This window comes from Sceloporus occidentalis, unplaced genomic scaffold (genome assembly GCF_023333645.1).
Source record: "Sceloporus occidentalis isolate IW3139 unplaced genomic scaffold, rSceOcc1.0.p SCAF_3, whole genome shotgun sequence".
Classification (NCBI taxonomy): Eukaryota; Metazoa; Chordata; class Lepidosauria; order Squamata; family Phrynosomatidae; genus Sceloporus; species Sceloporus occidentalis.
In genome coordinates, this window is record NW_028316983.1 from 230,606,446 (window position 1) to 230,678,534 (window position 72,089).

General features: G+C 40.4%; 1 protein-coding gene across 1 annotated transcript; it reads left to right on the forward strand.

Annotated features, from left to right (window-relative positions):
* The first annotated feature begins 23,180 nt into the window (after positions 1-23,180).
* MED30 (mediator complex subunit 30) lies at positions 23,181-50,136 on the forward strand. The gene is made up of 5 exons (XM_089517869.1): positions 23,181-23,257; positions 27,939-28,120; positions 29,692-29,850; positions 30,901-31,011; positions 48,474-50,136. Exons 2-5 carry the CDS (start codon positions 27,947-27,949, stop codon positions 48,567-48,569), a joined length of 540 nt encoding a protein of 179 aa, XP_089373995.1. The 5' UTR covers positions 23,181-23,257; positions 27,939-27,946; the 3' UTR covers positions 48,570-50,136.
* Positions 50,137-72,089: the final 21,953 nt, after the last annotated feature.

Consider the following 72,089-nt stretch of genomic DNA (forward strand, 5'->3'; position numbering starts at 1 on the left):
TATGTCTTTACACTTTATGATCTTGTCCAGTTCTTTCATAGCTGCCCTTCCTAATCCTAGTCATTTTCTTATTTCTTGACTGTAGTTGCCATCCCAAAGAATATTTGATCTAAGGTGTGGGAATTATTTTACTATTTCTGTGCTCCCATTATCAATGATGAATTCTTGTAGATCTTCTGTGGTCATTATTTTTGTTTTCGTAATGTTCAGTAGTAACCTTGACACTTTCCTCAACCTTCTTCATTAATTGTATTAGTTTGAATTTTTTAATTCTATTTTTAAAGTTGTATTATTTCTTTGGTATCTGGCTTTGGGTCCAGTTTGGGAGAAAAGTGGCATATAAACAAAATTAATAAACAATCAGTAATAAATTGCTTCATCTTGGGCCAGCATTCCTCTACTCTTGCACTTATCCCTACCTCTCTCACTTCTTCTTCATTATCCCTCCAGAGCTCCTCTCATCTTTCTCCTGCTTTTCCTTCTGTGGCCTCCCTCCATTGGCCTTGTGCGCTACACAACTTGTAACTCCTACCCTTATCTCTTTTCCATCCCTTTCACTTTCTGCTGCCACACTCCCTTTACTTAGAACATGCATGTCCCTGCTGCTCCTCCTATCTTCTTTTCCTTCCCTTCAGCTTCCTTCACTGTGCCCCTGGCAGCTGCCCTTGCTTTTTTGGGCCCTATTCACATGGTGAAAATAATTTGAGATGAATCCCCGTTATTCACATGCACCCCAAATGCACCCAAATCAGTTTTGAGGGGCTATCAAAAAAACTCCACCTAACATTATAATAATAATAATAATAATAATAATAATAATAATAATAGATAGCAGAGTTTTCCCCGAGTTTTTTAAAAAAATGATTCACATCATCGGCAGTGTGAATAATGATGCAAAGAGACCCAGATTAAACTCAGCATACCTTGAATGTGGTTTGAATACATCCACATCACCGATTCCTCGGGGGGGGGGGGAGGGAGGGGAATGAGTCTCCTCCCAGATGGCTTTATGCTGAGCACTCCTCTTCTTCCTCCTTCCCTGCACATCTGTTGCTACAGACTAGCTTCCAGTGGTTTCCTGGGAGGAAAGCAGAATCTTTCCCCTCTCAGCCAGGGAAGCTGAGCCCAGCACTGGCATTGGGAGACCTCTAACCGTGCCTCAACCACTGACTCCTGTGAAAAACTCAATGAGATGAGGATCAATACCATTTCACAGTGTGAATAACAAAACCAGAATGTATGAGTGAGGCTATTCACATCATTCCACTACAAAAAATGATGAACAAATGACCTCTTGCTGTTTTCAGTTCATCCTGCTACCTTTCTGTCCTCTTAAAATGCATGCACTGGCCAAAACTACCATTGCTAATTTAAACAGAGGGCTAATAAGCAGGCAGATGAAGGCAGAGGTGCCACTGCAAGACAAGGAGCAGAGAAGGGCAAAGAGAGGTAGTAGCATGCAGGGGGTTCAGGCTGCACCTGGTGACACCCTAAAGGAAGGTGACATCACTCTTCTCCAAATATCTGTCTTTTGGTAGAAACAAATTGGGGTGTTCACGTGTATCCCTTTAAAATGCTGAAGTGATGGTGTGAGTGAGATGAGGCTCAATGGGAGGAGAAAGGAGAAGCCCTGGTTTTAATTTTTTTTAATTATTCAATTTTACAAAAAAAGTTTGAAATTTGAAAACCTATTTTAAAAAATTAAAAAATATAATTCCTTTTAAATTTTCTTTTAAAACATCACATTTTAGCAAATGTTCACTTTAACCACATTAAACTACCCATATGTAAATACATATAGGTTGTGTATATGCTAGTGTAATTTGAAGGTATAATTTTAATTTTGCTAATTGTTTATGGAGATTATCACTGGGAAAATCTGCACTGGATCCGTGCTGGGTTACACGCAGGTTCTAACCATCAGTGATGGATCTTATTGCATTTCCCCATGACCAGCACTAGGCAATCCATATGCAACCCAGGCTTCCCCCACAGCTTTTCATAAACAGGATTATACAGGAATTACAATTCACGAGTAAGATTAGTACAAAAAACATTGCTAAGGTTTCTGTATGGTGTGGCATAGAAGGATGTCATTAATAACAGTTGCCATCTTGACCACAGTAGTTTGGCCTCATGTGTCCCAATTTTCATCTCTGAAAGGTCGGAGAAGGCTGTTGGTTTTTCTTCAATCATTGCTGAATTTCTGCTTGATAACATGGTTTGTTTGTTTGGTTATTGAATTTATACAATTCTTGTCTCCCCCAAAAAGGATTCAAGGCAGCTCATACATTAAATCAGGGAGGGTGAGTTGATTCTATTGACGCATATTGTTCTATTAAGGGGATACTTTTATTGGGTCCTACACTTTGTATTGAAATGTGTCATATGAACAATATCACATTCTAAAGAAGGTGGCACTTTGCATATGATTTGTTTTTCATTTTTTCAAAAAATACCTTTCTGCCCATCAATTGAAAGTATCATTCTGTTCATGCTCAGAGATAATTTGTTTCAGATTCTTTCTTTTAAAATCTTTCTTGGGGAGAAGATGCTCTGTGCATGTTCAGCGTCACTGTCAGTATTCCTGAAAAACAAAGGTTGGCAAAGTCTGGGATCAATTTCAGCTGGCAGCTTAGTTGTAGCTTGTACCCTTTTATTTTCCTCTGGATGGCTCAAAACTTTGAGTCTGGAAGCAAGGAAGGGATCATGAGAAATAATATCTGCTAAAATGAAAAATGATACAGCCTGGGAAAGAGATTTAGGGCTGAGGTGGAAGGGAGAAAAATCTATAAAGTCAATGATGATTCAGAAGTGCTGAAAAAGCTGCTGAGCTTAGAACTTCTAGGGGTGATAGATTGGACATTTGGCAACATGCATCATGGCACGTGGCTTTTCAAGATGGTTGTCTGAATTCAGATCCCCTCCGCTTGCCTCCTGCTTTTTCACTGAAATTGCCTGTCAATGGTGGGCACCCACAATGGGAGATTCACTGCACACTTTCGCGCATGTTTACTCAGACATAAGTCTCACTGAAGTCAAAGGGGTTTACTTCCAAGTAAAAGCATAATACCTGAGCAGGATTCCATTGTGAATCTGTCAGCCAGAGCTAGCCTTTAATCAAAGAGACTTGTGTGGACACAGGGTAAGTGTTTTACCAGGCCTGCTTGTTAAAATGCATTACAAACTTCTTGGTCATTGATTCATTTTTGTCCCAAGGCTAATGAGACCACCCCCCACCAAAACACAATTTACAACAAATGGCAAAATTCAGCCAAGATTTCACTGAGTAGAGGTAGCTGAAGTGATGCAGCCCTGGCATATCCTTCCAGAAGCTACTGTGTTTTATGGAAAGCTGGTGTAGCTCTTCTGGTGACTCAAGCTGGGCTGAAACAGACGTACAGCATCCATGTGAGAATGAAATACATATTAATTTGGGATCTAGAGATATGCTTAGAAACATGCATTTCAGATCTCAAGGTTTGGTCCTCATGGTGCCTCTACACTGTAGAAATAATGCAGTTTGACACCACTATAAATGCTGTAGCATCATCTTATAAAACCCTGGACTTGTAGTTTTACAAAGTCTTCAGCCTTTTCTGCCAAAGAGTGCTGGTGCTCCACAAAACTAACAAATCCCAAGATTCTATAGGTGCATGTCATGACAGTTAAAGTGGTATCAAACTGCACTACATCTACAGTATAGATGCACCCTGAATCTCCAGGCAGGAGAGGAGGCAGCAAATCCTCCAGTTTTGGTGAGTTGCTATGAGAACAGCCACATAATCAAAGATTTCCATCTTCATTTTCAAACAGGAAAATATAATTCTTTATATGTGTCTTTGAAGGAAAAGTTGTGAGCAATTGTGGTTGATGCTTAGTGCATGATACTTGATGACATCACCAGAGGTTCTTAGTAAATCCCAGATTTTGACCCAGAAATCTCCAGGCCTGGGACAATCCTGAACTGGCGATCCGTGTGTGTGTGTGTGTGTTAGCTTCTGCATTTTTTTACAGGATAGGTGGGCTAATTTCAGGTTTCTGGATCCCCTTTTCTCTTTTACTAGAACCACCAAGAATCCATCCATGAGAGCTTGGAAAAGTTATTTTCTGAACCAGCACTCCCAATAGCTATACTGGCTAGGAAACTGGGAAAGCTGAAGGGCAATTCAATTTACTGTATATACTCATGTAGAAGTCTAGAAATTTTAGTCAAAAAATGACCCCAAAAACCTAGGTCGACTTATCCATGGGTCAAAAGTAAATATTATTCTTTAACTCTTATTAAAAAGGGAATCATCCCTTGGTGAAAGGCAAGAGAGCAATCTGTCCTAGAAGCACTGACTTCCCTCTACTCTCTCTTCCATCCAGCCTCTAGTGTGAGCCAAAACAGTTACGCCTGCCATAATTTTGTAGGTTCTTTGGCATTGTTTTCCTTTGCTTCATGATTTAGATCCTTTGTTACATGCCCCTAAGTTTTATCCTCAACTTATCCAAGGGTCAAATCAAAATCTGTAATTTTGCCCCCCAAACCTGCCCTCAACTTATACATGAGGTCAACTTATAGTCAAGTATATACAGTACTATATATACTAATGCATACGTCTAGAAATGTTAGTCAAAAAATTGACCCCCAAAACCTGGGTCAATCTATTCAAAGGTCAGTACTGTACTTTAACTTTTATCAAAAAAAAAAAAAAAAAAAAAAGGGGAGCCATCCCCTTCTCTGAAAATAATGGCAAAAGGCGAGAGATTAGTCCATCCCAGGAGAACCTAAAAGAGACATTGATCTCCCTCTACTCTCTCTGTCATGATGCCGCTTCTGACTTTTTTCAATGCCTGGATTGGAAAATGGCACTGGTAGCAGCTCTTTGGAGCTTCCCCTCAAATAATAATAATAATAATAATAATAATAATAATAATAATAATAAATTTATTTATATTTCCCCATCTCTCCCAGGTGGATCGAGGCGAGATTACAACCCAACAATAACAATAAGATACAAGAATATAACATAATTTTCAAGCACTAAAACAGTTAAAAACAGTACAGTCAAACAATTATAAGATATATATTCTGATCCTGAATAGAAGAGTGAATGATGTTTCAAAGGCATGCTGAGCAGAATGGGGCCTTGAAGGATCTGAATGAGACATTTGTGTATGTTTGCCAGTTTTTCTGTATTAAAATCAGGCAAAGTTATCAAATTAAAGTTAAAAGCTACAATCACTGCTCATGTAGTCACCATTTCCTTCACTTCACCTTTTCATCCTTTTTGAGATGTGTGCATTTCCTTAGTCCGACCTGTGCTTGGACACCTTCCCAACACATCACAAAGCCACAATTTGCCACAGTTCCCTCCTCATCCATCCAGCCTTTATGGTGAGCATCAACAGTTATGCCTTCTGAAATGTTGTAAGTTCTTTGGCATCATTTTCCTTTGCTTCGTGCTTTACATCCTTTGTTACATGCCTCTAGGTTTACCCTTGACTTATCCATGGGTCATATAGAAATCCATAATTTTGGCCCCCAAACCTGCCCCTGACTTATACATGAGGTCAGCTTACAGTCATTAGGTTTGATTACTGTAGTGCAAAGCCATAGCAAACAACACAATATTACAGTACAATACAAAAATCCATAATAAGTTAAATGCATCATGTCCATATGCAATATATTAAACAATATATTAAAACAGCAAAAAAACAATGGCAGAATTAAACCTTAGCTAAAATGGTGATGATTCCGTATGTAATAAAAGAAACCCTATAGAGTTAAAAAAATAACAACAATTCTGCCACCACCTAGAGTCAGATGTAAAAGGCATGATCTCAGAATTAAAGAAAAGATTTCTAGTGAGCCAACATGAATCAGTAGTTTGAGTGTTGAACTAGGACTCTGAGAGACCAGGCTTCAAATGTCCATGCACCCTGGAAACCCTCTGTGTGACTTTGAGCAAGTCACACTCTCTCAGCCTCAGAGGAAGACAATGGTAAACCTTCACTAAATGAATATTGCCAAGAAAACTTTTGGGTAGGCCACCATAAATCAGAGTTGGCTTGGAGGCACATAAGAACAATAACAACAGCAACAGATGTGTTGAGCACATTTCTAAAACCAGAAAGTCATTTTCTTGCTATAATCCTACAGTGGGGTTACACAGTATACATTTCTGCAGATGGAGTTACTCACTGATTGTGCTATGCAACCTTGGTATTGAATAGCAAAAGTTGCTCAACTGAATGTGTGTGATGGCATGCACATGTGAGTGTGCTTATGAAACTATATGCAGAATGGCATCACATGTGCAACTGTACTTCTTTAGGTTCTTTAAGTTTTTTCAGCCTTGAATGAATGCAGCTGTAGCATATCAGAATAAGAAACGTCAAGATGTTTCTACAGGGGGACTTGAACATATATAATATGCTAGTAAGATTCAGGTCTCGATAGGTAAACATGTCTTAGCACCAGCATCTAAATATGCTTATAGCCTTCCAGCGGCAGCTGATGGTTCCCATACAAGTGGACAATTGGGTTTTAGCCTGAAATTTATAGGAGGTATTATCCAAGTTGCTAGATTAAATTTAGTTCACAATAAAACCCAGAGTGTATTGAACATGGGAAGAGGCAAATACTGGAGAGCAACTAAGAATCTACAGGGAAAAAAAGGGAGACACATCTCCACATGCTCCACATCTCCACATGTGTTTTAGCCTATGTATATAATTCAGTGGCTTTCTTCAAGAGTTGTATAAAAACATAAAAACCAATGCAAAATTAAAAATCAAAAGGACAACAGATAATTGTATACAAACACCTACATAAAACATCATAAAACATTTTAATTTTTGTATATTGCTATAACCCTATACATACCAATATGAAATCTAACTGCAGAGAGCTGAAAATCTTACTGCATTGCTGGACAGATAATAAACAAGTGAACCAGGATCAATGATTTTTCAAATTTTATTTTAACAGATGGTCATGAGGGAAAAAAGAGGAGAAGAGAGGAGAGGAGGTTGGAATGAGATGGCCTACAAGGACATATGATTCAACCAAGCTAGAAAAAGTTCTGAGTGAATTTACAGAAGTGGGAGAAGATGGCAGCTAAAGTGATATATGTGTGTATCATTCAAAGCTTTAATTCATATGTAAATATATACAGATTTGCACCCATGTTTGCACAGTTTAATCTGAGTAAATCTGATGTCTTAATCTCACCAAAAGTGTGTTTAGATCTGAAGCCTTAGATACACTATTAAAACACTTTGATACAACTTTCATTGCTACATACCCATCCTATGGAATCCTAGGATTTATAGTTTTTTGGAGTGTTTAGAATACCCTAGAGAGCTCTATAGCCTGGTGCCTCACCAAAGTGCAAACCCTGGTTCAAAAGGAAACAGCCATGGCACTTAAAGTGGGATCACGGTGTTAAAGTAATCATCTGGATGACCACCCAATAAATACCACAGCTGACTGGGAATTGAAGACCATACCCTCCAACATTTCACAGATGAATATTAGGATGCATGTGGCCAAGCAAAATCAAGATGTGGTCAAGTTACTAGAAGTTAATAATGAGGAAGAAAAGATCCTGTCTTCCAGCTTCTACTTGTTCATTTTGTCTCAAATATTATCGGATAAGGCTTTAAGAGTTCTTCAATTGGGCAGCAGCCCTAAACATAAACAGACACAGTGAATAAAAATGGAAATATGGCACTCACACCAAAGTTTAGTTTTCTTTTCACTTATCTTGATAACTCCTGCTTAGACATATCTGGGAGTCCTTTGCAAGAATCAAATATTCCAGACCTTCAACTCTAGCTTGACCTTAGCATTCTTCTCCATTTCTAGCATTCCAGTGGGGAATATGAACAGAAATTCTTTCTCACAAGAACTGTTCAAAACCAGAGATGATGGAAAAACATTTGTTTGGTGTGCATTTTAATTCAAACATTTCTAATATATACTTCCCAAACCAACGTGCAAACTGAAACACAGTGGCACTTCAGTATTGACGCTTTTCCTGAATTTTGCAGAGCAGGTTGCCAATCCAGAAGGTGTACAGATGTAAATATATTAGGCGAAAGTGAGCACAAAATGAGTGTATTAAGGAAAAGTTTGTTCAAAAATATATACAGCAGGAGAAATGCACACAAATATGCATATTTGTTAGAGCCTTTAAACACATCCACACACTGATGAGGAAAATAATCATAAGGTAAAAAGAATGAGAAACTGAGCGAAATCAAAACTAATGAATATGCCCATCTCTGTTAAAGCCTCCTGACTGGAAATTGAACTACAGCAGTTCAACAACTACACATCTTGTTTGTTTTCTTACATTTTTATTGTCCCACTTTCTATGCAAGAGATTTAAGGTGGTTTCAGGATTGTCATTATGGTCAGAATAAGAGCACTGTTCCCCCTCCCCATAAACCTTTCCTTCAGTCCTCAGATAGCATTATAGTAATGTGAAACTTCAGTTGCAGATTTAGGACTTTATCGCACCCCCTTTTTTCAACGTTACGGGTATGGGAAGAGGATGCTCATGTGCGCGCACGACCGCCCCAAAACAGATTTTACAGCACACCAAAGCATCCCCCAAAAGGCCCCGTTCCATCACCCGGCACCAATCTGTCCCCATTCAGTGCTGATGGGTGCCATTTTTGCCAGACGGAACTTTTCCGTCAGGCAAAAATGGCACCCGTCAGCACTGAACGGGGACGGATTGGGGCAACAGAACAGAACGGGGCCTTTTGGGGGATGCTTTGGTGTGCAATAAAATCCGTTTTGGGGCGGTCATGCACGCACACGGGCATCTTTTTCCCGTACCCGTAACACTGAAAAAAGGGGATGTGATAAAGTCCTTAGACATATAGTTAAGCCATCCAAAGAAAAGGGGCAGATAACATTATAACCACAGTGAAAACATAGCCAATATAAGGGATCTAGGTGTGGATGGTTTTCAGCATCTCACTCTGTGGAATGCTAGAAATTTGAGAACTGGAGAAAAATTTCATGGGGGAATTTGTATTTGAAGGGGCAAGCCTCCCCCTGGTAGCTATTCCCCTGGGTGATACATATTGTGCTCTCCACCTTATTCCATCCCCAGCCATGCGGCCATTTTATTGTGACAAGTATTCTTTTGTTGTTGTTGTCACATCACATTCATTCATTTATTGCAATCTTTTGAAGGTCCATCATGAGACACTCGTTTTTCTGAAGCATTTCAGACATCCTCAGAGAAGCAGTAGGTAACATTCTTTCTAAATCCTTTTGATATTTTGAATTAATTTTCAGAATTATAAATCATTAATATTTTGATATTATGAATTAATCTGATTATGAATTAAAGGTTATTGAATATTATAAGAAATGTTATGCTTGTTGGCTACAGTGTATTAAAATTAATAAAATATATTTGGGGAAAAACATGAAAAACATACAAAACAACTACACACAGAAGAGCCTACAAGAACATACAAAACATACAAGCATTTATACCAAAACAGGCACCCCTCCCCACTTACTATGGAGTCTTCCTCCACACATCAAAACATATTTACAACATAATTACAATCCACACACCCCCATGTTGCCCTCCCTCATTTAATATAAAGACTTCCCACCTTTCTAAGAATGTATATCAAAAAAGGTTTTTAATTACCTCCTATGTTAATCCACTTTTTTTTACTTTTTACTTTTTTTCTACTTTGAAATAAACACTATTATTTATCTACTTTAACGTCATTAACTTTGTTATTGGGACAACTATTCTTCAAGACGTAGGGCTGTCAGATCAGGACTGTGTCAGGCCTTAGGATTTCAGGGTCAAAACCTGAGAGCTAAAGACAATCTTTTGTCATGTCATGGGAAGTGAGTCTATTCCTGTTACAAGGGGCTTTCCCTGGAGATGCCATGAAATAGCATACAATAAGTTTTAACTACAGTTACACCAAATATGCTCTTTATATCAAAAATAGCAAGTGTAACAAATAAGGTGTGTGTGTACACACATACATACACAGACAGAATTTTCAAGACAGTTCTCTTGCCCTGAGAATCCTCCTTCTTACCTTGAGAACTGGAGAAGACAGGCCAGACCCTTAGACCTGACAACCCTGGTGTGGTTGGTTGAACTGAACAACAGTAACTGGGCCAATGCCTTTTGGTCAACTGCACAGCTGAATGAGATCTGAACTCAGGTTTCCACCAACCAGCTCCACAGAAAGGACATGAGAAGATGCCCTAACTTCCATAAGCTTCCCATAGTGGTCAACCAGATAACCATGGGAAGCCACCATAGCAGGACATGAACACTACAGAACTCTCCAAATCTCTAATGCCCCAGCAACAGAGGTATGCTGGCCATGATACTAGAAGCCATCATCAAACAAAACAGAAACAGACAAACAGCTATACAATTTTGTTTAGAACCATGAGGAATCCATTTACTGAATTCTTGACAATGTGTCTCATTGCACCCTGAGATGGGAACCTTGTTTCTGTTGGAGGCAGACATCACCCTCTGACATACAGACAAAAAATGCAGCTTTCATTATACATAGATCTGAACCCACCCAGAAAATAAGATTGCATTCCAGCCCAGTACTAAATTCTGCCAGATAAATCATGAGATATATCAAACATAAAATCCTTGTCTTTCATGCAGTGGGGTAGATTTGGCCTGAAAACATAATCCTCAATTAACCATCAAGTGATTACAAAAACATTAACTTGACTCTTGGACTGAAGTTGTCCTCCTTGGGTTCTTTTAGCTAAAGCTCTTAATTCTCTCCCAGACCTACAAATATTAGTCATCAGATAAATGCTGTAGTAGGACCTCTTCCCATGCCCTTTTTACTGCATACCAGCTAAATCACTTTGTTCAGCAATAGAAATAGCACCATTGTGTATACTTTTGTCATTCAGTACTTAGGAACTCATAGACAAAAATGGGGTTGGTGGAAAGTTTAGGCACTGTCTTATGTTACAGTCAGCAACTGACCTGACAGATGGGTGACTGGACGGCAAAGAGTTGTACGGTAGTCAATCCAGTACAAGTCATTCACAGGTAATCCAACAAGACAAAGAGAGGAACAAAAGCAAGGTCATTGGTTGGTCCAGGAGTTGTTACACCAGGAGTCTTTACACCAAGTTAATAGTCCAGTTAAACAAAGCCAGTGAAGGGTAAGACATAGAGTCATTACTTGTAGCCACTCAAAAAGATTGAGATCACATAAATGCAGAGAGCACTAAGGGTTGCAGACACAAAACTGTTGCTCGCAGAAGCTGTTGCAGGGAAATTTATAGGTAGCTGCCTGTGGACACCAGGAGCCTAATGAGCCAGTGTTTCCTATTTAACAGAGGCTAAGACCTACGAAGCCTTTCCTTATATCTTTAGCAAACTTCAAAGGATGAGGGTGCATCTTAGCCATCTACCATGTCCTGCTGAGGAGAGGCCCCCTCAATTGTTTCAGTCCACAGCTCCTCAGATTTGAAGATGCCATCACTATCTACACCTATAAACTCCTAACAATCTGGCCCTTCTATGCCTGATTCTTCATATTCCAGAGGGTTAGTTATGATATGTCCGTTGTCAAATATTTTGAGACCTCTGGGATGGGATAATAGAAAGCAATGGAGACTGGTTGTTGCTCTGTTTATGTCTTCTTTGGGCTGACATAGGTCTCCCAGTGGAGATTTCTCTCAACTCATATTCATTGGTAGTAAGCTTTGCCAAGTTCTGCCATTCCAAAACAGCAAGACTCATGAGATGGGGTTTTTCTATGGTCATGAACTGGAGCTTTGAATTCAGCAGGGTTCCATGTCAATAGGATGATGAATCTGTTCCAGGTTTCATTTTGGATATCTCTGGCCCGTTACAAATGGGCCTTTGCGGCGCCCCCATCACGTGCTAGGGGTTGGCCGAGGACCTAGCATCCATACTGGCCTCACCCCTAGCACGGGACGGGGGCATAATAATGGCGGCACCCTATACACACAGGCACCGCCATTTTGACGTATCGGACGCATAGCGTCCATACGTCACGCCCCGGATGTGACGCCGTGAGTGCGCGAGTAGCGCCTCGCGGTGTCCCATCCAGGGCGCAAGAAGAAGCACCATTTTGGCGCTTCTTCTTCGCTGCGTCCAGGAACCGCACGGTTTGGCTGCTTTTCGGCAGTCTGTAACCTGCCTCTGTTAATGTTTAGAATAAAACTCAGAGGAGATTCACCACCACCTCAACATGGATGCCACCAGCCGCCAAGGGGCTGCCAACCTTTAAGACAAAAATCTAGTATCTAGGCAGGGCCTAGGGAACAACCCAGTTGTAAAAGAATGAAAATACAGACAAAATGAACCAAGATTTTTATTTTAATTTTTTTACAGAAATGTATCCAGGTGGAGGAACAGGTGTTAGTTTTGTTTTCCAAGAAATGTTCATCTTTTTTTTAATGGTGGATAAAATAGAAATCTGGGGGGAAATCTCCAACTTCGTACAATATCTCCACTTTCTGAATTACGAGAGAGTAAGTATGTAATGGAAGGAAGGAAGGGAGGGAGGGAGGGAGGGAGGGAGGGAGGGACAGAATTAATTAATTTTAGTTTTAAAATTACAATTAATTTATTTTACTCTTACAATCTGTTTTAAGCAATGACCAGAATCCTGTATTAAGGAAATGGAGGTCCAAAACACATTGCAGAAATAATCCAGTTTGAGACTGCTTTAACTGCCCTGACTCAGTACTAGGGAATTCTGGGAACTGCAGCTTTGTGAGACATTTAGCCTCACCTGTCAGAAAGCTCTGGTGCCACAATAAACTGCAGTTCCCAGGATTCCCTAGCAATGAGCCAGAGCAGTTAAAGCAGTCTCAAACTGGATTATTTCTGCAGTGTGTTTTGGACCATGTTGCATAAATTCCATATGAAGAATTACATAAACCTCCTCAATCCAACCCCACAAAGCACCACCTTTTCAGTCCTATAGTTTACTCTCCTGATTCAGCCATTTCTGTGTCAAGGGAATGCAAGAGATCAGTGGTGATGTATGTATTCAGACCTTTCCCTTTAGCTGGAGTATCTGTGCCAGGCAACTTCAGGGACCTTTCAGGAGTTCTCTGGAGGTTGCTGCATATGACATCCTTATAGTCCATCTGGCTAAAGAAAAACAGCTGCACACATTGTTTTTGATCCCTTGCTCATCTTGTGTTGGGAGAGGGGACTACAGGACTTCAAGGATGAGTTTGGGGGTAGGGTGACTAGACATCTTCCTTTTCCAGGACATGTCCTACATTTCAAACTTCAGTCCAGGAGGAATTCCAAAATGTCCTCCACTTTGAGAATGAGTAAAAGGCCCATTGAGTAACACCACTTGTTCTTCCCCTTCAAGAACTGCACCTAGTTGGCAGCCTGCTCTCGTTGCAAAAGGGGGGGGGGGTCCTTTTTTTTGGTAGGAAAAATAGCAGACAAGACTTGCTTCCAGAGCTCAGGATGCATTTGTCTGTCACAGGAGAAAGGGACAGTAAATGTTTTATGCAATGGGCTCCTTGAGGAGACATGTTGAAAGGATTTTTTCCTTCATTTTAGCATGATGGGCAAATGAAAGGAATAATCTAAATATAGATTTTTGGATTTGTTACTAGTAAAGTACAATTTTAAGCATTTCTCTTGCACAGATTTCTACAAATCTGCAAGCCAGCAAGGAATTTTAACAAAGATAAATTCATCAGACAAATACGGTTGAGGACATAACAAAATACAGTATATGTCATATAGCTGTAAATGAACCATAAGAAATGAATTTATATTAGTGTTTTTAGGTTTCATTTTGTAATGTCCTACATTTTTTTCTTGAAAGCCCTAGATTTTGTGGTGCCTTGTCCAGCTTTGCATTTATGACATCTGGTCACCCTGGTTTGGGGCTGGTTTTTGGTCACTGCATTGTTGGTTGAGAATTCCGACCTGCAGGAAAAAGCAACATAATTGTTATGAGAGGGTAAATTGGGCTTATGCTATCGTAAACTTTTCAACAGGATTCTGCCCATTATCTTGTTCTATGTTATGAGCTACCTTGGGGTCCATATGTGGAGAAATAATAAAAGCTGTGACATCTGCTTCCTTGATGTGCATTTACTTACTTTGCTTTGACTGCCAACAGATGCTGCCAGCTTCCCAGTAACCTGAAAAGGAACAAGTGGGACCATCTTGGTCATACTGGGCCTATAAGCTACTGGGCCCATTCTTCTTTGGAGGTCTTTAAGCAGAGGCTGGATGGCCATCTATCAGGGATGCTTTGATTGAGACTTCCTGCATGGCAGGGGGTTGGACTGGATGGCCCTTGCAGTCTCTTCCAACTCTACAATTCTATAATTCTATGATTCCCATTAGTTGTGATGGTGCTGCAGAGAACAAGTCAGTAGCAGAGAGCAGGTCATTTTACCTGCAAGGTGTACTAGTTTCTCATGGGGAAGTGTGCAGTTTCCAAATATCCAGAATTTATAGACTCATAGAGTTGGAAGAGACTGTTATTATTATTATTAACCTTTATTTATAAAGTGCTGTAAATTTACACAGCGCTGTACATACAATCTTTTTAATTGGATGGTTCCCTGCCCTCAGGCTTACAATCTAAAAAGACACGACACAAAAGGAGAAGGGAGTGGTGGTGGGGAAGGGGCCTCTCTAATAGGATAATACATATAAAATACATAGCAATACAGGAAATGATTCAATAAAACAGGCAACAAAAGAACATCAAATAGCAAGTGACAATTATGCAATGCCTGGGAACGCTTCTCTGAACAGGATGGTCTTCAACTCCGTTATGAAGCTGGTTAAAGAAGTGATGGCTCTTGCTCGCGGGGGAAGAAGGTTCCAGGAGTGAGGGGCAGCGAGTGAAAAGGGGCAAATCCGAGATGGGGCAGAGGAAATCCTGGGCTGGGACAGCCGACTTTGACTACCAGAACAGAGGGCCCAAGTGGGAATGTGAGGAGAAAGAAGGTCTGATAAGTAAGGAGGGGCCAGCCCATGGAGGGCTTTAAACGTCGACAGCAGGAGCTTATACTGAATGCGGAAAGGGAGGGGGAGCCAGTGAAGGGATGCCAACACAGGAGAGATATAGTCAGAGCGGTGGGCGGATGTGATAATGCGACTGTGGCTTTATACCCTCCGCTTTTTTCTCCTTGGCTACGTTGACTAGGCAATCTTGTGGGAAGATGAGTGGTCGCTGAAATGGGAAGACTAGAGCTTAGAAAATGTATTTTTAGGGTGACAGCTCTCAAAATCCCTAAGCCAGCTTGACCAATGGTCATACAAGCTAGAGGACTCTGGGGATTCTAGTCCCCAGAGCTTTTCTAAGCTCTGCAACAGATACAATCTGAGCTTCCAAACAAAATGCCTTTGCATCTTTGAAGGAGGAATCAATCTGCAGGGATGTGAGACACATGCTGTATAAGTGAACTTTAAGCATTCCAGATAAATTAAAAATCCTTTCATCTCAACTGTAGAAGTAACAACAGGACACAGACTTTTACTTTCAAGCTTGCTTTCAAGACCAAGACTTTGATTCTCTAAAGGAGGGGAAAAGAATCTGGTTTGTGTGTGTGTGTGTGTGTGTGTGTGTGTGTATATATATATATATATATATCCTTTTAATTTGATATTTATATATGCTTTTTAATGTTACAGTAATTTGGTGTCTGTAGCTGTGAAATACAACACAGGTAAAGATGAAGGCTTTATATTTCTAGACATCACACACTAAGAAGTAAAGTTGTTCAGGAACCACCAGGAAATGCAGATAGAGTCCTTTACAAGTTATGCATGAAATAGCCTGTCCTATTAAGTATGACTCGTACGGACTTTGGTACTGTGAAGTATGAACTTCTTTAGGATATAATTCCATGCCCAGTAATAGTTTTAGAAGTTTGAAAAGCACTTTTGCTTTTTTATCTGTAATGAAACCACAATCAGACCCTGGACAAGATGCTATATACAGTAGATGTATACACACATACATATTTTCAGGGAGACTGGATGGTGTGGTGGCTTGAATGTTGGACAGAGAAAGCCAGGTTCAAATCCCCACTTGGCCACGGAAACGCATCGGGTAACCTTGGGAAAGTCATACTCTCTCAGTCTTAGAGGAAAGCAATGGTAAACCTCCTCGGAATAAATCTTGCCAAGAAAATCCTAGGATAGGATCACTGTAAATCACATTTGACTTGAAGGTGTATGTTCACAATACATATTTTACTTTCTTACTATCCTACTTTTTCCTGATATGGGATCCAAAGTAGTTGACAGTAAGTTAAAACAAAATAGCTAAAAAATATATACACTACCCTACATCTTGTCTAACTGACTGCTTACTTACCTATCTACCTACCTATGGCCTGTTACAGACTGCCAAAATAAAGCTGCTTCGGGTCTCTTTGGAGTTATGCTGTTTAAATGTTGCATGCACCCTAAGAATCTGGAAGCTGCACCAAAGCTGCACTCTAGTGCTTAGGAATGGAGTGTGGCTTTGGTGCGACTTCCGGACTCTTAGGACCCATGCATAATTTAAATAGCATACCTCCAAAGAGACCCGAAGCAGCTTTATTTTGGCAGTCTGTAACAGGCCTATATATCTTTTTATTTGGTATGTAAATGTATTGCTCAATTTACCAAGAGGTTTAGCCATTAAGGGTTCCCATACTCATTTCAGTGTTTACAGATACCATGTTATAGCAGTACATTCTGAAGTGCAGACACCTTGTTATGACAGTTCCTATAATTACACAACCCAAGGAGAGTCTAAAAAATGCAGGCAGATGCCTTGTTTCATATCAACAAAATGAAACCTATAGCAGTTTTTGTCTTCAGCAGGTCTTTTGTTCAGCTAATGGGTCTTAACTGCACATTCACCACCAAGTTATCCCATAACACCTTATATTACAACACCTTGTAGCTAACAATATGTTATTCCACCCCAGCCACTGTGGATTGCAACTAAGCCGAAGGGAATGGGGTGGAGAGGTGGCAGATGATGTCAGATGATGGTATCATCCCTGATAATAATAATAATTTTTTAAAATCCCAGTAGTTTAAGCTTCCCCCTCCCCCTCATTTGATCCTTACAAATCTCTCTGTGATGGAAGTTGAACTAAACAAGGACAAAAATTCAAGCATCTACATCTAGTGTCTAAGAGTCCACCCACTACACAAAGGCTACTCGCTTTTCCCAAATGGATCTGGAATTTGTAACCTACTTTTCAGTACACATGTTTCTTAGTCAATACACTGTGTAGCACATGGAGTGATGGAAGTGTAAAAGAAAAATAATGGAAACCTTGCTGCAGGGCTCTGAACTGCCCCTCACTAGTTTCAAAAGTTTCTGATGTTTGCATACTTTATGCTTCTTAGCCTCAGAAACACTTTCAGATATCAGAAAACCTATCCATGGTGGGTGGTGGCAGTGGTGGAAACCATGCAACTTTTGACAATGAAAATCACATGGAACTGCAACACTGCTGGAGTTCCCAGCCATATCACCAGCTTGAGCTGACAGGTTTTAAACTCCCAATCATGTTACTTTAAAGAATATTACTTTTATCTAGTCTCCTGTCAGCATTTCTGCAAATGGCTATACAGCCTGCAAAATTGATGTTTGACAGTTTCTTTTCTTTTTCAGCCCCACTGCTCATCTCCCATTTGCTCCTGAAAAGTATGGTCCTGTACTCTATAACCCATTCATGCACTCCCAATTCAAAAAGCCACCCAAAAGACAGAATGGACCTATTATTAGGACAAGCCAAACATCTGTCTTGGCTGGCAGATGCTGGAGAGTAGGTGGCACAGAACAGTGGCAAAGGGTTGGAGATAGAGTTACATATGCCACATAGAGACATACCAAGCCATTAGCCTGCCTGCTGCCCTCAGGGGCAATGCTGGAATCAAGTGTATTTGGAATTGGAGCAGGAGCACCATCTTCTCTTGCGCTTCAGGCAGCAAAATGTTTTCGGAGCACTCCGCGTGACCTCCAATTAATAAATATGTATTTGTTAAAGAAGTTCTTTATAGTGGATTGGGTTAGCTAAGTAGTAAAGGTTGGGTAAGGAGCCAGCATGGCGTTGTGGCTTGAGTGTTGAACTATGACTGCTGAGACCTAGGTTTGATTTGAATGGCAGAGGGGTGTTTACCAGCCCTCCTCAGTTTTTGGCAGATGCACCATCTCCCCCCCCCCCCCCCCCAGCACTGCCTTTTGCTTGTGGTGTGACCTATGGGCCCATGATTTTTTAAAAATAAAATTGATAGAAGATTCAATTCATTGATTTCACAACTACTTGCAAAGGCAAGGAGTTGCTAAACCAATGTATTGATTCTTTGATATAGCCTCCTCTTCATCCCCCTCCTCGTTCCCCAGCTTCATCCTTGTCCCATTTCCAAGGCTTCATCCAAGTTTCATTCCCATTTTCAAGGCTTCAATCATGGCAAAAAAAGCAATTACACTGGGGTAAGAAAAGATCTGGTGTCATAGTTAAAACGAGGGACCTTTTGGAATCGATTACCAACACGGAGCAAAGCCGAATCACAAATCGCTTTAAAGTGCAAGTGGGAATGGGCCCTATGAATTTCATGGGATTGCCATAAGTCCACAGGTGACTTGAAGGCATGCACACACAAACACACTGCAAATCCCAGAATCCCATAGAATAACACTATGGTACTTAAAGTGGAATTATTGCTATAACTGCTTACTGTGTTTCAGCTGAGGTGATACAGACCTCAACAGAAAAAAGGTTCCCATTCCTATTGAAAGAGGTGAATGGAATCTAACAATAGTACTAACTTCTAAATTACAGAAATGCTGTGCTAGCCCAACAATGGTCTCGATAATCAAAACCACTTGTTGGGGGGAAAGAGTTCACACAACATTTCTATAATTTAGAAGCCAGTGCTACTGTTAGATTCCACAGCGGTGAAAACCTTGACTCTCTCTGAAATATAAGAACAACAGTAATTAAATATTGTTTCCCCTTATAGCTTGGAAAACTGTGGTTTTCTTTTCACACCACAACTCCCCAAATTCCCTGGCTAACCTGCTAGGGGATGACCATGCTGGCTAGGGGATTCTGGGGACTGTACTCTAAAAAGTAACCTTTATAAACTCTGGTAGGGCTACAGAGGTATATACTTTCCAAACTTTCCCCAAAGTGAGAGGATTTGATCTATGTCAATAGTTTTGCTTCCCACTAGTGAGAGAGTGGACCAGTAAAAAGAAATACTTTGTTCCTTATTAAGATGACAAAGAACGTGACACTGTTCACCAGGAGGTTGACATACTAAATCCATTTTTAGTACATATGGTTCCTTCCAGATGTTTTAGACTGTAATCCCCACCATTGCTGACCATCATCTGTGATGGATGAGGCTGATGATGGCTGGAGGAAAACATCAGGTTCATTCTCAGTATTTTCAGTTATTTTAAAGGGGGAAATATCTTGCTAGTGCATTATCTAAATCAGGAATAGGCTATACCAGACCCACAGCCTGATATCTAGCATAAAGTCATTTGTTCCACTGCTGTTCAAAATGGTGGTCTATGGGCCCCTCCCAAATCACAAGACCCTTGTCACTGGACTCGCTATTCCATACACAAAGGATTTTGAATCTGAATTTACGTTCTCACATATTTATGGCATATATATGCCTGTCCCTGGTTTGCACTCCACCAAAAGCATCTGAGGAAGTAGACTGAAGTCTACAAAAGCTCATGCCACCAACTTCTTTCTTTCAGTTAGTCTCAAAGCTGCTACAAGATCTCTCTACATACTGATTCTACAGACCAACACAACTATATCTTTTAATTCCTTCTTACACTATAACTCCCAGAATTTCCCATGATACATGGCAGATTATGGAAACTGCAATCCACAATAGGAGTTTTTGCATAGGATTTTATCCTCAGGGAGAGAGTCCCTCTCCATAAAAGCAGGGAGTGACTACAATGTCTATAGTGTGGTGAGTAATCTAGTGGTTTGAACATTTATTTTGAACTTCATTGTTGTTGTTCTTACTATTATATTTATTTATGCCCTGCCATTTGCCCATTTTTGGGTCAAGGCTGCTTATGACAGTTGTTACAAACCTGGTCGAAACTCCACAGCATACAGAAGTTAAAAACAATTAAAGCATCATAACATTGCAAGGCCTGTTTCCTACGAGTGGGGAAAATCAATTCTCAAAGGCCCGATGAAATAAAAAGGGGTTTACCAGCTTTTGGGAAAGTAGGATGGAGGGTGCCAGGCTAGCCTTTCTTGGAAGGGACGTCTAGTACCTGGGAGCAGCCACTGAGAAGGCCCACATTCCCATCAAATATACCTTTTTCAGGATAATGGAACAGAGATCTTAAAACATGGACAGAATCATATGGGGGAATTCAATCCTCCAAATAACCTGGACCTGATCTGTGTAGGGCATCATTTGGATTGGGCCTGGAAATAGACCAGCAGCCCATTGAGCTGTTGCAACAAGGGAGTTGTTTATTCCCTGTAACCAGTACCAGTGAACAATCTGTCTGCAGCTCTCTGCACCAGCTGAAGTTGCTGAACGCTCTTCAAAGGAAGCTTCACATACGGTGCATTACAGTAATGCAAACAGGGTATAACTAAGGCCTGTGTGATTGTGGCCAAACTTGACATCTCAAGGAATGAGCACAGCTGGCACATAACCCTTAAGGGTTATGCAAATATGCTAATAGCCATCATTGAAACCTGAGCTTTTAGGCTCAGGAATGAATCTTAGAAGTTGCAGATCTATGTCTTCTTCATAAGTAATTCCTTCACATTTGCTGGGGTTAGGGGTGCAGGACTCCTGTGAAAATGGGGAAAAAATCCAAAGAGTACACCTCTTTAGGAATCTCTAGGTCCTCCAAAGCAACTCCATGGTCAATATCTGCCTGAATTTGGCCACAGAAGTATGCTGGAGGACATAGAATCATAGAATCATAGAAATGCCTGGAGAAGTATTTTCTCTAGGAATCTCTATGTCAGTGATTCTCAAACTTTGGTCTTCCAAAATTTAGACTGCAGCTCCCCCAGAATTCCTGACAGTTGGCCAAGCTGTCTGGAGCTTCAGGGAGCTGAAGTCCAAAACACCTGAGAGACCAAAGTTTGGGAACCACTGCTCTAGGTCCTCCAGTGTGACTTCTGGCAAACGTTGCCCATAGAGCAGTGATCCCCAAACGGTGCCCTTTAAGAGATTTTGGACTTCAGCTCCCAGAAGCTTCAACCATGTTGGCCAATAGTCTGGGATTCCGGGAGCTGAAATCCAAAATCCCTTAAAGAGCACAGTTTGGGGACCACTGCCATAGAGTCATGCTGGAGGAACCAGAGAGAACGTATTAAATCAAATCCGTGAATAATCAAATCTGCAAAAGTCAAAGCCACAGATACGGAGGGCGGACTGCACTGTCTTGTCCGGATTAAGTTTCATTTTGTTTGCCCTCCTCCAGTCCATTACTAATGGCAGGCACTGGTTTAGGACCAAACCAGTTTCTTTGGATTGAGGAAAAGAATAACAGAATTGGGTGTCATCCATGTATTGATGGCATCGGACCCCAAACTCCAGATGATCTCTCTGGACCACCTCTACCAAAGTTTAATGTTTAAAAGAACTACCCCCTATTTTAGGGATTCGTTTCAACACCTTGGAAATCTCCTTCACTGTTTGGAATAGAACCCAGACAGGATGCACAAAGAAGTCAGAGCCAACCACCCAACTGTAAAATGAGACAGCATAACTCTTATGCCTATCTATTAGCAAAGACAGATGTTTAGATAATTGCGGCTTTACTGTGGCAACATCTAGCCAATCGGTTAAAAAGTATTTCATGCTTATTTCCTTTTTTCTCTGTTATGGATCTGGGGAAAGCAGAAGAGGGAGAAGCAAACTACTGTAAAAGCTAAATCCAATGGTAAATTTATACAGCTCTCATCCCTAAATGCTCCTTGACTGCTTTCATCTTTTCTCCCTTTCAAGTAATCCTATGTACCAGACTCCAGACTTTTTGATTCGTAACCACAGTTACAAGTATTACGCATTTCATAGCCAGGAATGTATGCGCCATCAGTTTCAATATCGCGCTGCCACTCGAACCCACTCCTTTGAACTTGAGATGCTGCCTAGGAAGACGGAGCCGCTGGTGTATAAATGCCTCCATCTGGCCTCTCTTGCAATCAGTGTCAGGATCATTACAACCACTGTCCGGAGCGTGAGGATAATTGCAGAAACTGGGGCTTTTGATTCCTGCTGACCTCAGCACAAAAAGGGAAGCATATGCTGGGGGCATCCCCCTCCGACTGTGTGGATACTGTGAGGTTGTTTTTGGCTGCGATGCTGAATGTTTCCATCTGTATGTGGAACAATTCTGAGTTAGTTTTCTCATCTAGCTGCACTCTTCCTCCTCCTCTTGCCTTCCTTCCTTCCTTCCTCTCCTCTTTTACCCCTTCCTCTTCTTGTTTCTTTTTCCTTTCCTCCTTCTCTTCCTTCTTCTTTTTCTTCCTCTTCTTGCTCTTTCCTCTCCTCCTCCTGTTTCGTCTTCTCCTCTTCCTCAAGGAATCCTGGAATTTCCAGTTTTCTCAGCCACATAAAGACCCTTGTGAAACTACAAATCCCAGGATCCCATAGGATGGAGCCACAGCACTTAAAAGTAGTGTCAAGCTGTAGATGCACTCTGCCCACATTGCAAAATTTAAAGCAGTTTGGCACCACTTCAGCCTCCATGGCTCCATCCTACAGGGCCCTGGGATTTGTAGTTTTAAGGTCAAAGGCCCTTGGAAAACTACAAATCCCAGGATCCCACAGGATGAAGCTACAGCGCTTAGTGTGCAAAATGCATTATTTCTACATTGTATTTTATATATATATATACACACACACATACACACACACACACACACAGTGTATACTGGAAGCAACCACTGCCCAAAACACTTCCAATTAAGATCCCTTTGCAAACACTGATTTTCCAGGCTATGGCTTTGGCATCCGCGCGCATGCGCACCATCGCTGTACGGAAAGAGACATGGCTGCTCCCTGTGAACCCTATTGGAGGACGCCATCTTCCCCATTTTTTCCGTACACGGGTTTCCCCCTCCCCCTCCCCACACACACCGGAAGCGGAAACTACGGAGTCTCCTTTGCGAAGTGAGTTTTTGCTTTGGTGGCGCGCAACCTTCCCAAGAGCTCGGCTTCGGATCCAGGTTCGTACTAAACCCGGGTTTACGTCTCGTGGGGATGCGGGTCACGGGAGAAGAATTCAATTGCGGTTCGGCACCGTTTTAACTGCCGTGGTTCCCAAGGCTGTGGGATCATGGGAAATGTAGTTTTATTGATATTTAATGTCTAGCCTTCTCTGCTAGGGAGCTTAGGCTTCTGGCTCGACTGAGGGCAGCCATGGGGTTTCCTTGGCAAGATTTGCCCAGAGGGGTTTGCCATCGCCTTCCCAGTGAGTTTCTAGGGCTGAGCAGGGATTTGAACCCAGGTCTCTAGAGTCATAGTTGTCCTTCTTCTTCTTTCATCATCATCATCATCATGGCTAAGAAGGGATTTGAACCCAGGTCTCCAGAGTCATAGTTGTCCTTCTTCTTCTTTCATCATCATCATCATCATGGCTAAGAAGGGATTTGAACCCAGGTCTCCAGAGTCATAGTTGTTCTTCTTCTTCATAGCTGAGGAGGGATTTGAACCCAGGTCTCCAGAGTTATAGTCGTTTTGCTTCTTCTTTCTTCATCATCATCATCATCATCGCCATGGCTGAGAAGGGATTTGAACTCAGGGCTCCAGAGTCACAGTCATTTTCTTCTTCTTCTTCTTCTTTCATCATCATCATCATCATCATTGTCATGGCTGAGCAGGGATTTGAACTCAGGTCTCCATAGTCATAGTCTTCTTCTTTTTCTTCTCTTCTTTTAAAACTATGTATATCTGTATAATAACAGTCTGTATATTAATTATAATATTAATAATTATTATATTTATTTGTATACCGTCTTTCTCCCACTATTTGTCACCGTTATCAAAGCTCAGAAGTAACCAGAAGTAACACATTGCAAATAACAACTCAGCTGGGAATTGGACCCTGGTCTCCAGAGCTGTAGTCGAATGCTCAAACCACTACACCACACTGTCGCTCCTCTGGTGCCACAGCAAACTACAAATCCCAGGATTCATCAGGATGGACCAATGGCAGCTACAGCCATGGTGTCAAACTGTGTTAAAGTTTTTAAAACCAATTTAAAATCACCACATTAAAAACACTGCAAAACTGATTTAAAAATCATACAAAGTTAAGACCAGATAAATCAGACAATATTTTATTTGTTGTTGTTGTTGTCATGCTCCTTTCTGTCTTGTTGCGACTTTTAGGCAAATCTATCATGGGGTTTCCTTGGCAAGATTTGTTCAGAGGAGGTTTGCCCTTGCCTTCCCTTGAGGCTGAGAGAGTGTGACTTCTTGCCCAAGGCCACCCAGTGGGTTTCATGGCCAAGCTGGGAATTGAACCCTGGTCTCCAGAGTTGCAGTCCAGTACTCAAACCGCTAATAATAAATGTCTTCTTCAACCCCAGGTGGCCCTGCGAAAAAGACATCTCCAAGGCTTCCTGTCCTCTACTGCTCTGCTCAGTTCTTGCAAACTTAGGACCATGGTCTCCCCGATTGACTCTAGCCATCCGGTTTGCTGTCTTCCTCTCTTTCTCCTGCCCTCTATCTTTCCAAACATTATCACCTTTTCTACTGAGTCTTGCCTTCTCATGATGTGGCCAAAGTACAACAGCCTCAATTTCATCATCTTGGCTTCCAGGGAGACTTCAGATCCAGTTTGCTCTTGTACCCATTTCTTTGTCTTTTTAGTTCTCCACAGTATCCTCAGCACTCTTCTCCAGCGCCACATCTCAAATGAGTTTATTTTCATGCTATCAGCTTTCTTCACCAGCAGCTCTCACACCCACACATAGTGATGAGGAATATGATGTTGTTCTTCTTGTGTGCCTTCAAGTCATTTCTGACTTATGGCGACCCTATCATGCGGTTTCCTTGGCACGTTTGCTTCAGAAGGGGTTTGCCATTGCTATTCTCTGAGACTGAGAGTGTGTCACTTGCCCAAGGTCACCCAGTGGGTTTATGTGGCCAAGTCAAGATTCGAATCCTAGTCTCCCAAGGTCCTAATCCAGCACTCAAACCACTACAGCACATGGGAAATACAACATCATATACAGTGCGCCTGCGCCATATGTGGGTGCACTATACTTGGCTTTCAGCTTATGCTGAAGGTACACATCAACAGATTGAATAGTATGCCTGCCACCATGCCCAAGCCCCATTATATTGAATGGGGCTCAAGTATACGCGGTTTTGGGCTTACGCCGGGGGGGGGGGGTTCCGGAACAGACCCTCCCCCGTGTAAGATAAGGTTCCACTGTATACATTTTCATTAAGGTTTTCCAAATACAGTACAAATTATACACATTTAAACAACCAGCAAAAGGGAAAGAGGGAAACAGAGAATACAAGAAGAAAAACAGCAGATGGAAGAATGAGAAAACCAGGAAAATAATAAAATGTCTTCCATTCCTACTTATGGTGGTGACAACTACATCCAGTTTATCCAAGCTTCTAAATCCTTCACTTTTCCCGATAATCTATTCTTCTTACTAGACCACATTTCATATCACCAATATCCTATTTTTCCCACAGATCATTCCTTAAGAAAATCACAGCTCACTTTGTATCCATTTCTTTTAGTCTTATCAGCTCCTACTATTATATTTATTAACAATAAAACCTCTTCCACCCACTTTTCAATTTAGCTGCTATTGCAGGTAGTATAAAACATCCTGCTGGGATGAATTTTGTTATTCTTGAAGATCTGGTGGGACTCTTTGTTAGCTTTCAGTGAATGCATTGCCTATTTTATATCATCATTGAGTTGTGAATATCTTGAGAATGACAGCAACTGCAAAGGGGCATGGCACCTTAAAGACTGGCAAACTTTATTTATCATATCAAACTATTGGTCTGTGCTCTAAAATTTGGTCAGAAGACAAGGCTGCTCTCCTGCAAAATTTGGAATATTTTTTATAGACAGTTGTTTTGTTTTTGTTTTCTCTGTGGGATGAGAAATGGTAGGTGAAAGCCAAGGAAGGAATTAAATAATGAGCAGTTGAGTTGTCTGTTTTTTCTCTTTATCCCCTGCTCTTTTCTTTATTGTTGTGTGCATTCAAGTCACTTCCAACTTCTAGTGATCCTAATGTGAATTCATCATCAAGTTTTCTTGGCAAGATGTTGCCAGAGGTGGTTTGCCATTGCCTTCATCTAAGGCTGAGAAAGTGTGACTGACCCAAGGTCACTCAGTTGTTTTCTGCAGCAGAGTGGGGATTGGAACTCAGGTCTGGACTAGAAAGTCCATTACTTAATACTACGATGGTTCTCCCTGTGCTCCCATCCCCTTTCCTGCAGGTTGTATATTAATCCTAAATTGTCAAAATACATCTCATTTGGTTTTTTCACTCCTACTTACGCAGACATAACATACAAAACCACTTCAACTATATTGTACAAGCGTCAAATCAGTCCCTGCTGTGTTTAGTAGGCATTGCTTCCTGAAAGGTGTGCACAGGGTTGCAGCTTAATTGATGTTAACATCTGCCACTTTATTCTGTCCTGTACACTTAGGTCCAAAAAACACTGCAGAAATAATCCAGTTTTAGACCGCTTTCATTACCCTGGCTCAGTGCTAATGAATCCCAGTAACTAGTTTATTGTGGCACCAGAGCTCTCTGACAGAGAAGGCTAAAATGTCTCACTAAACTACACTTCCCAGAATTCCCTAGCATTGAGCCAGGGCTGTTAAAGTGGGATCAGATTGGAATATTTCTGCAGTGTGTTTTGGCCCTTAGTTTATGATCCTAGTTTTAGTAACCACAATGTATTTTTGCATTTTCTTCTTTATAATGAGTTGGACTGGAGGGACCAATTATGTTATTAGTATCAACTATAAAAGTGTATATTTGGATGCCCTTAATGAAATATGTACAAACTTTGAGAAATAGTTTTTACCCTCCAAACTGAACTGATACTTTGGGTTGAATCAGATTAAGCTATGTGAAGCCTTGTTGAAATCAACGGAGTGGGTTAATATAAGTCCGATTGATTTCAGGGAAAACCCCTGTATGTACTTCTGTACAAGTCAACCTCATGTATAAGTTGAGGGAAGGTTTTATGGTCAAAATCATGGATTTTGCTATGACCTGTGGATAAGTCAAAGGTAAAACTTAGGGGACTATAACTAAGGATGTAAAGGGGGAAACACCACTTCCTTTCCTTCTTCTCTTTCTCTGGGCCTCTCCTGACTTCTTCACATCCCAGGTGCTGGAGGAGACGCCTTTAACATCAGATTGGGAAGGGAAAGAAGTTGATGTAAATGAGGGAATTGGTGGGGTGAGAAGCCTTTAACATCGGATTGGAAATGAAGTGGATTTCAGTGAGGGGCCCTCTTGTGCTGGTTAATCTCAGAAATCTGCCAAGAGAACTGCTCTGCTGGCTAAGATCTAGTGGCAAAAGAGACAAAAATGGGCTAGAAAAGGATTTGGCTGAGGAAGGAGCTTAGTTATACTAGATCCAAACATATTCCAACCCAGAGATACAGCCATAATGCAGTTGCAAAGTAATCCTAAATACTGTAATTTCCAACATCTGTTGGCTGTGTGCAGTTTAGAATCAGTACGGTGTCAGTCTGGCCACTTAGGACTGTGTTCTAACTTAGTCTGGATCCAGCCCTTTCTGTTACAGGGAAGCTGCTGAAAAATAGGTTTAGATCCTGTAAAACCTGTCTGTACTGTCTTGAGACTAATTTTTCCTTTCTCTGAATAATCTCATTCTGCAAAGGCGGCAAAATGTCCACACCACCTCTAGCTGGAGCAGGAATGCCCGCTGGCCCATTTTCAGGATCTCAAGCTCAGGCTGCACGGGAAGTGAACACTGCTTCTCTCTGTCGCATTGGCCAGGAGACTGTGCAGGATATTGTATTTCGCACCATGGAAATCTTCCAGCTGCTGAGAAATATGCAGGTGAGTGCTTTGGCATCAAAGCCAGTGTCATCTTTCTTAGAATGTTGTTATATTCTCAAGTTTCTATAATTTTGGCCTTGGGTCAAAAGAGAAGTAGGAAAGAGAAGAGCTCCAAATTTGCATAGTTAGGCATTTGGAAGGGGAATTTTAGTTTACTAAGTTTTTGTAAAAGTGTGTCTCATGTGCCATCAGATTGATTTTGACATGGCAACCCAGAAAATCAAAATCAGTGGTCTTCAAAAGCTCTTATTTACTGCACTCCTCAGGCCATGAATTCCTTTATTGAGCCAATTTATCTTTTATGCAGTTTTCCTCTTTTCCTACTATCTTCAGTTTTCCCCAGAATTTTTCTTTTTTTTCTGATGAGTTATGTTTTCTTATGATGTGTTCAGAAGTGAAGAATCAAGCTTGATTAGCTCTTAAGGAAATTAATGGTTACTCCTTTTCATTTACAAGCATACTGCAATTAACAAAGCCTCTGAAAAGAAGCTACTTTTTACAGAGTCTTCATTATTCTCTATAAACTGAAAGATTTTTTTAGCAACATTTTCATTGTGAAGGTGGTAAAAGAGGTTGGAGAAATGCAGCTTTTCTGAGCTAGATGTCTGCAGTAAACACTGTAGTAAGGTTTGAGCTGTGAAACAGTGGGAATCTACTCTATCCAATTCTACTGTAGCCATGTGTGTCTTCCTACAACACTCAAGGTAAAAGGGAGCTGCTTCCAGGATCCCTTACTGAGCATGTGTAAACACCAGAACAGAGAGAAAAGGGAAGAGCAGATAAACCTGCTTCACCAGCTATCCCCAGTGTGTTAAAAAAAACATAGATCTTTAGGTTTTGCCAACAAAATGGAAATCATAAGAAAAATGGAGGCTAATGAAAGAGGAAGTCATGCCTGGATACATTTTGAAAGAAGCTTTCAAGTGGTCTCTAGAAAGTCTGAAGTGTTGTTGTTTACTTACTGTATATACTGGTGTATCAGTCGAAAAATTTAAGTCAGTGAAGCTGAAAATCAAATGAATAATAATACTGAATAAAGCAAAACAACAGAGATGATCCTTCACATCTGTTGTGGCTAGGGGTGCAGGACCCCCGTGAAAGTAGAAAAACTGAAAATAAAAAAAACCCCACTATTTTTTGTACCTGAGAGAAAATCTCTCTCGGAATTTCTGCATTCTCCAATGCAACTCTGTTGTCAACATTCACCAGAAACTCACCATAGAATCATGCTGGGGGGGGGGGGGGGGGCTACAAATTCCTAGAGAAGTGTTTTATCTAGGAACCTCTAGGTCTTCCAGTGTGACTCTGTGGTCAATTTCTGGCAGAGTCCTGTTGGAAGACCTAGAGATTCCTAGAGAGAACATATTAATTAAATTTGCCTATAACCAAATCTGTGAAAGTCAAAGCCATAAGTGTAGAGGGCTGACCGTATGTACTAACATTAATAGCTTAGTCGGGGCAGGTGCCAGAAACCCTCATGCTTGTCAGTAAATAATAATTTAATTTTTCTCAATATGGTTCATTTTAAAATGAATATAAGTTTTCTTTTTTCTTTTATTTAAACATTCCAGCTTCCAAATGGTGTCACTTACCATACGGGAACATATCAAGACAGACTAGGAAAGCTCCAGGAACATCTACGTCAGCTCTCCATTCTTTTTAGAAAACTGAGATTAGTATATGACAAATGCAATGAAAACTGTGCAGGGCTTGACCCTATTCCAATAGAGGTAAGTGGAGGTGGACAGGCAGCGATGTTTATATGTGGGATAGGCAAACTTCACACTTACAGGACATAGGCCCAAAACACACTGCAGAAATAATCCAGTTTGAGTGCTTTAACTACCCTGGCTCAGTGCTAAGTAATCCTGGGAATTGTAATTTATTGTGGCACCAGAGCTCTCTGACAGAGAAGGTTAAACATCTCACAGAACTACAGTTCCCAGAATTCCCTAGCAGTGCAGTTAAAGGAGTCTCAAACTGGATTATTTCTGCAGTATGTTTTGGACTTCAGTTTGTTTTCTACTAGAATCCCAAGATCAACCAACTGATTCTGCTTTTTAAAATTGTATTTCATTTCAGCAGTATAATGTAGGTTAGGGAAGCCATACAGTTGCTGCCTTGTTAAATGATTAGCAGTGGTTTTTTTTTGTTTTTTTTTCAAGGAAGTCAGTTTTGTGTTGTCCAGTCTAGGGAATGTATGAAGAGAAGGAGTATGGAAGGTATTTTAAGTATAGGGGAGGGGGAGGGGGGAGGGAAGGGGATGATAGAGATGAATGTTATTGGTTTATGTTATATGTTATATGTTACATGTTATGTATGTGTACTTTATTTGTAATAAAAAATATAAAAAAAAATGATTAGCAGTGGTTTTTAATTTTCAATTGACTGCATAACATACAAGATCTAGAGCTCGTTTCTGACCAGTATAGATTGTGATTTGTATTCCAGGTATTTATAAGCATACTGTGAACCATTCACTTTCTCTTGCTGCTTACTCCAACCGCTTCATTTTATAAGTCCATATTTTCAGTTTATGCTCCTTGATAGTGGTGGAGAACATTTTCAGGGAAGATATAAGTATTTGTAAAAGGGTAGCCAAGTTAACTTTCCTAAGATGTCTAAAACCTGATAAATGTAATAGAAATAGAATTCAAAAGCTAGCGTTCCTATAAATTCTTATTTCTCTTGGATGATGTGTTTTAGGCATATATTTTCACTCCTGATTCCACAAGAAGCTCTCAATATATTTCATAAAACCATTTTGTTCCCATATGTAGCAACTTATTCCTTATGTTGAAGAGGATGGCTTCAAACATGATGACCGAGGAACAGCCAGCCAGCTCCTTTTTGCTAGTGAAGAGAGAAGAGAAATCATGGAAGTGAACAAGGTAGTGACTTAGATATGATGTCCCTGCAGATGTGGCTGTAGGAAGCTTTATTTACTGGTTTACTGTATTTACTAGTTTACCTGTATAGTTTAACACATATATTTGACTCACTGCAAATGAGCAGTCTAGAGTGATGGAAGGAGGTACCTTCCAGTAGTCTCTGGCCTGTATGCACCACCAGATCATGTCAGTTTTTAAAACCAGACACCTTCCAGGGGACAGATTTCTTTATTTATATTAATTTTATTTATAGTATTTATATCCCGCTCTTCAGCCAAAAGGCTATCAGAGCGACTTACATTATTTTAAATTACTGTATATACTCAACTATAAGTCAAGAAATTTATGCCCAAATATTGACCCTAAAATCTGGGGTCGAATTATACAAGGGTCAATACAGTTACCATGGCTTGAGATTGACTGGAGGACAGTTAACAACAACAACAACAAACAGTAATAATGCTCATAAAGCTCCTTTTAAAAGTAGCCCTGATGTCCCACTCTCCATGCCTCAGCTGCGCTTGCTGAAAGAGCTGCGAGGCACCAGTGTGAGTGTGCATGTATTATTCCCTTCTCAGTCCTATCTCCAAACTTTTCTTTCTCCTCTTTGCATTTCCCCCTTTCCCCTCCGTTTGCAAGCCAATCTCCAAACCTTGCCTCTTCTTTGCATTTCCCCATTTTCCCTCCATTTGCAAGCTGATCTCCAAACCTTTGCTTCTCTTCCTCCTCTTCCTCCTTGCATTTCCTCTGAAAACCAAGCTTCTCTTTTTCTCCCTCCACTTCCACTTTGAAGCAAACCTTAAAATCTGTCTCCTGTCTCGACTTATCCACGGGGCATATCAAAATCCAAGATTTTGATCCTAAAACCTTCCCTCGACTTATACATGAGGTCGACTTGTACATGAGTATATACGGTAGACATTTCCCGACATTCTTGCTATATTTTGTGCCCCTTAGCTGTTTTTGGCTTATGATTGATGTGGATTTTTCCAATACTGGAAATCACTTCCAGTTTTGAAAAAAGCTGCCCCTGGGACTAAAACAGCTTCAGTTAAGGGGCCATAGTGAAATTGTCCCCAACCCCTAGAGCAGGGGTAGTCAATTATGGAAGGCTTGTTGGTGTTGGTGGTACTTTCAAGTCATTTCTGGCTTATGGCAACCCTAAGACTAACCTGTCACGGGGGTTTTCTTGGCAAGATTTGTTCAGATTGCATTTGCCTTCCTCTGAGGTTGAGAGAGTATTACTTGCCCAAGATCACCCAGTGGGTTTCCATGACCAAGTGGGGATTTGAACCCTGGTCTCTAGAATTGTAGCCCCCTATCTATGGAGGGCTAGGGGTCCCCATTAGCCCCCCAGGAAATCTTGAATGGCTGCAACCCTGACCACCTCACTCCCTCCCTGCCAAAAAAAATCTTTTTTATTTTGCCCCCAAATGCCATCTGTGGGGCATTCTCATTATGTTTGGTGTCTTTCTTGGCTTTCTGGAGAATATTTTGGGTAGTTAAAAAATTGGAGCAATGTTACAAAACTTTGTTTTGAATCCTGAATCCAAATTTGATGGAAATGTCCTCCACAATCCCTAGATGTCATTTGGGAACATTTTGGAGAAAAATGCTTGGGGCCATACATTGTCCACGCCTCCTCTCGCAGCTTGGAGATTCTGTTGCCCTTTTGGGAATTATTTTTTGGTCCGAGAGACTTTGGTGGTTGCAGAAATGGCGCTAGAATTCTAATCTTACACAATCTGATCCAGAGCAGTGATCGAACCTATACAGTTTAAAATTGATATTTTAAACTGTTTAGGTTCAATTGTTAATGCACTGTGGATTTTTCTTTTTCTTTATTAAGATAAATGATGTACATTTGTTTGACACCTTCACCAGAATGAACAGAAAGTGTTTAGATGAATGATTACCTCTGGGTGATCAGCTGAGCTGTCACCATCACCAGCAGCTCTGATTGTTTTCACTACCCTAAATTGTTTTAAATATCTGAAAGAGAGGTTCTCATTCCTCTCTATATAGCATCATCATTTGCTATCTGGATGCCAGAAAACAGCTTCTTAAAAAAATACACAGGAAAGTTTTCTTCTTAAAAATAACAAATAACCTGGGCTTATATGCAAATAGTGTCACTCTAGTGAAGGCAATTTGATCCAGCAAAAGCTTCCATCAGCAGAAAAAGCAGTATGGCAATTTTCTTCAACATCTCTCCCCTGGAGGCCACTGCACCCACTCTTAGAGAATTCAGGGATTCTTTGGAACAGTGTAAGCATGGTAGGGCCTGCCAGGGGGATTGTTGAGCCTACTGTTCTACTGATAGAAGTCTGTATTGGATAAAAGAGTTTATGTCAGTGGAGTATCTAATTCTTGTGTTTATAGGAGGCTTGCCTGTTCCAATGACTTCATAGTGTCTACCATTAACTAGAACTTTTTGGTGTACACCTTCATTTCTTGTTGTATTTGGAATAGGCTCTGAGCCTGGAAAGCTTGGGAATTAACAAAGACTGGTGGCTGAACAATGAAAACATCATTTCATGCTTGAGAAATTGGGGAATTTAGAGACAACAATTTGAAATGTTATCTAGTCTTTTGGCACAAATGCTGGTGAGCTTACTTGCTTGAATCTTGCATAGCATGTTTGGTAAAGTCCAAACTACAAGCCAGCATGTTTTCAAGTTGGTCTTAAGAGGCTCCAATGGTCTTTGTTCTGTGAGCAATCTTGTAGTTGAAGTGAGCTGCTTCTCTTAGTTTCCATTTGCTGACCAAGCAGAAGAAAGGACAAAGCTGAAGGTTTGCAGAATGACAATGAAACAAATCCCTTAAGTATCTCTTGCAAAGGGAAGTTCCAGTTTCAGCCAAGGGGACTATTTTAAAAACACTCAATTTCTGTGGTGGAAATGTGCTCTACACACGAATAATAATAATAATAATAATAATAATAATAATAATAATAATTTATTTCTGTCACACTTTTCTGTTAGCAGCAATCAAAACAAATAAAACCAGTTGGATATATAATACATGGTAATATATATCACGTCCCCAACCCCCCTTAAAACAGGATTAAAATATTAAAATTAAAATTCGTGTATTAAAATAATAATAATAATAATAATAATAATAATAATAATAATAATAAATTTACAAGTAGAGTGAGTGAAGTATGATATGTGATGGGAGGAGGATTCGCTTTTTTGTTTGGCTGAGGGATTCTATTTGGGGAACGTTGACAGCTTTTTTAAAGCTGTCTAAGCTGGTAATTTGATGGATCTCCTCCAGCAGGGCATTCCACAATCTGGGAGCAGCTACAGAAAAAGTCCTCTAGGAGGTTGCAGTCAATCTGGATTTAATAGGTTGTAATAGATTCCTCCCAAAGGACCTGACTGTGCAGGGTGGATGGCACTGAAGTAGGTGATCCCTCAGGTAGGTTGGACCCAGGCCATGTAGGGATTTAAAGGTGATAACCAACACCTAGTACTGCGCCCGGAAACCAAATAGGCACTAAAGAAGGCATCAGATTTCTAGCCTCACTCTAAATTTACATTTGCCAATTAATGTCTGGGTCCATATGGCTGTCGAATTATCCGTTATTTTGGAATTACTTGTGAAGTGATGTATCTTTGAGCGATTTATCTATGTCAGCCGTTCTCAACCTTTTTGACTCGCGAAGCCCTAAGGGCTCCACAGAGCACAGGTCTATGTGATTTAACTTTCAGTTTGCAAAGGTAGTTTCAACAATAAGACCAGGCAAGAAACGGTTATGATTAAAGAGCTATTGAATAAGGTGAAGAAAGGTGGAACAAAAAGACTGTGGGCTCACTTCACTACATGTACTTCCTTTACAAGGTCCATTGAAAGGAATAGGAATTGCAACTCAGATGAATTTCACTTAGCATCCCAAAAAGATTATGCCCAAGTCTTGGCAAATAGTTTCTGTTTGTCTTTCATCAGCAAAACAGAATATAGTATTGTGGCTCTCCTTTAAACAGTAGCAGATTGATTATGCCATGATTCATCAGATGCCTATAGTATTCTCCTGAGTTGGCATGCATGAATGCATGCTTGTGCATGTGTGCACAAACACTGATATTGAAAAACAACAATTGTAAGTAGTTTAGCCAAAAGGGTGTGATGCTGTACAGAAGGTTCAATCAATGAAGTTCTTAAGCAGAGCTAAATTGAGCTTTGCATAGAAATGCCACAGTTAATGGTCCTGCTTGGATGTTCAGTTTTCTCATGTGAAAATGGCCTGTGAAAGAGAAGAGATGCACTAGCCTGTCATATTCCTGAGCTCTGCCACATCCTTGTGCTCAGCTTCAGCCTATCATGAGTTGGAAGATGAAGGTGTGTGGTAGGAGCAGGTTCTATTCAGAATAGCATTATCTTTTTAAAAAAGAAAGTGGAAGAAGAATCGAGTCACGCAAGGACTCAGCAGGCTCCCTGCTATAGATGTATGCCCTCCAACAGGAGACAGAAGAAGTTTGGCTCCAGGCAGTGGGGATTCAGCAGAGCAGGGTCATGCCATGGAGTGTATCCGTTCTGTCCGCTCAGTTGCTGTAATTTATTGAATACTTTTTAATATTTAATTCTCTACCTTTCTCTTAACACCTGCACTCAGTGCAGCTCACAGTATGATTTTTAAAAACACAAATAAAAACATTACAGTGTATAAAATTAAATGTGTTCCTGGGCATTACAACTTTAACAGAAAATTTGGTATCAGAGGTAGAAATAAAATGGCAAGAATAGGGATACTTTCCGAAAGTACAAAAAAAAAGAGCACTTCACTTCAGCATGTTCCAGCTCACTTTTTATTGAGCACTGACAATATGTCCTTGTGAAATGGAACCGTGAGACCTTGTTTCGTTAAGCCTTTCATAATCAAAACCATGTTGAAATGCCTAAAGCCCATTTGAAAGATTCTTCCAAAATTCATTGAGGAACTTCTTTTTTCTTTCACTAAACTCAGTTGTTCTTATGATTTTCCTTTTGGCAGCCAGACATGCTGGTCTATGCTTTTTAAAAACATGCTGAGGATATCTGATGAGACAGACTTATCTGCTCTCCCCTTTTATAAATCTGTTTCGCTGTTCAATAAGGGATTCTAGAAACAGTTGCTGTTTATTTTGCTTGCTGTAGGATCAGGTAGAGCAGAATGCTATTCTTTTCCCACTCAAGCTTCATTACATTGTTTACTGCAGACTCACTACTGCAACCTGGCACCAGAAGTCTGTGTTTCTCCTGCCCTTTACCATTTTCTCAGTGCTGATGCTGCTAAAAAACATCCAGCTAGACTTCTGGGTTTCCTAAGAGGAAAGGCACAGGCTTGGTAGGCATAAACAGACTTTGTGAAAAGCAGCTTCTTTGTCAGAGGCTTTGTTAACTCAGGTATGCCTGTAATTTATAAGATTCAACAAACAAGTTATTGATATTAAAATAGCAGTGAATTGAAAGCCTGGGGAAGGGAAATACAGCAAAAACCCCCAACAATATCAAAACCTTTTTCCTTAGCATCAAGGCAGTTGCCAAAAGCTTTCCTCTATGTCTTGCATTTCTTGGCCTTTTGGTCCCATAACGTCCCCAGTCCATGTTTGCGTGTGAAATTTGTCCACTGCCAAAAATAGTTTATCCAGCAGATGCTGTGTTCCAAAATCTTTTACCACAATAAATCTGTTAGTCTTTAAGGAATCACAGTACTTTTTAAATTTGATATCGGTTTAAATAATTAAAGGTATCTTGGAAGACAGAAAAAACCCATATAGGTTGACATTTCAGCTTCTGTCATTGCCAATTAGTGAGGATAAAGATGTTATAAAAATCATGTTTCCACAGAGGCAAATGCCTACATGCAAGAAAAACAATAATCTGAATTTAAGGGGAAGGGGGCGATGCTATGATTTTCCTCTAACCTGATGGTATAACATCATCTATGCAGTAGCATTTAATATAACATGAATTTATGCACATTTTATATGCAGTTTTTAACTATTAACGTACTTCAGTGTTCTTCATGGGTTGTACTGATAGCTTTATGACATATTTTTGCCCTTGTTGTTATACTTGAATGCAAATTCGTTTATCATCCTCCTTGGTGTGATCTTGCACGAGGAATTTCATAAATCTTTATGATAGTATCTAAGATGTTGTATTCTGTTATCATTGGATTGAAGTCTCTGCTTTGAATCTTTGATGCTAACTTCTGACTTTTAAATACTTCTTTATGCTCTCCAGTTTTTAAAAATAACATTTAAAGAGTAGCTTGATTTTTTTCAGAATATAGCTGTGCATAAATATTTATCAGCTTTTACAGAGAAAGCCATTTAACAATTCCCACTGTTTAAAGTTTAGCATTTCTACTCTCTTCTAACAAATATGCAGATATTACTGTACTTCAGCGTACATAGATATTATTCCTATGCACTGTGCACTCTGCAATTTCTGATTTTGGGTGTGATCAGCTCACAGCCAAAACCTGGACTTGTGCTCCAGTGATGATACAAGAGAAATACAAAGCCTAGAGACTGTTACTTTGAAATCTTCCCAATGACTGAAACTTGTTTCATGCAATACCATTTCACTTTTACTTTTTGCTTCACCATTTTTTCCCTTCAGGAACCATCAAATACACCTGAATATATACATAAAAGTATACAGATATGAGCATTTGCTGTATGCTGAAGTAAGCACATGGTTTTCTAATGGTGAAGTAGCTCCAATACAGCAAAATGTCCTTCTTTAAATCTGTCCACATTTGGAGGCAGGGAGCTCTTGCTTTCTGTACCAGTAGTATATTCCAAAGCTTCATCAAAAGTAACTTCCTATGTAGTGCACACAATCTATTTGTCTTTTCTAGTAGTTGAATATTAGAGCTGAACATAAATATGGTTTAGTTACTATTCTTGTAACAGATGTTTTGTTTTTCTTACTCTCTTTTTTTAATAAACTTTATTATTAAAATAAATCATTGACATTAAAATACATTTATACACACAAAGCATACAGCCATTTTACAAAGAAAAGACAATTATCCATAAGTAGTAGAAGAAAAGTATCCCAATGTTCTTTCTTTCTGTCATCTCTTTCCTTTTCTTCCATAATTTTCATATACTCCATCCACTTAAAACCTTCCATTTTCCTTCTTATATTCTTTTCCTCTCTTCTCCTTTCTTCATCTCTTTCTTTTATCTTCCTACCTTCTCAGACCATCCACACTTACTTAAACCTTCATTAATTTTACTCTGACATACAACTCTTCTCTACTCTACCTTCAACTCCTTGAACTCCTCTCTAATCTTCCTCTCCCACCCACATCATACATTCATCTCTCAAATGTAATGTCCCATACATACTGACTTCCTTCCTACCAGTCTCAGATGTATTATTGTTTGAATTTGACTTTCTTATATCTACCTCCTTTTGTAGTGGATCCAAAACTTCCCATAATCATCTCATATCTTACATAAAACTTAATTAACATGAGTCTAACTTAACTTCTTTCCAAATTCATTACTGCTACTTTACCCCATCTTTGTTCTAAAAATGTTATAACGTCTCCCCACTCTTCTGTCAGTCACTTCTTCGTTCTATCTCTCATAGCTTGTGTTAACCTGTCCATCTCCATACCGTCATATAATTTCAATAACCACTCATCAACTGTTGGACAAGTTTCGCTTTTCCATTTTTGCGCAAAGCAAATTCATGCTAAGGTAACCATACAAAACATATTTTTCCCTCTTTTCCTTTTATATCATCTTCAAAAATCCCTAATAAATAACATTCCGGTTTTAGTCATTTTTTTCCTTCAAAATCGCATTAATTTGTTCGTTTATCATTTTCCAATAATTTTTTGCCCATTTGCAAGACCACCAGCAATGATAGAAAGTTCCCATTTCTTTTTTACATTTCCAACATAAATTCTTTTTTGTTTTGTACATCTTTGCAATTTTTTCAGGTGAGAAGTACCATTGAAAAAACATTTTATAAAAAATTTCTCATAAATTTTGTGAGACTGTGAACTTAAATTTGTTTCTCCAGGCCTTTTCCCATTGTGTCATTTGAATAGTATATCCAAATTTTTTTGCCCATTTAACCATCTGTTCCTTCAACACTTCATCTTCCATTTCATATTTTAATAGCACTTTATATAATTTCCCAATGAATTTATCTTTCTTATCTATTAGAGTTTTCGCTAATTCTACTTTCTCTTGGCTTACTTCAAATCCATATACTTTTGAATCAGCTAAGTATCTCTCTAAAATTTGCCTCTAGGCAAACCAATTGATATTCCATCCTTCTTCATTACTCTCTTGTTTTTAAAGATTAAGTACTGTGGGTAGAGATTGTGAAATAACACATATACATCCAGCAACTCACATTCTTTCAAGAAATGTCCTGTTAAAACAATCTTATCTCCAAATGCCTTGAGCATACTTGGTCCGTTATTTTCCAAGCACCAAAACGTATTACATGCATGCTCCATGATCTTTTAAAATAAAAATATGTATTTGCAAGCACACATGGGCAGGCCTAAGACAGGTCTCCTTACATCTAAGAGCATTATCAATTTCTGCTGGCTTGTTCACCATTAGAATCATTGCATTTATTACTAGTGAACAGGGGCAAAAATATTTCTGATTCCGCCCCCCCTTCAGACAGCAGTTCTAAGCAGTTGCAAATAAATTTCTCTTTCTCACCTTCCCACTGCTTTACAATCTGAAAATAAATCTGGTAGCTCACTGAGATATTCCCGTCATCATCTTAGTAATTTAAAACCTGTCACTTCCTTTTGCCAAAAGAGCTTATTTTTTAAATTAAAAAATTGTGGGGAGGGTGTATGCTTTATTCTGGATGCTTCTCCCCTTTAATTAGTCATATGGGACAATAGCCTGCAGCTCCAGTTTACATCTTTATCGTTTATTTGATGTTTTTCACTTTTCTGTACAAGCATTCAGGATGTCTTTGGTTATACGTTTATGCTGCCAGTCTTCTGCTGGCCATTATGTGAAATCTCAGAATGATTATCGGTGTTCCTCCATGGGCAGTTTTTTGTGAGAATATATAAGGCTTCGTCATTTGTGGAGACTGTTTCTGTGAACATAAGAGTTGGCCGGAATGTTCTTAATGGATTACTTTTACCCCTGGGTGATATATTAATGGTGGCAATAGATGCTACTGAGGTAGGATTCACAGGATCAAGTTGTTGTGCTTTGTACACTGTTCCTCTTTCCCGTCTGAATGAGATGAATGTAAGGGTTCTGCCAGCAGGTTGAGAAGATGGGTGAGCAAGGTGCAGCAGTGAAAGACCTCTCCCTCAGTGACTTAGGGCATATCTACACTGTAGAAATAATGCAATTTGACATGACTTTCACTGCTGTGGGTCCATCCTAAGAATCCTGGATTTTTTAGTTTTGTGAGACACCAGCTCTCTTTGACAAAGAAGGCTAAAGACCTTGCAAAGCTACAAATCCCTGGATTCCCTAAGATGGAGCTACAACACTTAAAGTGATGTCAAACGGCATTATTTCTACCTTGTAGATACAGCCCTAGACCATCTACCACTTAGATACAGCCGCTATAAACCTGTTAGAGTGAAACCAAGGCTCACAGGCTAAAGCACTGCATTGCAGAATTAGTGGCCCTTGCAGTCTCTTCCAACTCTCTGATTCTATGCCACCCCCTTTATGTCTCCCTCTTTCTTTGAGTTTGAACCATTTGCAGTGATGGTAGTGGGAAAGGATGCAAATGAATTTTCCTAGCAAGAATATATTTTTATGAACTATCTCTGATGTAAGACAAAGTGTTTATCAACTTAAATGGTGAGTTAAAATCCATTAGCTCTGCAAATGCCATGCTGTTGATAGAGATCAAAACTGCTAGAACTGATTTGCTGATATAGGACAACACAGTAGACTGTCTTTTGAGTGTATGGCTACAGGGTCTGTCCTTGATGAACTTGTGTACTTCAAATTATACCACTACACCACTGTTTAAAGAGGACTGTCTCTGGTTGGCCACTGTCTCCCAGAGGTAGGCATCAGTCCTTCCATAAGTTTGGAGAAAGATCACAAACTGTCGCATTTGTTCATGTAGTGCTCATATAAGTCACCAGTGATATCACTTCACCTAATCAGTACTACAGGTAATGCTGCTTATTTACTCCTGTATGAACAAGCTAGTTTTACAGCAGTGGTAACAAAATGTTTAGATATATAAGGCTGAATGCCTGGATAGATGTCATCAGTGTTTTATTGTTTTGAAAGCTGAAAAAGAAATGGATGGAAAGCAGTGGGGGCACGTGGGGGTTCATTTGCCCTCTGCCAGAAAAAAGACACATACATATAAATCACTATTATTAAAATTAGGTTACTTAGAACCATATACCATTTTTATGTTGACATTCTAAAAAGCGTGTGCTCATAGGAATTTCCTGTTCCTTCACTGGAGCTTTGTGAAGTAAGCATTTTCTAGATTGTCTCATTAAGCCATTACATTCTCAAAGCATTTTACAACTGACTGGTGCTCCTTAGTATCTTTACATTACCTTTACACATTCCAGGAGAAATGAAGGGAAACTTTTAAAATACAGATTTGAATTTATTTTCCCTAGCACATTACTGACCCCCTCCCCTGCCCAATATGATGCTGTGAATTCAGAAAAATGCAAGTTTGCTGCAGGTAGCTTTATTCCAGGCATCAGTAGCTGAAATTTAGCTAAGTTTGGCAGTTCAACCTAATCTTTCCACCAGTTACCAGGGAGCATTGCTACTTTGTACATTGGACTGTAAGAACAGTAGTGAATATTAATTCAGGTGGAAGACTCAGGGGTTGGGTGGCCATTTTTTTTTACTTTTCCTGAACCCACACAGGCTATATCACTACCATTTTCAAGAACGGGAAGTAGTATTGTGGTCATGTCCATTCAGTTTTCAAGATGATTTTCAGCCATTTTGAAGGTCAGTGTTGTAATGCAAAATTGTGCTTCCTAGAGTCTGGAAATTGTCATGTTTTGGCTAAAACTAATCTGATCAGATCTTGGAATCAGGGGTCACATGCATCCTCCTTGGACCATACAGTTCCCACCCCTTTCCACACTTAGATATTCCTTGGTGCATCGGTCCACTTACTGGGCTTACACAGCTATAGTTTACAGTATGAGAAAAACGATATAGTAGAGAAAGTGAGCCATTCTGGAATAGAGAAGAGGAGCTGTTAGCATTCTGGTAAGAATGAGAGTCAGTACTTAAATGCACCACTGGAAGTAGAAATCAAAGATTAAAAGCCCAGTAACAAATTATATTTACCAAATGTTATCACTGTTATATGAGGGTTAACTAGCTTGTCAGCAGCACAGTGGGTGATAGTGAGTTACAAATTGCACATGAGACAGCAACAAGGTGCTGTGGCTTAAAAGGTCCGTGACAACAAAATAAAAAAGGATTCAAAGGGATGAACAAGGGAGAGAGCCTGGGAATTGGAATGTACAGTAGATCCTTGGTATCCTCTGGGATTTGTTTCCAGGCCCACCCTTGGATACCAAAAACCGTGGATGCTCAAGTCCCATTCAGTAAAATTGTGTCCCATATGTAAAATAGCAAAATCAAGGTTTGTTTTTGGAATTCATATATTTTTGGAATATTTTCAAGTTGTGAATAGCTGAATCTATGGATGAAGAATCCATGGATACGGAGGGCTGACTATATATTGTTAGAAGGCAGGCTGAAGAGGCAACCACCTGAGTAAGTCTGGGTCTTGTTGGTGTCTGGATGGGGGATTGCTTGGGAACCCTGGGTGCACTCTATGTCATCTTTTCATCCTTCTGGAAATCAGCTGACATTCAGGATGCCCAACAAAGTCTTTTGGTTGTCTAGAAATCGCAGAGAAATTAGGTTGCACTTGTGCTATTTATATGGAGAGATTTGTGCTTAGGATAGGCAATCTCAGTATGATGGAACAGTGGCAATATTGAGATGTAGAAAATAACAAAGAATTGTTTAACTTTGGGGGAAAGTTGAGATTCTCAAATAAAGATCTATAGCTTTTCAGTAGTTAGGTGGGGAAATGTTGAGATGATTTAGTTTCTTCCATCCCTCAAAACCCACAGTCCTTTACAAAGGGACTGCATACATTGGTAGGAAGAATAACATTCTTATTTGGGCTGCTGTAAATGTGTTTGTATGTCTTTGTATTCCCTAACTTGTTTATTACACTTATCCACTATGCAGTTTGCTGATCTTGGATGTAGTTCCCACACAGGCATCATACAGCATGATACTTGATAATCTGCTGTTTCCATTTCATTCCAAAAGCCAGTTTCCCTCCTCAAAGTGACTGCACAAAGAAAACAGGCACCTTGTAGGCTGCTTTTTATTCCCTTTCCTTAAACATCTTTAAACTCTCAAGAGATTCTACTCTGATCCCAAACTCTACCCTTCTAGCAGCCCTTGTCCGACAAACTCTTCCCGACCCTCAAAAGGAGAGGTTACCATTTCCGCATAAGTACAGCTTCCATATCGCCCTTCAGGCACATTTGCTGCATTTTGAGGAAAGGAAGGAAATTAGTTCTTGAGGCTTACACTACAGTTACTCATGTCAGTCAGTTAAGGATTTGCCTAGATCCTGAAAAATTACTGTGAAACTGAACTTCTAGCTTCTAGCTGACATTCAGGATGCCCAACAAAGTCTTTTGGTTGTCTAGAAATCTCAGAAATTAGGTTGCACTTGTGCTATTTGTATGGAGAGATTTGTGCTTAGGATAGGCAATCTCAGTATGATGGAACAGTGGCAATATTGAGATGACTGCTAGGCCAAATGGACCAATGTTATTTCCTGCCCTTCAGAGGCTCTGTCTCCCAGGGGTCTCCAGCAGAGTATTTCTTCTAGTATTGTTACTAGACACCTTTTGAGAAGAAGTGCCAGGGACTGGATTTCCTTGTATACAAAACTGTCAATGAGACATGCCTGCATCCTGCTCCTATCACAACTTCTTCCCATCTTTTGTATTATGTACGAGGACTTACAGTAGGCAGGTAGTAGGATGCCCTGAGCATACTGGAAACCTCTTTTTAAACCTGATCTAGCTTTTTATTTCTAATGCCTTGGATGTTTTGTTGAGACAGCATGCACAACTTAAATATTTTTGGCTTAGTATCCTGTATGCAGTCTTCCCTGTGGAGAATGAGGTTCTGATTCTTTCCCCTGTAGTAGAGTAACCTGGTTCTTGGATGCTCAAAGAGCGTAAATTTTTTCAAACAACCCCACTGGTTGCTCTGGGGGGTGTTGTTTATCTCTCTGTGTGTGTTTTTTCCTCATGAGTCAGGGACAGCTGTGCCACTAGGTACAGTAAAGCAGCCACCTTAGACTAGAGATCCTTGGGTAGGGGAGTTGTGGGAAAGAGTAGGCAGACATACCTGTATGTGCCCCATTACCTGTCCTCTAGGCTAAGTTGCTGTTCTCAGGTGCATTGGAGGAAGCTGTCCATGGCCAATGCTGAGATAAAACTCAGCTGTCAACTTTTATATGTGGAACAGTGGGAGGACAGAAAGACTTTGTCCCTTGTGTCAAGTGGCCAAATATCTTGACCCATCCCTGCACAGTATTGTATTACAGGAGTGGGCAAATTGTGACCCCATAGGGTATGTCTAGTCCCCAGTCTGTTTTATGAATCTCCCTGCCAACTCCCCACATTTTGAGAAGAATTTCTTTTCAGGTGCCTAAATCACTGCCATCCAGAGTGGTGGCAACACCTAGAATCATAGAATAATAAGTTGGAAGAGACTGCAAGGGCCATCCAGTCCAACCCCCTGCCATGCAGGAAATACAAATCAAACCATCCCCGACAGATGACCATCCAGCCTCTGTTTAAAGACCTCCAAGGAGGGAGATTCCACTACACTCAGAGGGAGTGTGTTCAACTGTCGGACAGCTCTTACTGTCAGGAAGTTCTTCCTAATGTTGAGGTGGAATCTCTTTTGCTGTAGCTTGCATCCATTGTTCTGGGTCCTAGTCTCTGGAACAGCAGAAAACAAGCTTGCTCCCTCCTCCATATGACATCCCTTCAAATATTTAAACAGGGCTATCATATCACCTCTTAACCTTCTCTTCTCCAGGCTAAACATCCCCAGCTCCCTAAGTCATTCCTCATAGGGCATGGTTTCCAGACCCTTCACCATTTTAGTTGCTCTCCTTTGGACATGCTCCAGTTTCTCCACATCCTTTTTAAATTGTGGTGCCCAGAACGGGACACAATATTCCAGGTGGGGCCTGACCAAAGCAGAATATAGTGGCACTATTACTCTCCTACAAAGTGCTATGCTGCCAAAGCAGATTTTCTAGCCAAAAATTCACCCAAAACATTCCCATGACTTCCAGGACTTGATTTGTATCTGTTGCCCAGCTTAGAAGATACTCATATGTGGCAAAGCTGGGATAGTTATGCTCTGTGGGCAGTTGGATTCAATTCTGTGCCAAGGGTTTAAACCTTCCTTTATCTTTCCCTAAGCATGTGGTTAATGCAATCTATAATATAGAATGTGCTTGAAATATAACAAGTGTAGCCTTACCAGCAAGTCAGTAGCAGTCATAGAGTATGCTGCAGTGCTCAGAAGTGTTTTCTTTGTACTTCAAACTATATCAAGTGTTCCAAAAAAACAAAATTAAAAAAGCACTGGAAGCCATAAAGTTTAAAAGTCACAGCATGGTACAGAATTCTTTTCTCAGTCCAGAGAGAATCCCATAGGGGTAGTTCAGAGGCAAAGCCACGCAGTGTGTAGCTCTAAAATCTGAAGAGTTGCACCCCAGGAAGTACATTCATTGTGTAGAATGTGCCTGAGTTGGCATGGCTCCTATCTTCTACTGCAAATCCACATTGAGCTTGCTAACTAACCTGGGAGGCAAAGTGCTATGCTGCCAAACCAAATTGAACGTTTATTAGTTTTTGGCTGAATATAAAATGAATTGAAGAGTGGAGTGGGGAGAGAATAAGGATTAAATTCTTTATGCAGAAAGACCTAAGTGACATCACAGTGTGAGAGAAAAATTGCAAATGGTTCAGTTCTTGCTCAGTGTTCAATCACAGTGGAACCACAGTCTAAACAATAATTCCTGGTCTTGGCAAAATCGAAAAGCTCTGATACCATTTCATAGACATATAAAACATAAATTTGTGACAACCATTTTCATCCATGACAGCATCAATCATGGATATGACCTGTGACTTTTGTCATTGTGGAAGCCAGCTTGTTTTCTAATACAAGCTAGTAAGCCTAAGTTGAGAATGTGGACATTTTTATTGCTACGTGCCTTACTTGATTTCCTTGAATTTTCTTTTTTCTAAATTTCTTCACCTTATTAAGGCTTCAGGCCTTTCTACAGAATTATTGTTGAACCTAGTGGGACTTATTTCTTAATGAATAGGGCTCTGCTGCAAATATAATTTAGACTTAAGTAATAAATACTAGGCTTACACATGAGGGTCGCCATATGCAAAAACAGTAGGCAAATGCAATGACTGTGAGGCCTTGTGTTATCAATGGAAGCTCTGCTGAGCAGAACCTGCATGTTTTAAGTCTTCTACTTCTGCACCAGTTCCTTAGATTTATTTGTGATTCTTTCAAAACTTAATAGAATTCTGCATGGTTAGGCATTTTAACTCAAGGGGATTAGTTTCAGCCATAAATCAAGCTTGAGATGTATTGGCAAAGCTATTTGGAAGCTGGCACAGCTCTTCACCTAACACTAGTAATCTTTCCCATTTTTAAACATTTTTACCCAAGGTATAGCTTTCTTCATGTGTTACTCAGGGGAAAGAGGCAACACAAATACAGTGGAGCTCTGGGACCTTCTGTTACCTCTGCCCTAAAGTTGTTCAGCTCCTCAAAGTCTTCATATATTAAGGAAGATTTTTCACTGTGGGGAGTGTTTTCCATGCATGGATGCGTGCAGCATAATTTATGCCTGTCCCTTTCTCCCAGTGGTTGGGAATCTGTGGTCCTCCAGTTGTTGTTGTATTACAGTTCCCATTCGCCTTTGCCCTTGTAGGCTGAGGATGAAAAGACATGCATTCCAATAACATACTTGAGGGAACACTTCCTCCCATACAATCCTTCCCACGCACTCAGGTCCTCTGGGAGGAACCTACTGCAGCCAAAGAAAACCAGGCTGGTGGTGACTTCCCAGAGGACCTTTTCAGCTGCCGCTCCTAAAATATGGAATGACCTGCCAGAAGAGATCCACCATATTACATCTTTGGAGGCATTTAAAAAGTCGATAAAGATCTCTTCTGGTGGGCATTTCCAGACTAACCATCAGCTGAATTAACCAAATTGATCCATTCACTCTTTCACCACCTCTCCTGATGGTCTCTTGGAATAATTCAACCTTTGTCAATTCTTAGTTACAAAATTTATAACTATGTACACTGTACTTGGGGGTATTGTATTGTGTCTTGATGTTTATGTGTAATTTTAGCAGAAGGAGGGAGGGTTGAGGGGATTAGGGAAATTTTATTATTGTCTGTATATCTGTTTTATTGGACTGTTGTTCCCCGCCTAGATCCCAGAAGGGAGAGGTGGGATATAAATAAATAAATTTATTATTATTATTATTATTATTATTATTATTATTATTATTATTATTATATAGAGGGTCACATGTTGCTCATCTTGTCTGGATCCTGAATCAAAGTATGTTGATTAGTATGAAAAGACAATTTTGCAAGAATTGCTCTATTAAAGATTTATTCAGAAATTAGAGATGTTGACAAACTGAGGATGTTGACAAGCTGGAGAATGTACAGAGGAGGGCAACCAAAATGGTGAAAGGTCTGGAAACCATGCCCCATGAGGAGCAGTTTAGGGAGCTGGGTATGTTTAACCTGGAGAAAAGAAGGTTAAGGTGTGACATGATCGCCACATTTAAAATTTGAAAGGATGTTTAAATATTTGGAGGGATGGAGCAAGCTTGTTTTCTGCTGCTCCAGAGACTAGCGCACACAGCAGTGCATTAAAACTACAGGAAAAGAGATTCCACGTGAACATTAGGGAGAATTTCCTGACAGTAAAAGCTGTTTGACAGTGCAATATGCTTCCTCAAAGAGTGGAGTTTTTTCTTTGGAGGTTTTTAAATAGAGGCTGGATGACCATCTGTCAGGAATGCTTTGACTGTATATTCCTGCATGGTAGGGTGTTGGGTTGGGTTCTCTTCCAAGTCTGTGAATCTATGCTTTTGGGAAATCAGGCAAGGTATGTCAAAAGAAAGAGTATTCCTACATGGTGACTTAATTCATTGCTGTTACCAGTCATGGTCATGAGACATTAATCTGGGGCCAGGTCCCTTGATTTGCTTCTCCAGCAATGAGTAATTAATGGGCCTCTGTGCTACCATGTATTTTCCCATTTTTCCTATTAAAAATCAAAATTATCCTGAACAAAATGCCAGTGTTGATAAACTTTTTCTTTTCACAGAAGCTGAAACAGAAGAATCAACAGCTGAAGCAAATCATGGATCAATTACGGAATCTCATTTGGGACATAAATGCCATGCTGGCAATGAGAAACTGAAATATGTTTTCTTTCTTTCTCATTATGGCAACTGATTTTATTTGTTGGGGGTGGGTGGGGAATTAGTGTTTTCTAAGACAGCCCTCTCTCTCTCTCTCTCTCTCTCTCTCTCTCTGTTGTATTAATCCTTTTAAAATAGCCAAATCTGTGTACAGTTAGATTTATATTTAAAATACGTATTTGTAACTTATCTGTTCTAGTTTTATTATGAATGTTGAGGGTCTTGGAAACTATATGTTCAGTTTAAATGTATGTTTTATTTTTCAGATCAGCTTGGGCAGTTTGTACTGAAATATGGACAAATGCTCTTCTGCTTTAAATTGTTTTTCCCCTTGAAATGCAGCCAAAAAATAACTGCATAGAAAGAGACTGTATCCTTTTTTTTTCAACTAAAATTATCCATCTTACTTTAGACCAACAAAAACAACCAAAACTATTGTGGGCTTTTGTAGTGTTTCAAGATGGTTGGAATCTGCTCATCTATAATGTCACTTCAATGTTGCCTGCTGAAAAGGTCTTATGACTCAAATAAAGACCTTTTGGAAAATCTCAGAAGGGGCTCAGAAGAAGAAAACTAATTTTCTTCTCAGAGATGGCTCAGTTGGAGTCTTTTTCGAAACTATTTTATTATGCTTTTTTGGTTAATTTCTAGAAATAAGGAAGAGGTTGCAGCAAAAACAGAGTCTTGTGCATGTTAAAGGTGAAAAAATCTGTTAGCTCTATTCCAGTCTTCACCTGAACACCCTCTATAGTGCTGTCCCAGTCAGTCCACTCTGCTGATTTCCAGAGGTGAATGCCCTTGAAATTTCTCTTCTGATCTTTGTGCTGAATATGCAGATATAGGAATAGAAGAGATAGGAATAGATAGATAGAACAGAAGAGAGGAATAGATAGGAGTGAGAGCCAGCATGGTGTGGTGGTTTGAGCATTGGACTAGGACTCTGGAGACCAGGGTTTGAATCCCAGCTTGGCCATGTAAACCCACTGGGCAACTTTAGGTAACTGACACACTTGTCCTCAGATGATGGCAATGGCAAACTCTCTTTGAAAAAACTTGCCACGAAAACCCCATGATGTTTGCCTTACTGTCATCATAAGTCAGAAGTGACTTGAAGGCACACAACAATAACAAAGAAATAGAAGAATCTAATTGGGCATTCTGTATACATGTATTAATGAATTGGATGTGTTCCTGGCCATCCATAATTTAACAGACAAAACAGAGATAGTAATAATATGGAAAGAATAGGGGTTGATTCATACACAAGAAAGAAGAGCACTTGAACTTGATTCAGCAAATGTTTCATAACTGAAAATATGCCCACATGAAATGAAACAACCAAGTGAGAGAAGCCTTGCATAAGTCAGCAAAAGCTTTTTGGGCCTTCTAGACACCACTTGAAGGTTTCTTCCAAAATGCATCCAGGCATGACTTTCTTTCACTAGACTCCATTTTTCTTAAGATTTTCATTATAGTGGCCAAACCTACAGGTCTATACTTTTAAAATAAAACATGCTAAGGGGAGGATGTTTATTACAGCCACACTGCAACAACCTGACTCTGAAAGTATGTGTTTCTCGTTCTTCATCATCCTCCCAATATTGATGCTGCTAAAGGAAAAAAAAACCAAAACTCTAGCAACTAGATAAGGGATGAGGAAGAAAAAAGGATTGGTTGGGTATAAAAAGCCTGTAGATTGTGTCCTCCAGTATTCAGCTGAATGCTTGAATATAGCTTATAGTGGTGTATGCATGCTCTAAGCAAGAATCCATTTTATCAGATGTATGAGAGACGCAAAATCATGTATCTCAGTACCAGTGTAATTCTGTGTGTATTTATTTACAAGTAAGGACCACAATCTCCAGTGGTGCTTATTTTTTCTTAAGTATGTTTAAGGTTACAACTTTATTAATTTTTTCCTTAAAGGTACTGTAAGGCTCTCTTTGTATCTGAAAGTACTTTCAGTCAATGGCCCTGGATGGAAAGCTCTAAAGCTTGAAACCAATTTCCTTTCAACAAAAACACTTCACCTCATCTTTCCTAGCAGTGCTAGGCATTTTCTTCTTGCTCCTGTCCTCAAGTGACTAGTGAAGTCACTTCAGGTTTAACCCAAACAATGAAGAAATTATCCAAAATACTGAAATCTAAACCTCAAATACTTTAGCACCTTCTATAACTCTTTCAAAGTTTGGACTGACATAGGTTGTCACAGACTGCATCAGCTTTCAGTATTCTAAAGCAACTAGTTTTTTCAAGTATGGTTAAAGAAGAACAGCTGGAGTCTATTCAGATCCACTGCAGGGGCAAGGTGGATTGCGAACCATAGAATCATAGAATCGTAGAGGTGGAAGAGACCACAAGGGCCATCCAGTCCAACCCCTTCCAGTTGGGCTCAAGTGTGAATTGCAGGTGATCACTTTTCTCCCAGTTGTCTCAGACTATGCACAAAGAATTTGCATTTAGTGCACATTTCTGGAGATTTGTTGTTGGACCTCAAGACCCACCTCAGTGCACCAGCCCCAGGAAACTCCACACTCAAAAAAGAGAAGTGGACAGAAATCTACATTTGGTTTTGTTTTGGAGGGCAAGTGCAAGGAGCCCTGCAGCTTGTAATCCAGTGGGCCCTTGGTATGCGCTGGAGTTTGATTCTAAGGCCCCCCTATGGAAACCAAAATCTGTGGATGCTCTAGTCCAGGGGTGCCCAACATGCGGCCCAGGGGCCGGATGCGCCCCGCCAAAGGATTTCTGGAGGCCCGGGGTCAAACAGTCAGGAGGAGGAGGAGGATGTCCTGGCTCCCAGAGTCCTCCCCAATCGCAGGGGGCTTTGGAGGATGGGAGCAATGGGCTCTTTGCCCAGGGTCTGCCATTCCTTCCCAGGAGAGCTTTTGCTCAGTGCAGGCCTACAACTCCTCTCACCCCATTGCCCAGGCAGAAAGAAAGGAGGAGGAAAAGAAGGGAGGAAAGAAAGAATCAAGGAAGTGAGGAAGTGAAGCAGGAAAGAAAGATGGGAGGGAGGGAGGGAGGGAGTGGAAAGGAGGAAGGGAGGAAAGAAAGAAGCAAGAAAATAAAGAAGGAAGGAAAGAAAGAAGGGAGGGAGGGAGGAAGGGAAGGATTAAGGAAAGAAAGAAAGATGCAAGTAAATAAGGAAATAAAGGAGAGAGGGAGGAATGAAGCAGGGAAAGAAAGAAAGGAGGGAGGAAGCGAGACAGGGAGGGAGGGAGGGGATGCCTGCCCCTTGGTGAGGTGACCAGGCTTCCCCTCCTTTTCCTGGACATGTCCCCCTCTCGGCCTTCCTGTCCAAAAGGAGGGATTCCACAATGTCCTCCATTTTGAGTCTGGCTAACAAGTATGGATTTACATTTATATGCTTCCAGCTTTTATTTGGTTGTGTCCTCCATGATGCTTGAATGTCCTACATTTCACCATCCTAAACCTATTGGCAGCCCGAATAACCCAGCCGACCTTAATTTCAGCCCCTGCCTCCTTCCAAGTTGGGTACCCCTGCTCTAGTCCCATTATATAGCTGCCTGGAGTCCCTATGCTGAGAGGGAAGCAGGATATAAATGAATATAATAATAATATACAATGGTGTAGCAAAATGGTTCCCTTATATAAAATGGCAAAATCAAGGTTTACTTTTTGGATTTTTTTTGGGGGGGAGGGGAGAGAATAGTTTCAAGCCATGCATGGTTGAATCCATGGATGCAGAATCTATACGTACGGAAGGCCAACTGCAAAATTACTGCTTCTGGAGGATTTTGAACCGAATTACTTGAAGGAGAGGAACTTGAAAAAGTCCAGAATGGGACAAGGTTCCACCAAAAGTAGCAGTGTGGATTTTCACCCTTGCTTTAATTGATACATCAAGCAGCAGACAGAGCTATCCTCCGTAAACTCTTAACCTAAGAGTTAAGAGTTTCCCCTTCCTACCCACCCACATTTTGTACAACTCTCACAATTGCTTCACATTCCATATGCTTCCAGGACGTCTAGAAGTTGAGGTCCAAAGCATCCTAGAACAAGGATGTTAATACTGTGGCCCTGAAGATGTTGCCATATTTCCCATAATTCCCATGCCTGAACCAGAAAGTCAAAGATTCCCCATTGTTATATTAATCTATGGGTCAGACTGTCTACAGCCACCCTGTGGATTTGCCCTGTTTCAGTCACAGCCTATGGAAAACTTTAATTTGAGACACATATTTTGTCTCACTGTGGTAAACAGCCGAAAAAAAAGTGATGATTTTTTATTTTTAAAAAGGTGGCGCATTGGAGGAGAAAAATTCTTCCTTCTATTTGCAACCAAAATATACAGAAATCAAGCTGTCTGGACCAAAGACCTGAAGAGTGCTGTGGGAATTTGTAAACAAACCAAGGCAACTAATTGACAAGTAATTTTATGCAGTCCCAAACAACCAAAGCAAATAATGACCTAGTGGAGAAAAGCAGATAAGCACGTTGAAAGTTGCTCTTGGAAAACTTACTGCTTGAACAGACAAATGTTTACTGAGAAGTAAAGCTCATTGCGTTTGGTGGAATTTACTCTCAGGTAAGTACGGGGAAGATTGTTTCTTGTGTTTTTAAATGAATGTGAAACAGAACAACACCCAAGGCATAACTGTGGACTTTAATAAAACAGTGCTTCTGCTGCAGTCAACAGCAATTCTTTGGATTTATAGCAACATAACTGGGAGCAGAATTTGATTTCATTTGTTTATTCATAAGGTGCAGATCTGAACAGATGAAGAGAAATGGTCAGTTAGTTTCCACAAAGTTATATTTTAAATGCTAATGAGATATGTTTGCACAAAGGACCTTACGTATATCCTGGTTAGCTGCTAAAGCTTGGGTCCCACACCTTGTCTACATTCTTCTGTGCATGTTCTACTTCTGCACATAGAATCCTAGAGTTGGAAGAGACCCCAAGGGTCATCCAGTCCACACCTGCCATGCAGGAACACACCATCCAAGCACTCCCAAGAGACTCCACCACGCTCCGAGGCTGTGTATTCCACTGTCAACAGTTCATACCATCAAAGTCTTTCTATTGTTTAGGTGGAATCTCTTTTCCTATAGTCTGAATCCATTGCTCCATGTTCTGATAATCTCTGGAACAGCAGAAAACAAGCTTGCTGCATCCCTTCAAATATTGAAACATGGCTATCATGACACCTTTTAACTTTCTTTTCTCCAGGATAAACATACCCAGCTCCCTAAGCCATTCCTCATAGGATATGGTTTTCAGACCTTTATCCATTTTGGTCACACTCCTCTGGACACACTCCAGCTTGTCCAAAGCCCTCTAGAGTTGAGATGCCCAGAACTGGACACAGTATTCCAGGTGAGGTTTAAGCAAAGCAGAATAGAGTGGTAGTACTATTATCTCCCTTGAACTAGTCACTACACTCCTGTTGATGCAATCTAGGATCATGTTGGGCTTTTTTATCTGCTACGTCACACACTGCTCATGTTTAGATTGCGGTCTACTAAAATCCATAGATCCCTTTCACGTGTCAAGGTGATCCTATGTCTGTGCATTTCATTTTTTCAGCCTAAGTGTTGTATCTTGCATTTCTGCCTGTTGAGTTTGCAATGCCAAGCAGAATTCTAGGCTACCCAGCCAATGTACAGATATTTAGTACTGTTACATCACTAGGATATATTAATGCACCTCAATGGAAATTAATCCTTTATAAGATCTAAGTTCATGGTTTTCCTCCATGTTTTGCACAAGATGTGTGGGTATATGTAACTTGTCTGTTGACATATAACTACCTCATGAATTTCATAGGGTTTTCTTAGATGAGGAATACTTAGAAGTGGTTTTACCAGTACCTTCCTCTGAAATATACAATACCTCATATTCATTGGGGCCTCCATCCATGTATTAACCAGAACTGATCCTGCTTCGCTTCCAATATCATATGGGATCTGGTACCTTTCAGGTGTTTAGATTACACACACATTTTGTATCAGTACATTTGATTGGAAGCCCTTTAGGTCCTGAATTTTCTCTGGGCTGCTTGTTTCAACACAGGTTATCGAATCTCAGTGATATATTCTGAATTAATATTTATACCAATTGAGATATAAATCATCCTGTATTTTTAACTGATCTTAAGCTTCCTCTCAGTGGAAAGAGGTTCAAGCAGCACAGCCAGCAACTTTCTTAAGGCCATGATTTAGTGCCAAAGCAGACACCTAGGAGCAGTAATAGGAAAATAAATAAATGCAGAGATGTGTGCAGTAATCTTTGGAGCCATCTTTTCTTTTGCCTCTGCCACGTATGCTAGCTGCTTTGCAGTACAATCTCATGCATATAGACTCAGAGGTATGCCCCACTAAATTCAATGGGGCTTGCTGCTTGACAAGGGTAAGTGTGGTATTGCTGAGTACCTGAACTGAGGAGACCTAGATTCAAAATCCCAAGCTGGGGTAAAAGTGGGTTATAAGTTGAAAAATAAGCAATCTGTTTTACAAGACTTATGGTGAGTGAATGAGTTCTGTGATGAAAAGCCAGGACACAGGGCTGAAATTTGTTCCTTTTGTCATGCAGAGGAAGAGGATGAGGTTCTGTCTGAAGAAGTTGGCATTGTATTTGGTCAAGTGACATGTCATGGCTAAGCGAAGGAATCATTGATGGTGATGTTTTCCCCCTCAAAAACCCAGATTCATCACCCCCACCAGCTGCCAAAGTGGTCCTAGTTGCATCTTACTTCTGCTCCAGCTGGGATGACTAGTTGTTCTAAAAAAAAAAGATGCATCTGACCATTGGTCCTCAGCTAAGAGATGGAGAACCAGAGTGACAACCCAATCTAAGAGGGTTGTTGTTCTGTGCCTCAAGTCATTTGAAGGCACACCTATCATAGGGTTTTCTTGGCAAGATTTGTTCAGAGGAGGTTTGCCATTGTCTTCCCCTGAAGCTGAGAGAGTGTGACTTGCCCAAGGTCACCCAGTGGTTTTCATAGCTGTCAAATCATTCCTAATCTACCCCTCTGTTGTTGAGTCTGAGCTTTACTAACAATGGTTTTGTGAGGATTTTTTCAGGTCTTTCCCATCACTTTCTACCTGAGCCTTTCAGTTGCATGTATCAGATTCAATCCTAGGAACCTTCTGCAATTAGAGTATGTGGTTAAATGTCCTTCCCTTCATAAACACTTGACAGAAGGATATTTTTTGAAAAGATTGTCCCATGTAATACAGGGCACATTTGGAAAACACAGTAAAAATGTTATACCACACATTGTTCCTTCACAAATTCAGCATTTTTATCAATTGTCAGCTTCGCTTAAGTGCAAACACTGATATTCCAGTGTGGTTTCATTTAACACGTTTGTGTTTCATATCAGCAAATTACAGTCTTTTGAAAATTTATTAGAAAACTTTATCCCCTTTCTTACACTTTGCAGGATAATTCTTTGCAGGATGAGTTCACACAGTCCGACATTACAACACAGAAACGTCAAAGCAAGTTTTGAAAAAACTGTATGTCATGGAGCAAATCTGAGACTGTTTTTGGATTTAGAACGCAAAATTTCTATAAAACCAGCATGGATTTTTAAAAAGGTTTTTAAGACCCTCAGTTTTGCAGGCCTGTGGGATTAAAGGTGGTGTGTCAGACTGGGAAAGTCTGAAAACTGTCAAATTGTTGGCTTCAAAGACAAGAACGAAACAAAATTCAAAGCAATTAATGGTATTTCTGGAGCATTTTGTGCCATACATCATTGTCTAGTCAGATCTACAGTCATTACAAGATAGAAATTAGCTCCAGTGATGGTCACTAAGATGCTGTCAATGTTGAGCAGTTTAATTTTAAAATCTAAAATTGATTTTCCTGCTCTTCTCTTTGGCTATTAACTTCATTGTCATCACAACAAAGCCATCAGTCTCAATATGTCCCAATTCATTCTTTCTATAGAATCAGCCTTTAGAACTTAGTGCATCTAGACTTGGAAATTACTTGCTTTTTGGACCAAATAATAGTAAGATGTCAAACTCAACAGACAGTAATTTCTACAAGCAACCTTTCATACAATGGCTTTTTCTTGCTTTGTATTTTGCATCTCACAAACTTACATATTAGTATAATACAAAAGATCAGTGCTTGTAATGTTACTTTTTAGGAAGTAAATAGCATTATAGTTCTAAATCCTGGGGAAGTAGTTGCAATTATGGCTGCAGGGTTTTGTTTTGTTTCAAAAGCAACTTGTCACACTCAAAAGTAATTATAATTTTAAAAAGTTCATATGAAATCTGTATACATATAATAACAAGGAGAAATGTAAAAGAATGCTGTTTTGCATATGTTTCATTAGATGCAAATGTCTGAGAGAAGTAAAAAGATATGTAATGTTTAATTATCTAAGGTGGAATAAACCAGAATAATGTATCTCTGTATAAAAGGTTAAAGGATGGGAAATTAAAAGAAGAAAACAAAAGTCAAAAATTATTTGTTTATTGAGCTACAAAACTATGTTTGACACACATTTTATTGTTTATGAAAATTATACATAATAATAATAGACAATGTCATTAGTTTTGTGGGTTTTTTAAAAAAAAAACTGAAAGTGATAAGCTTCTGGCCTGTTCTCCAAGATACAGTCATTTTCATCCATTGGTTGTCATCTTGTCACCAACAACAGCGCAAAAGACATAACACAAGCCATCACTTGAATTATATGGTATATTTAGTGAAGCCACACTCCATAATTACGAAACTGGGTAAAAATTAATTATATTGTTAAAGGAGTGAAGTCGTCCTTTACTGAGTAAAATCCCACCATGTAATGTAGGACCTTATCACATGGAGGAAATCGGGAAAAATTGGGGGTTTAAACAGTGAGTATCCCATGCAAAACGCAATAATCACAAAGATTTTCACACAACATTGCTATTAAACAGGGAATAAACAGGAAATAAACAGCAACAAATCATTCACCAAGAAATCATTCACAAATTGTTGTTCTTGTTGTGTGCGTCAACTCATTTCCAACCAATGACAACCCTAAAATCAAGCTATCACAGAGTTTTTTTTGGCAAGATTTGTTGAGAGGGGGTTTGCCATTGCGTTTCTCTGAGGCTGAGAGACTGTGACTTGCTCAGGGATTGGAACTCTGGTCTCCAGAGTCACGGTCCAATGCTCAAACCACTATGCCAATAACAAATCGCCTCTATACTTTTTGGTTTTGTTTGTTTTTTAAATGGGGATGCTTTTAATTGATAAATAGCTCAATTATACATTGACTTTTTACAATGTGTATTCTGAACTGTGAGAGCCAAGTGACATACTGGTTATAGTGTTGGACTGAGCTGCTGGTGATCAGGGTTCAAATCCTCGCTTGACCATAGAAACCCACTGGGCAACTTTGGGCAAGTTACGCTTTCTCAGCCTCAAAGGAAGACAACGGCAAACCACATCTGAACAACTCTTGCCAAGAAACCCCCATGATAGGGTCACCTTAGGGTTGCCATAAGTCCGAAATGACTTGAAGGGGCACGACTACAACAAAATAGAGATGACCCATTGAATAAATAGGATTTACTTATGTGTTGATTCATCAGTCAAGAATTGCTTCAATGTTTCAAGTCTGGGATTAACTAAGAAGATTCAGCCTTTAGGTTCCTAAGGTGGCATAGAGCAACAGTACAGAGAAACAAGGCATGCATTTTATCGGTTATACTGGGGGCACTAACATCCAGAAATGTACATAGTAGGTTTAGCCAACAGCAACAAATCCTCCATTCAGGATTGTACAGGCACCCAAATTGTGCTGCTGCACAAAGGGTTGCAAAAGGAAACAGGAGCATGAACTTAACCAGTGGGAGATCAACTATGCTACTCGCATAGATGTTTTTCTGTACAAGCTTTTCCTAGCCATGCTATGGTGAAATACTACAAGCGCTCATTTCACAAAAACTTGAATCACAGAATCATAGAGTTGGAAGAGAATGTTATTCTGGAATAGGGCCCATCTGGTCCAATGCCTGTGAGCCTGTGAATGCCAAACAAAAGGTGCAAGGTAGTGGGAAAGCACCCCAGCTAGAAACTAAATAGTCTTTGACCTTCAGAAATAACTGCCAAGCCAACAGAATGACTTTTGCGTGGAGAGGTGCTGGAGCAAGGCTGGCTATATTCTTTATCAAACTACAATCAGGTTATTCATTTAGGAAGGGCTTTGCTGATGTGGACTAGTCTGTGGCTGCATCCACTTGTTGCTGCATGTGCTCAAATCTCTTCTGATGTATGGCAACCCTAAGGCAAACTATCATGCGGTTTCTTGGCAAGTTTCTTCAGAGGGGGTTTGCCATTGCCATTTGAGAATGAGAGTGTGATCTGCCCAAAGGCATCCACACTGCAGAATTGGTGCCATTTGACACCGCTTTAACTGCCATGGCTCAATGCTATGGATTTCTGGGATTTGTAGTTTTGTGAGATATTTAACCCTCACTGTCAGAGAGTTCTGGGGCCATAACAAACTACAAATCTCAGGATTCCATAGGATGGAGCCATGACAATTAAAGAGATGTCACACTGCATCAGTTCTGCAGTTTGGCAGCAACCTGTGAGTATCCACAAGGATCATGCTTGGAGACCTGAAATGCCTTCTCCCAAGACTTGCATGCACAAAAAAGTCCCCAAACCCTTTCATATGAGTGATAAAGAACCATTTGACCTGCTAATGCTGGTAAGTACAGCCTGGATTTCTAGCAATGAACTCATTGACTTCGTAACATAGAGTGACATGTTCAAGCATCAAAACAGCTCCAGCTTTGACCGTTAATTAAGGCACTGGGGCCAGAAGTCAAGGGGGTGATGTCAGCTGAGAAACACCAGAGCTTTTGGTCCTAAAACTTAATTCTAATAAAGCCTTCCACCATTCCTGCACTAGAAAATGTGAGCCACCGGCTTTTCTCTGCATCAGCACAGACTCTTTCTTCAATGTGCATGGTTTTAAATCAGAGGTGGAAATTGTGTAGCCTTCCAGATGCTGGAGTGCCACCTCCTGCATTCCATTGACTGTGCTGGCTGAGGATGTTGGCAGTTGCAGTTCAACAACATCTGGAGGGCCACACAAGTCCTCTCTCCTGCTCTAAAACGATATTTTGCAGATTCTCTCACACATGGAGTGATAGTTGGTGGCTTCCATATAAATGGAGCAGTGAATCCACATCTGGTTTTAGATTAAATTTGAAAGGAGCTAGTCCAGCTTGCTCCATCTATATTTTGGAATATTCTTCAGCACCTTGCATAGCTCCTTGAAATTTCACACAAAACTCCTGTGCGGAGTTGCTGTTCCACTGACAGGGAAGCTAACAGCTGCCACTGCAAACTGAAGAGGCAAGTCATGTTTCAAATTTAAAATAATACACTTGGGGACATCATGCCAAAAACTCTCACTCAAATTATACGATGACTTTCACATAATCACATTTCTGGATTAGGTTTAAACTGTATTTAATTTTTGAATTGTTGTAGCTGGCCCTAAATGCTTCACATCTTCCCATAAACATTTCCTCATTATAAATTTCTTTCTATATTTCCTAAGCAATTTCTCCCATAGTTTTAATTAGCAGAATTAACTTCTGGGCTGTATCCCAGAAGTTCTCTTTCTTGCACAATGGTATGGACTGACTTGAGTACTGAAAGGGTTTGATGGATTATGCCACCTAGGAATGATAGAAGTTGTTATACAACAGACATAGAGGGTACAACACTGAGGGAAATAGGCTGTATGTTTATTTCTTTTGTCCTGTCATGTAGCTGATCTGGTTTTGTAAGATTCCAAATCGGTTTCAAATTGTTGTGGGTAAAGGTAAATAAGTTCTAGGCAGTATCATCTGCAAAATAATTTTTCCAAACTCTGTTCTCAAACCTGTTCAATGTATAGCACATCACATGCAGAGCCTATCTTGAATGGTTTAGGGGTTATTCAGACAGTGAAAATAATCTGGGTTGAATCTTTGTTGTTAAGATGCATTTCATTGGCACAAATACAAGTGGAAGACCTAGCTAGCACCACAATAAAAGTTAAATGTGTTTGCTGATTTGTATTCAGCAAGATGCATGGAATTTGGAGAGTAGTCTGAGGGGTACACAGTGAATGACAAAGATCCTCTGTGCACACAGAGTCTGTGGGCAAACTTTGAGCAAGATAGCTATGTCTGGGGCTGATATTTATATCTGATTTCATAGCCTGGAGGGGTACTTGGTGCTATCCTGCATTGTAATAAAGACCTGATGGGTTTCCCATGGACTTGACAAAAGGACTCCAGAATGACTGATGATTTTAACTCCAGAGTGACAAAACATTTATTAGATTTGCGACAACCTCTAGATAGTAGGATAAGAAGGGGGTGAACATGAATAGCAAGTACGGTGAACCCTTGGTTCCAGAACCCCCTGTGGATACCAAAATCCAAGGATGCTTAAGTCCCATTAAATTCAATGGCATAGTAAAATGGCAAAATTAAGGTTTGCTTTTGAAATTTATTTAGTTTTTGAATATTTTCAAGCCATGGATGGTTGAATCTATGGATGAGAAATCCATGGATATGGAGGGCCTACTGTATGGTCTTTAGGAGCTTTCCAATGGGACTACTTGGTATGCATCACAAGAGAATATGTGGAGACCCTGGGGGAGGATGGTTTAATCAGCAAACCCATTTAACTTGTACAGCGCGCCCGTGTTATACGTGGGCATGCTATACGCAGCTTTGAGCACATGCGCTCAAGCTGTGGGGAGCGCGCGGGGCAGCGCATCCCATTCAGATGAATGGGGCTTGAGCATAGGCAGAATTTGCCTTACATGGGGGGGGGGGGTGTCCGGAAAGGATCCCCCGCTTAAGGCAAGGGTCCACTGTATTGTGATGCTATCTAGGTCTTTCAGTCATTGTAACCTCTTAAAAACATGCCTGAGTCTAGATATCAGATATGAAAATAAGACAGGGCAAAAGGAGTGGCCAGAAGCTGTTCCTGCCCTGATTGCTCCCTATTTGGCATGAAAACATGGTAACAGACACCTCAGTCCTAAAGCTTGCTGCCCCCACAGTCTGCAATGGACTGAGTGCAACAAGCACTTTTTTACGCTCCTTTTTGCACCAGGTTTGCACTAGGTTTGCACTACCTTGGGTTTGTCATAAGTCAGGAATGACTTGAAGGCACACAGCAACAACATACCTATAAATATCTCATTAGCAGAAAACTTCATAGTACAGGTCATTTTGACCAGGCAGAAAATGCAGATATGTTGAGATTATCCATGCAAAACACCCAGAAGTTTTGTCTTGCTCCATGACTGTCCTTTGTACATTCTATTAAAGGAATGCATTTTTTCTTCCCTTTCTTTCACCTTTCTTTCCTGTCTTCTCAACCCCCTCCCTTCCCCCCTTCTCCAGCTGTCATTGCAATGTGGGTTTGTCAATGCTGTCAGTCACAGGCGAAGATCATTTGGCATTCTGCGGTGTGCTATTTGCATAAAATCAAAAAATAGCAGGAACAAACCTGCCCACTGCAGCCTTGCCATTTGTGTCAGTCTTCTAAACCCTTCAGACAGAAGAAAAGCAGCGCTTTAGTCACTTCTCATTGAACACACTGTGGGTGTAATGTTTGGCAGCCTGGTGGCATGGAAGGTGCGGCGCTGGGAGTTCTGTTTCAGGCTATCATGCTTCTTTCATGTGCACAATGATACAGGCTTGTACGTGCACTTGTACGGGAGCCATAAAACCCAGGGGGAGTTGACATTGTTGGTATTTAATCTGCAACAGCCCATCTGATTTGATGGGAATTTAAAATCCATGAAAAGGTTTATTTTAAATATTTTTTGAGGTTGCTTTTAACCCTCTCGAGCTGGCTTCCGTACTGACATAATAATAAATATCAAATATCAAGGCAAGCCAAGGGTGGTGGTAAAATAGTTTTTTATGGGTTTTTTGGGCTATGTGGCCATGTTTTAGAAGAGTTTCTTCCTGACGTTTCTCCAGCATCTGTGGCTGGCATCTTCAGAGAATGCTTGCCTGGAAAAAGTTGGGTGTGTATATATACTGTGTGAGCCTGGGAATGCAGGAGTGATTTGCATGTGTATTGTTCTGTGCCGATGGCAGGTCTCAGGCTGGGAGGCTAATGCAAAAGAGGATTAGTGTTTGCTAATTAGTGATCATTATCTGCTGGGAAAGCCCCTGACTCTGAATAGTTTCCCATTTGCATTTGCTGAGTCCTCATTTTGCTATTCTTCAGGACTGGTAGTCAAATTTTGTTCACTTTAAGGGTTTCTTCTTTCCAGTTGAAATTAGCCAGATGTTTGTGGATTTCAATGGCTTCCCTGTGCATCCTGACATGGTAGTGTTTGGCACGATGGTAAAATATATCTGTACACCCACCTCCAAAATACTCTAATATAATAAATAATTGCATGTAAAAGCTTTCAGCAATGTGATAGTTCAAGAAAAACCAAAGGAAACATATAGGTCTTTGCTGCTTTCCTAAAAGACAGTAAAACAGAATCTGACCAACTCTAGGGAATAACACAGTCACCAGCAAAAAAGTGCCTGTCCCTTGTACCTATTCTAGAGTTAGACAAATGAGAAGCACATTGCAAACTTATCTTAAATCCATCCCAAACCGTTTAAGATTTTCAAGATTAAAAACAGCATTTTACTGTAAGCATAGTAACATAATCTGAGCAACATAGGTGTTACAAGCACTGGTTGCCTAGTCCTCAGCCATACTCACATGACTTCCTTCTGTATAAGTGGAAGTTCCCAAACCATCTCTAAAGCAAAACTTGGTAAAGTTTATTTTTGGATGTGAACTGCCAGAATCTAAAAATAACAGCATTAAAAAAAAAAAAAAAGAAATCTTAAAACTCTTATTTTATCTTAAAGCTAATCTCCTACCTCTCAGGTTTTCTGAATGAGATGGATTATTGAAATCCATTTTAATCATTTTCAGGGCTTTTATGGGACATAGACAGCTATGGTCACCATGATGGGTGATCTGCACGAGGAGCTAGACCATGGGAGTGTGCCTCCTTTGGGTCTGCAGAACCTCTTGTTGGCGTTCAACACCATTGACCATGTATCTTTCTGGGTTGCCTTATTGGAATGGGATTTAGAGGCACTGTTTTACAGTGGCTTTGTTTGTACCTGGAAGGGTGAACCCAGAACATAGTCCTTGGACTCCTGCTCAACCCCTTAGCCATTGGCCTGTGGGGTCCCTCAAAGTTTAGTTCAGTCCTAAACTGTGGTGCCTGGCATCAGTAATGGACTGGATAAGAACAAACAAATTGAAACTTAATCCTGATAAGACAGTGGTGCTCATAGTCAGTTAAAGGGCAGATTAAGGAATACAGATTCAGCCTGCGCTGGATGGAGTTACACTCCCCCTGAAGATCCAGGTCCTCAGCTTGGGGATACTCCTGGTTTCAATTCTGAGTCAAGAAGCTCAGGTTTCAGTGGTGACTGGGAAAGCATTTGTACAATTAAAGCTTGCACACTAGCTTTTCCCATTCCTGAAAACATCAGGTCTTTGCATTGTGACACATGCCTCAGTTACATCCCAGTTGTATTACTGTAACATGTTTGGAAACTTCAGCTGGTTTAAAGAGCTGCAGGTTACAGGGAACACATAACTCCCTTGCTGCAACAGCTCCATCAGCCTGGCACCCTGTTTCCAGGCACAATTTGAAATGTTGGTTTTGACCCATAAAAGCCTGTACAGCTCAGGTCTAGGTAATTTGAAGGACCATATTCTCCCTTCTGAACCAGCCCATGCTTAACTTTTTGTTCAGCATGGAGCATCCAACTTCAGTTCAAGTTTGTGGAAATGGAATTGGGCAGGGAGTGCTATTGCACTTTGAGATGCATATGGCTGGTTGATATTCTGCTGAACAGATGAGCATGTGTTTACAGCATGGTCTTTCACTGCAAGGCCTTTTTATAAAAGCCTTTAGGACCTAAACTACATATAAGTGTGTACATGGTTTCACAGATTCTTTTAGCCTCTTTCAGCTGTTTAAACTTTTGAATTGCCTAATATGTACTTATCATGCTTAAATGAGTTGTTGATTTTAATTTAGAATTGTCAAATTGTTGGCAGATTTTCTGTCTTAAGATCTCATGATAAAAGGGAGAGAGAAAAATATTTTAATAAATAATAAAAGATTGCTTGCACAATCAATGCATTGTTGCACATGAAAAGATTTAAGCATGCTACCCAATTGCTGGATTTCAGTCACTGTTTTTAGAAGGATAACCTTCAGTGTTAACATGGGGACCGACTGCACCATTCATTGATAGCCTCAAAAGAAACAGCCCACTTGTAACCAGAGACAAATGAAAGCAAGTTATCAGAACTCTCTGCTCCTAAACCCCAGCCTATAAAGGAATGTATCTGATATATACATAGAAAAAGCAACATATAGTTATCTGCTAGTGGTTATTTATCCAGGGGTTTTCAATTAATTCCTGCAAGAAAGATAAAGTGGATGTTTTTTTTTAAAAAAAAGAAACAAAACATCCATGGTTTTTGCTCCTCTATATCAATGGGAGGAAAAACTGTGATACTCACCATTAGTCAGTAGATGTCACATATCACCAATTTTCTGTGTTCGCTATTAGAATGGAAAATCTCCCTTAGGTAACACATTGATCCCCTGAAAGATTTTTTTAATGGACACAAATGCAGAATTTGGTAAAAGAAAGGGGTACAAACTGCCCCTTTGTCAACACAGGATTCAAGACTTACTGTAATTCTAATAAATTTTCAAGAATCTGCTAATAATGTTTCAGCTCTTTCTAAGCCTCTCTATCTCTTGCCTTTTGCTGCTTTGCCAGTGTGATTGGGATTGGCTTGGCTGGAAAGCTTAGGATAAAAGGAAGATAATAGCCTGTGTTTGGGAATGACAGACTTTTTGGTGGTGAAAAGACCACTACCAATATGCTGTTTTCTGTTTTAGGGAACCGGCAGCAGTATCTTTATAATATCATCCATTATTGCATTAATCCCCACCCACCTCTCAGGCCTATTTGTATGCTAAGCAACCATTACATTTTGCTCCATGAAAATGAGATATGTAAACTTCTGGTCCAGGAAGAAATCACAACAGCCTTTGATATAGTAAAATGTTTGATTGGCAGGTTAAGGTAAAGTTTCACAGGCTTGGAAACTTAAGAGTAAAAAATGACTGAAAGGATGAAATGGCACACAGCAATCATTAAATCTAACTCCTATGCCTATCCATGGGCAATTAGCTGATGGGAAGCAAAGTCCTTCTATGAACCCCTACATGTTATTCTCATTTAGGGTTGCCAGAATGAAAACTACGAGGGCTCTTGTCATTAATGGTTGTGTGGAAAAGGGAATTTCAGCAGGTGTCACTTGTCACACAGCCAGGTAAGAAGCAATGCCTGCTGAAATTCCCTCTTCTACACAACCATCAAATGTACCAGACCCTGCTCCAGTTTTCATTCTGGAAACCATACGTCATTGTTTGAAGAAACTGCTTCCCCTTTTAATTTTTAAGTGCAATCTTGGCAGCTCCCTGCTGTTTCCTACCTCTGGCAAGCTGGTCATCTGAGTCATTCCCTGTGAGCAGAATCTGGCATTTCGCACATCGTCACTCAAACCACATTTTTTCTTGGCATGCAAAATTCCAGATGATGCTCCTCTCTAACAGAGCTGATGATGGGCATAGAACTGCAATGCATGCATGCGCACACGTACCCATAAACTAGCATAAAAGCCCATAATGATATGAGGTGTTTATTGAATTATTGGAGTGAATCAGTCTCAACATTAGAAGTGAGGAGAGCCAGTCACCTGGGAAGCCCATTGTAGTCTAGTCACTATCTCCTTGCTTAACCTATCTCATGGGGTTGTTGCAAAGGTAAATTGAAGAAGGCAGGAGACTATGTGCTATATCTTGAGCTACTGGAGAGGAAATGGATTATAAATGTAACAATCACTTCTTGACTTTTCTTAGCGTTTGATTACATCTTACCCCCCAACATTTCAAAGATGAAAACAGGGTAATAGGAGGCCAAGCAACTCTGAATGTGCTGAGATTTCAACAGCTATTAATGAGGAAAAACGCAAAAGCTAGGAGAGGCTGTAGCCATTTACATTTGCCAGAGCTTACTGGGAAGGGCAAGATTCTTCTTTTCCCTTCCTCTCCTGTCCTCTCCCTTCCTGTCCCTTCCTGTCCCTTCCCTTCCCTTTCCCTCTTCCTCCATTTGTAACTGAAACTCAGTTTGCAGCAATTGAAGGAATCTGAGGGGAAAGAGGGGAAAGTGGGAGGAGGAGAGAAAAACTGGTACATTTTAAAAGTATCTGAATACGTTGGACCGCAGAGTATTAAACAGAACCACCCCTACCAAACTGGGATAGTAGGAGAGTATGGGCTGAAACAGATGGCTGTATGGGGGTGGCTTAATGCCACTCCTTTGAGTGCTGGATCAGGGCCATGGCAACTGCACACTGTGGCCCCAATCTGTCTTTTTTGCAAAAAGAAGCAGCAAAATGCCAGAGTAGTGACTTTTCAATACTCATGTGGCATGCGGCATAGAAACACTGCACCACCAGAATGCCGCAATGCTGCCTGTCATCTGGGTGGATGGGTGGCATGATGCCGGCTTGGAGGAAGTTTTGGGGCATGCATCATCTAAGCACCACACCCCCAGGCCACCCCCAAGCTGGCTTTTTTTGCCAGTCTGTTTCACTCCTAAGTCACATCCAAGAAAATCCCAATTCTAACATAGCCTCTCATCATAGTGCTGTAAGCCACCAAGAGGACTCCAATCTTTGACTACAGGCAAGGCAGTAAACATGACTTAGAAATGCCACTGCACAGATCGAGACATTTGTTTCCCTCCTTACCCCAATCCAGACAATAAAACTGCTAAGTTGATGTTTCTGTGCCAATTTCAAAAATAGACTGGAGCCTACAAGAAGTAAATCTACTGCTGATCAGACCTTGGGGGTTCATTTTCATTTTTCTGTTTTTCCACCCCAGCCTGTTTATATGTGCACCAAGTCAGCAGATAAGCAAGTGGTCCTTGACAAAAGGGGGAGGTAGAGTATTCTGTGTGCTTGTATATGTGTATATTTTTTCCTAGAAAAAAAAGCTCATTGTGAACTGCCCTAAAACCCAGTGATTTTGATCAAGGTATTATTTATAACATCAAAATGAAATGTGAGATACAGCAAACATTATTGGATTGGCTTGTATTTCAAACATTATATAGGTAAAGGGTTGTGAACATAATAGATGGCCTTTCTTCCAGACATCACAGCTCTGGAGTGTCTATATGAGTGGGGTTACCCCTTTCTTTTAATTTGAAGGTAGCAGTCCGAAAACATAAGAGCTTTCTTTCAGAAAAACACAACCCATTCTCTTTATATGCCTATCAGAAAATCACAGATGAGTCATGTTTCAATTGTAATCTTGCTGATAAATTACATGTAGTTATGCCCATGTGTGATTTACAAAAATAATTGAAATTATACACTATGAGAAGCTGAATTCTGCAAGCAGTATGAACCCTGAAAATTGTGTAAGCATACTTCATTCTCATTTTGCTTGTCATGAGAGAAGCTAGGAGAGAAAACTCTCTGTTCTTCTTTTACAAGCCCTGGAAATTTTATTGAGCTATTTCTCTGACTTTCAGAACAGTGAGGGCTAGAAACTTTCTCTTTAGAAGTGAAAGCTGAGATTCTCTGGAACTGGCATTCACACTTCGGCTTTCTGAACTTTTCGCAAATGTCCATGGAATTTGGACATGTCCACCTCTATCTTGGATTCATCAGTGCATGTAACTCTTATTTAAAGGCTGATTTTGGGATGAGGGCACCAATTTCACAGCATGATATATGCACTAGCATAGATCAGGAGCAAAACTGGTCCTGAGATTTCTGCATCAAAACCTGAGACCTAGGGATGAACCCCTGAGGATGCCACATGAGATAGTCCTTGGTGAGCTTATAAAAGGATGTTGCAAGGGAGAGCCACTGATGTCATTAAGCACTGTATATTAAGCATCATCCAAAATGGCCTAGGATATGCTATTCAAATAGAAGATACCAAGTCTAACAAATATATAGACAAGCACACTTTTCAAGACAATGCTCTTGCCCTGATTCCTCCCCTTTGCCTTGAAGATTAGAAAAGTGAGGAGCCCTATTTTCAACCATGCTTTCCCTTACTTCTTCCCTTAACTACTTAACTACTGCTTCTTCAATCAAGGGAACAAGCCAAGCAGTCAAAATTTGTCTAAATGTTCAATCTACTCCCCCCTCCTTTAATATTTCTCCTCTATAAGCCTGAGGGTGGGAGGAGGAGGGGGAAATACATTTGGCACAGAGGGAGAGTGCGGAGAGAGAGAAGTGTGTTGGAGTGTTTTGATTAAAATTGGGTTTTATTTGCTGGGGTTAAGAGTCATTGAGAACTGTGCATTCAGGAAAAAATTTAACATTGATAGCACTCTGCTATGAACATTACACACTAGTAAGGAGGTCAGCATTGCTGACATGTTCATTTCTGTCTTAGCTGTGTTCTGGAAGGAACCATCAATCAATGGTTCTGTTTAGAATCATGTGGCTAGAAGGGGCCCCCAGGGTCATTACCACTACTTTGTAATTTCCAGCACTGTTCATATTCTGCTTTATGAAACACACACACACACACACACACACACACACTTGCACATGCACAACGCACACCCAATCCTTTATAGAATACTGAAATTATGCATGTCAATTGCTCAGACTGTTTTTGCAAAAAAATTATTTGCATCCTTCCACAAAGGAGTTGTTTTAACTTGAGCCTGGCCAATGGCGCAGAATGCCAACGCGGCATAGCACACACAATGCAGGATGAGAATAGCTCAGAGGCAGAGCACTAGGTGACTGGTTCAACTCCTTGGCACAACAGGGTAGGAGAGAGAGGAAGTCTACTGTCTGAAACCCATAGCGCATCAGTCACCATTAGAATTACTAAGCTAAGTGGAATGGTCTAAATTGGTAGTAGGTATCATGGTGACACAGGTCCACACACACTGCAGAAATAATCCAGTTTGAGACTGCTTTAACTGCCCTGGTCCAATACTAGGGAATTCTGGGTACTGTTGTTTTGTGAGACATTTATCCTTCTCTGTCAGACACCTCTGGTGCCACTGTAAACTACCATTTCCAGGATTCCCTAGCACTAAGCCAGGATAGTTAAAGTAGTTTCAAATTGGATTATTTCTGCAGTTTGTTTTGGACCATAGAAATAAACTCTAGGTCTGCCATGAAGCTAAACAACCCTATGAAAATCATGGGGTTGCTATAGGTTGACAGATGACTTCAGTGCACATGTGCACACACACACACGTAACATGCAACTAATGGCTAAAATCCAACCCAATCTCCATTGGCATACTTAACATCAGTTGCTCAGGCCACATGGTGCCTCTTCCTATCTGTCCAACTGCACCTATGGAGGGCACTCCTGGGTGTTGTTCCAGCCTCTCAGCCATTAATAGGCTATCATGGTGTAACTGGAAATGTTATGTCCACTCTTAAGCATGGAGAGAAAAGGGAGGTATTATGCAACCTCAGGAGGTACTAGATACTTCCTCCCACAATGCCTCATATATATATATATATATATATATATATATATATATATATGCTGGTTAAGCCAATGTATGTGATCTACAAAACATTGGTCATTGCATTGCTCTTTAAATAACATGTAACGTTAATGAGTTACTAAAAATGAACTAGCAAAAGACCAAGACCCAAATCATTAATGTGCAACAAATTAGATAACACCACCAAGATCCTATATTGCTGACTGAGGCTGCATCCACACTGCGTGAAAATAATCCAGTCTGAAAGTACTTTAACTGCCATGGCACAATGCTATGGAATTCTGGAAATTATAGTTTGTTGTGGCACCAGAACTCTCTGACAGAGGCGGCTAAATGTCTCACAAAACTACAGTTGCCAGAATTTGACAGCATTGAGCCATGGCTGATAAAATGGAATTATTTTTGCAGTGTGGATGCAGCCTTAGTTATGAATGAATAACAAAATATGATCTCCTTGCCTAACTCCCCATCCCACCCCAAATCTATCTTAACAACCAGCAGCCAATCAACAGAGGCCTATTCTGTGCCAAACTAGGTGCAACAGGATGATGTTTCCAGTCCCTTCTCACCAATGATCTGTGGTGCAATAAGGAATTGTGGCAGGGGTCCTGATTCCGATTGTCCCAGTCCCACTCATTGGTGAGAGGGGACTAGAAATGTCATCCTGCTATGTCCTGACCTGCATCTCTTGGAGAGGCTCCTTGGAGTTTAAGGTGCAATTCAGTCAGGGTGACTAGACATCCTCCTTTTCTAGGGCATGTCCTACATTTCAACCTTCTGTTCAATAGGAATTCCAAACTGTCTTTCATTTTGAGCATGACTAAGAAGCATGAATTTATGAATGTTTTGAACATTTACAGTTGGCCCTCCACATTTGTGGCTTTGACTTTTGTGGATCTGAGTATTTGCAGTTTTGATTCATATGTTCTCTTTAGGAATCTCTAGGTCTTCCAATGCAACTCTGCCAGCAGTTGACCATGGAGTTGTGCTGGAGAACCTAGAACATCCTAGAGAAAACACTTCTCTAGGCATTTGTAGGTCCTCCATCATGATTCTATGATCATCTCCGGGCAGATTTTGACCATAGAGTTGCACTGGATTCCTAAAGAGCTGTTCTCTCAGGTAAAAATAATAGTGTGTTTTTTAATTGCATTTTTTCCACATTCAAAAGGGTCCTTCACCCCTAACCCCAGTGAATGTGGAGGGACCACTGTATTTGGGAATGTCCTACATTTTTCTTGAAGGTCTTACATTTTATAGTTCATTGTCCTCCTTTGCATTTAGGACATCTGGTCACCCTGAATTCAGGGGCATTTATGATTTTGCCAATAGTGCTAGGATTGTGAATATGTAGAGGAAGACCACAAGCCAGATGGCTAGACTCAACGAACCTGAGCTTGCAGGACCTGGACAGAGAGGTAGAGGATAGGGGGTCTGCAGATGTCTCATCCACAGGGTCGGCATGAGTCAAGGTAGACTCAAGTCGCCCTGTCTGAGGTCAGAATGAGGTGCCTAGCATCAATCGCATGCCTTCTTCTGACTTCGGAACAAGTGACTTGCTGCAACACTGGGTGCACTGGGCAGCACAATGGGATGTGCATGCAAACAGCCACCTGCCATCACAACAGAGGGCTCCAGATCTTTCAGGAAGGTCTGGAGCAAACAGTAAGATTTTCAAAATCCATTATAAAGGAGATTTACCCTGAGTTTGGAGCTGAATGGGCCAAATGTCATCCAGACTGTTCACACCGGCAGAATGCATCATCCTGTCTTCCCACTGAGAGGATGTGGGGGAGGACATTTTATTTGGCCTGTGCAGACAGGGATCAGGTAATATATATGTACAATACAAGATGTCAGATAATACAATAACATCAGCACCATTTCCTCTG

Bases quoted from the DNA above. Each gene is read 5' to 3' on its own strand.
- MED30 (XM_089517869.1), top strand. From the start codon at position 27,947: ATGTCCACACCACCTCTAGCTGGAGCAGGAATGCCCGCTGGCCCATTT. The intron at 29,851-30,900 runs GTAAGTGGAGGT...TCCCATATGTAG, and splicing joins TTGACCCTATTCCAATAGAG to CAACTTATTCCTTATGTTGA. The intron at 31,012-48,473 runs GTAGTGACTTAG...TTCTTTTCACAG, and splicing joins AAATCATGGAAGTGAACAAG to AAGCTGAAACAGAAGAATCA.